This window comes from Xenopus laevis, chromosome 9_10L, assembly GCF_017654675.1.
Source record: "Xenopus laevis strain J_2021 chromosome 9_10L, Xenopus_laevis_v10.1, whole genome shotgun sequence".
Taxonomy (NCBI): Eukaryota; Metazoa; Chordata; class Amphibia; order Anura; family Pipidae; genus Xenopus; species Xenopus laevis.
Genome location: NC_054387.1, coordinates 28868553 through 28940641, shown reverse-complemented (window position 1 = coordinate 28940641; position 72089 = coordinate 28868553). Strand labels below are relative to the sequence as shown.

The window sequence follows — 72089 nt, the reverse complement described above, 5'->3', positions numbered from 1 at the left end:
TTTATACTTTTCTTTTGTGTGTATTTGCCCAGAAAAAAATGTTTTATTAATCAAATGATTTGGTAATTACATCTATATTGGGTATCAAACTATTCAGAAGACTCCTTGCATAATTCTTTAGGAGATATTTTATCTTCGTACTCATTGACATGAAGAACTTCATATTAAAAATAAAGATTAAAATAAATATCCTGAAACCTTCCACACTTAAGTGTGTGAAAGAGTAAGAACAATTTATTCATCTAAAATAGTTGCCCTTATCACTGTCATCTGGTATGGTGTCTTTGGATTGGAGAAAAGCTGATGTTATTCCAATATTTAAAAAGGGATTACGATCTCAGACTGGCAATTTTAGGCCAGTAAGCTTGACATCTGTGGTGGGAAAATTATTTGAAGGCTTGTTAAGGGATCACATTCAAAATTTTGTCCTAATGAATGGCATTATGAGCAAAAATCAGCATGGCTTTATGAAGGATAGGTCATGTCAGACGAATTTGATTGCATTTTATGATGTGGTAAGTAAGATTCTGGACAGTGGATTTTGCCAAAGCATTTGATACTGTGCCCCACAAACGACTACTTTCTAAACTAAGGTCTGTTGGGCTGTTGAAGTTGTTTGCACGTGGATAGGAAACTGGCTACAGGATCGGGTACAGAGGGTGGTTGTTAATGGGACATTCTCTACTTGGAGTAAGGTTCTTAGTGGGGTCCCCCAGGGCTCGGTATTGGATCCACTTTTATTTAACTTGTTCATTAAAGGGATACTGTCATGGGGGAAAAAAAATGTTTCCAAAATGAATCAGTTAATAGTGCTGCTCCAGCAGAATTCTGCACTAAAATCCATTTCTCAAAGGAGCAAACAGATTTTTTTATATTTAATTTTGAAATCTGACATGGGGCTAGACATATTAACAGTTTCCCAGGTGCCCCCAGTCATGTGACTTGTGCTCTGATAAACTTCAATCACTCTTTACTGCTGTACTGCAAGTTTGAGTGATATCACCCCCTCCCTTCCCCCCCCCCCCAGCAGCCAAACAAAAGAACAATGGGAAGGTAACCAGATAACAGCTCCCTAACACAAGATAACAGCTGCCTGGTAGATCTAAGAACAACACTCAATAGTAAAAACCCATGTCCCACTGAGACTCCTTCAGTTACATTGAGAAGGAAAAACAGCAGCCTGCCAGAAAGCATTTCTCTCCTAAAGTGCAGGCAAAAGTCACATGACCAGGGGCAGCTGGGGAATTGACAAAATGTCTAGCCCCATGTCAGATTTCAAAATTGAATATAAAAAAATCTGTTTGCTCTTTTGAGAAATGGATTTCAGTGCAGAATTCTGCTGGAGTAGCACTATTAACTGATGCGTTTTGAAAAAAACATGTTTTCCCATGACAGTATCCCTTTAATGACTTAGGGGAGGGTGTTGTAAGTAATGTATCAGTGTTTAAAGATGACACAAAATTATCCAGTCCAATTAATTCCATCCAGGATGTGGCATCCTTGCAACAGGATGTTGACAAACTGGCAATCTGGGCAGCTAAGTGGCAAATGAGATTCAATGTTGATAAATGTAAGGTCATGCACCTGGGATGTAAAAATATCCAAGCCACTTATACCCTTAATGGGACTGCACTAGGCAAATCCATTATGGAAAAGGACCTTGGCGTCCTTGTAGATGATAAACTTGGCTGTAGCAAGCAATGCCAGTCGGCAGAATCAAGGGCAAATAAGGTCTTGAGCTGTATTAAAAGGGGCATAGAGTCAAGGGAGGAGGGGGTCATTCTTCCACTGTATAGAGCACTTGTAAGGCCCCATCTAGAATATACCGTACAGTTTTGGTCTCCATCACTCAAACAGGACATTATTGTATTAGAGAGGGTACAGAGAAGGGCAACTAAGCTGGTAAAAGGTATTGAAAATCTTAGCTATGAGGAAAGAATGGCCAAATTGGGGATGTTCACGCTGGAGAAGAGGCGCTTAAGGGGTGATATGATGACTATGTATAAATATATAAGGGGATCATATTATAATCTCTCTAATGCTTTATTTACCAGTAGGTCTTTCCAGCTGACACAAGGTCACCCATTCCGATTAGAAGAAAAGAGGTTCCGCCTAAATATTCGGAAGGGGTTTTTTACAGTGAGAGCTGTGAAGATGTGAAATTCTCTCCCGGAATCAGTTGTACAGGCTGATACATTAGATAGCTTTAAGAAGGGGTTGGATAGCTTTTTAGCAAGTGAGGGAATACAGGGTTATGGGAAATACCTCATAGTATAAGTTGATTCAGGGACTAGTCCTGCCATTTTGGAGTCAGGAAGGAATTTTTCCCCCTCTGAGGCAAATTGGAGAGGCTTCAGATGGGTTTTTTTTTGCCTTCCTCTGGATCAACTGGCAGATAGGTAGTTAATAAAAAGAAGAAGAAAAAAAAGGATGAACTCGATGGACATGTGTCTTTTTTTCAACCTTACTTACTATGTTACTATGTTATAATATTGCAATAAAGTGTTCTCTTATCAGACATAATACCCTATACCACCCACTGCTTCCTGTACCTCCAACCCCAGGCGAAAAGTTGTGTAATAACCAATTGTAATATTTGACTTAGGTAGTTGTTCAGCAAAGGTCGAGTTTTTTTAGACCTCGAATGAACTCGCAACTCAAATGGTTTCTAACAGGGGCATAACTATAGTGGAAGCAGACCTCGTGGCTGCAGGGGGCCCAGGAGGTATCGGTCCTCATGAGGCCCTAATTCATATACAATTTCAATAAATATTGGTAAAACAGGTCAACCTCTAGACATTTTGGGTGCTTGAAAAATAATTTGTTGTGGGGCCCCATAATATCTAGTTAGGAAAAAGCTTGAATGGGAAAAACTTGAATCAGTGAGTTTGGGGTTAACAATAACAACTGTAAAAACTCAATCAATTCAAGTGTTGGGGTAAAAAAAAATTCAATCGCTCAAATTGATCGAGTATTCGAATGAAACCCTCTGAAAAAAACATCACAAAGGCTATTAACATCTTTAAATGGTTCAAGGGACCTCTCCCTATTGCCTTCTACATGACCTTGACAGGTTTTAGATAATGTATTTTCAGATTTGAGTTTTTAAAAAAAAAAAAAAATCCATTTTTTTAACCAGAATCTGTTTTTGACTCTAAAATAACCTTGAACACTTAATAAATCAGTCCCTTAATGTCTTAATTGTAATATTCAAACACCACTATAATTTACTTGGATCTAATGTGTTCTTCCAATTCCTAGCTTTTTTTTTTTAATATACTCTAGGATATAAACATAACTGGAGGTAAGGGTCAGTCTGTAAAATGTTATTTTTTTTTCAAGGCACTGACTAACCTCATACTATACTGTAAATGTTGTGCAAAAATAATACCTTTTGTTATGTTTGTTTTTTAATTTTTATAAACATTTCTATCATTTTATATTTATGCTTATTACTATATTTAACGTAACTCATGTGTGTCTGAAGTGTCTGGGTGTGAACCTGGTCCCCATTGTAGTAGCACATACCTGTAGATAAATACTATGATTAAATTCTAAATAATTATGTGTAAGCATATACCTAGTACAATCATTAATAAATTTCACAAAGAAATTACTAAAATCGTGCTGTATGTTGTATACAGTGAGTGGGTATCAACTGTAGCCCAAATAAAATCATCCCCCCAACTACTTTCCCAACCACTCCCAATACAAAACAGATAACCTCAGAATATTTAGTGCTCTAGAAGTCTAGGAAACTGTGGGTAGCTGCCTGCTTGGCCCCTGGGGGCCAATTGCAGCCCTTTTTCAAATTTACACCGGCCCTCAGCCTCCATCATGAAATTAATAATAATGCGGCCCCCCATCACAGTGCGATCAGGAATCCCATAGCAGTAATATTTGGGCACATTAGTGAAATGATCTGCCACTTGGTCTATACTGCTACCTGTGTGCTGAAGGTGTTTGTAATAGACACGTACTGGCATATAGTGACACGCCGCTCTTGCATACTTCTTTAGGGCCGAAGGTGCAATAGACATACTGACGTGCCAGTACAGGGAACTAAAGATGTATGCGAGAGCGGTGCGTCACTACGTGCCGTTACGTGTCTATTGCTAACACCTTCAGCACACAGGCAGCAATATAGACCAAGTGGCAGATTATTTCACTCATGCGGCCAAATATTACTACTACGGCTACGTGATTCCTGTAATTTAATGTTAATGGTTCAAAGAATGGCGGGCTGAATGGTCAGCCCCCACACATTTTCACCTCACCAAATCTGGCCCTTGTTGCAAAAAGTTTGGGCTCCCCTGAATTGGACAATGGATGCATTTTCTAACCTGACCTAACGGTTTTCTGACCGATGCCGGATGAAAATCGTTAGATGCGTGATTGTTTGGTGCCCACTAACAATAATTTGATGGATTTGTCGGATCGCAGGAAAATTGGTGGAAGAATCTTAACATCCATGGCCACCTTAATGTGCAAACTGCCTGTCACTGTATCTCCTACAACACAAACATTTCAACAATGAAGCCAGTTAAATGTGTGTCTCCTCTTTTACCCAAGATCATTTTTATACACATTTACTATGTATGTCTTACTATGTATGTCTTACTATTTGACTGCACAGGCACATTGTCAAAGTAAATACTAAAAAAGTAAATACGCTCAAATTGCTACCGCGTGTTTTAAAGTCAACGGCATGGTGTCCTCCCCCTTCCTCTTGGCCAGGGGAACTAGGCAAGGATGCCCACTATCTCCGCTCCTGTTTGCAGTAGCAATTGAACCCCTAGCTATCTGCCTCCAGCAGGTCCCCACGGTGGTGGGACTTAAACATGATGCACTACTAGAGGATAAACTTGGGCTGTATGCAGATGACTTGCTTCTTCTTTTTTAAAAGACTGGGGGCCCCTCACTGCAAGGGGCCCTCAGTGTTATTGAGAGATTTGGTACATACTCTGGGCTTACTATAAACAAGTCTAAGTCAGTAATCTTCCCCATTGACTGCATACCCGATCACCCCCTCACCACCCAAGGTCAACAGGTTTAAATACTTGGGCATCACTATCTCCCTAGACCTAGATTTGTATTTACTAGACAATATGAACCAAATCATCAATCAATTTAGGAATGCAACCAATGTCTGGTCTTGTCTGCCTATCACTCTGGGGCAGAATTAACCTATATGAAATGCTCTACCTGCCCAAGCTACTATATAAGCTGCATAACTCCCCCATATGGATTCCTGAATGCTACTTCCGTAAAATTAATTTTATCTTACTTCCCTTCCTGTGGGCTACCAAGTCCCCACGTATAGCCTGGACCTCTTTAACAGTCTCGCCTGATAAAGGAGGCTTGGCCCTACCCCATCTATGCCTCTACTTCTTGGCTAGCCAAATTCACCATATCGACAGCTGGTTCCACTGTGATGTAGAGGATCCCGTCCTTTTACTCCTGGCCTCCAGGCTGAGCTCCTTGGAGGCACTTAAAAATATGCCATATAGATGACTGAGAGACTACGATAATAATCCATCCACGATATCCACACCGTTTAAAGCGTGGAAGTTAGCCTGCTCATTCACCGGCCACAAGCCACCTTTAATTTCCCCCTTTTTGCCAATTTGGGGGAACTCCAATTAACCTCATCTCAGATCCCTCCAAGACTTAACCTATTGGCCAGCGAAGGGTCTTAAACTTCTGGGAGACACCCTGACAAACCAGGTATTCCCTACTTTTCAACAGCTGAAGGTACAACTTCAAGAACCGAAACTACAGCTTTATAGATACCTTCAACTCCATCACGCCTTCAAGGCTCAGTTCTCCTCCTTGGAGGTGACATATAATAATCCCCCAGTAGAGCTAATACTCCATGACCCAAAGAAAGAAAAGTTGACCTCCAGGCTCAGAAACTCATAGCTATAATCCCTCCACCATTTACCAGGGCCCAGAGGTACTGGCAGCAGGCAATTCCTGCCCTTAACAAGGAACAGTGGGATGAGGCCACTGACTCACTTTATTGTGATTTAATCTCTCTGCGTGATAGGCTAGTCTAATATTTATTCATCAATTATACATAACCCCGATAAAGCTTCAAAAAATGGACATAGAGTTGGAATCCAAGTGCCCAAGATGTCAGGAGTCAGAGGCATCCTTCCTCCACCTGGCATGGCACTGCCCCCCAGTACAAAAGATTCTGGAGGGAGGTGATGTGATATTTAGCTGACAATCTAGCTCTTCCCCAAGTGTATTCCCCAGAGACTTGTCTACTGGGGTTAGTGAAAGACCTTGTGCCACTGAATAAAACTAGAACACTTATGCGTGTCACACTCTATTATGCCAAAAAACTGGTGATGAACTGGATGAGTTCAATGGGTCAATCTAATTAACAAAACTCTCCCCTCCATTAAACTCACATATCTGGCTAGAGGGGGCCCAGATAGATTTGAGAGAATATGGAGCCCGTGGCTGGATGTTAACCTGTTAGAAATTCCAGTTATTTGACGTACAAAATAATGGCTCAGTTTGTTGAGGCGGCCAGACAGGAGGTTGCATATAATATTGTAGGAATCTATGGTTTTGTATAACGTAGTGTACATGTTGACTCATTTGATGGCTCTTCCTGCGAGGACCACTGGAGACATCACGTTTCTCTGCTTAATCTTAATTGTGAACTAAGTTTGTGTTGGTTGTATATTTCCCCTCCCCCTTCCCTGTAATAAAATAAAATAAAGACTGAAAAAAAAAATATGCTCAAATTATGAGCTTATTCAAAAAAGAAAAAAAAAAGATATAGAGTAAAAAGAGAATGTGGTTCCCTCTTCAGGACTTAATGACCGAAGCAGCGAAGAACTTAAGCTGGTCATACATGTACATTGTACATATGATATCTGGTACGTGAACGGCAGGCTGAAGATCTTAATCAATATAGGCACTATAGATATTGGTCAGTTTTTGAATGGGTCTTGTTAAAATATTTTACCTGCTGACGCACTGTGTCACTGAGAAGAGCTGCAGCTTCATTTCACATCATGCTGTTTCAATTGTTCAGCCTTTTAGAGTGGTGGCCATACAATGTATCGCCCCTCATATGGTATCCATATGTTCAGTCTGTGGTGTCAGATGTCAGAGTCATGGCATGTATGGCCGCTTTAACTCAGTTTCAGATGCAGAATGTGTGAAAAGCACTTACCTTTACCTTTGGCAGGCATTCCTAGCACTGACTATTTTGCATGCATAAAGTTCAACCTTTTTTTTGAATACTGAATTACTTGAATTACTAGTTGGTCCAGAGAAAGGCAAAATAATCTGAAGCCTCTACAAAATAAAGGGGGGGGGGGGTAAATTCCTTCCTGACTTCAAGTGGACAACACTTGAATGTGTTTCTGCCAGTACAACAGCCTCAGGCAGAGCATTCCATAAATTTACAGCTCTCCCGGCTACTCCCAGGTCCTCCTCCATCCAGATATGCCGAACTTTGTCCTATTTTAGGGTATATGTGGCTTGCATATTATTAAATTGCACAGCCTTGCATTTATTAATATTGGATATCATCTTCCCAAATGTCGATCTTGTCCAGATCCCTTTGCAAGGATGCCACATCCTGGATGGAATCATTTGCCTGCAGAGTTTTGTGTCATTGTCAAACAGATACATTGCGTACAATGCCAAATCCCAAATCATTAATGAACAAACTGAATAACAGGTGACTGACTAAAGCAACAAAAAAGAAGTATCTGCTATAACTTATTTTAACATGTGGGACTGAGATGAGGTTAGATGTTGCGTTCCCAGGAGCTAAACAGCAACATTTGGTGCAGCTAAAGCACTGCTGATGTAAATCTAACTGCAAAGAAATGCAGTCAGTTTGAGTTGGGTGGGGTTCGGTTAGTTGCACCTGAACATAGAGCAGTGATCCCCAACCAGTAGCTCGTGAGCAACATGTTGCTCCCCAAACCCTTGGGTGCTGCTCTCAGTGGCCTCAAAGCAGGGGATTATTTTTGAATTCCAGGCTTGGAGGCAAGATTTGATTGTATAAAAACCAGGTGTAATGGTAAACTGAGTCTCTTGTAGGCTGCTAGTCCACATAGGGGCTACCGATAGCCAATCACAGTGCTTATTTGGCTTCATCCAGGAACATTTTTTATGCTTGTGTTGCTCCCCAACTCTTTTTACATCCGAATGTTGCTCACGGGTGAAAAAGGTTGGGGATCCCTGACATAGAGTATAAATAGAACCCCTGGGACTATGATAGAGCTCACTTTTGTGGATAGCCACTTTGTAACTGGGTGCTAAATAGAGTTAAAAACACTGGTGTTTAAAGAGAAAGAGATCAAACAGAAATAATTTGAAACGAAAGAGGTTTGTTCATACTTATTCTAGTTGTCTTTCCTGTTTTTCTGTGCTGTAACTGAGATGATAACTTTTAACAAGATTAAAGGTTTGACTCAGTGCACAGTCTGCTACATGTATGCAGATTTGAAATAGGAGTCTGAAAGTGGTGAATAGCCACTTAGAACATCAAGATAGAAATCTAGATCAGGAAATTGCAATACTTTGGTCAGTTGAATATATTCAGAGAAGTCTCTGTCTCACTGAGCAAGATGTAACTGGGTCAGATAGTATTTGGAGAGTTTAACAGCTGCTGGATAATAAGGCAGTCAGTTGGGTAAAAGTAAGAAAGCTTAAGCTGCCCATATATGTGCAAATTCTGCCTCATATCGTACGGACGATCGTACAGCACAATTTTCTGACGTGCAAGTAACTATTCAGATTAAATACAGTATTAAAAAAACAAATCAGACAAAAGTTATATCCAACAAATACTAGTGACAGTCACCCGTCAGATAGTTAATACAGTACATGCAGAGATATTTTTGTCCAATTGACTAAACGTCCGATTGCCATGGTATGAAAAATGTCGGGACAATGCAATCATGGTACGAAAATCGTATGAAATTCATTTTCGTGCGACTTTATCTTGATGTCTATGGCCATTTAGTGTGGGAAAAGGAAATGGCAGGCTGATAACCGCAGATTTGCCAGAATGGCAGCTCTAGATGATGCTGATGTTTCTAACAGCTGGATCATTACAACCAAGCTGTTTGCTGTCTCTCTGGTGCCAGGATTTGGCATTTTGATTGAATAGACAAATACGTGCGGGAGACTGGCCATGATCCAGCTGTCTTAGTACTTATTGTTACTAATGACAAAATTAATGGTAGATCATTCCATTGATAAATATACCTCTAAGGGTAAGGCCACACTGGGCTTTTGGGGAGATTTGGTCGCCTGGCACTAATCGCCTCGTCTTTGCGGTAACTAATCTCCCCAAACGCCTTCCCTCACTCTGCGCTGGCTAAAATGAAAAAATGTCGGCGCTAATCACTCACAGCGATTTGTTTACCGAAGTTGACTTCGGAAAACGATCCGCCGCGTGTGATTTGGGCAGGCTTTTTTTCTGAGTGAGGGAAGGCGTTTGGGGAGATCGGTCACCGCAAAAAGGAGGCGAATAGTCGCCAGGCGACCAAATCTCTCCAAAACACCCAGTGTGGCCTTACCCTAAAGGCATGAATAGAAAGTGATGGGATTCTACTGTGGTGAGCTCTAATTTCACACTCTATATCTGCCCCTTAGTGTAGGAAAGAAGGGGGTGGGTTCCACGTGCACTGGGATGATTTTATTTTAAGGTACAATCTATGCAGCCCTGGGAGTTGGAGTGTCATGGGGGTGCTAGTGTAGATAAGGTTGAGGGATTAGAATGGGGTGATGGGGAAGGAGACAAGGAGGCATATATGTTGCAAAGAAATGTCTTACAGTATATTGCACATTATGATCAAATCATAGGCCCGAGACCTCGCTTGTTAGAATATAAACTTTATACAAATATATGATTTTTGAGGGCAACTTGTGTAATGGGGCATTCATCACATATATAAAGCAGGCAGTATACTCACTTTGCAGATATTAATGATGTAATAGCCATAATAACGTATATGCACTTTTTTAATGTTGGAGTCTCTGCATTAACATATTTTGGTAATCCGATGCATATGGGGCATCAAACTCCTGGCATTCATATTTATAATGTCTGCTTTTTTGCATCTAAAAATATGTGGGAGATAAGTTGCTGTAAAATGGAAGTTGTGAGTAGATATTCAGTTTGATAAAAATGTTTTTAAACGTTTTCAAAAATGTCTGCAGTTTGGAGTAAAAAACATATACTCATTTTTGCATACAGAGTGGAAGTAAAGGTGTGTTTCGGCCATAAGCAGTGAGATGGCGGTTTGCCCAGGGTGCCAAGATATCTTATGCTTGTACTAATATAAGATAATAAAATAATCAATAATAAATATTGTACTCAGTTAGTGACACATCAGTGATTACACAACCTGGTTTGCATCACAAAATAATGGTAATCCACTGTGACTCATGCTTTTTAATCAGGAAACCTGCTTAACTACTCGGCACCTTTAGCTAGCAAGTCTGCCACGTTATTGTTTGTTTTTTGGCAGAACACAACTTTACTATTTAAATTTGATGCAATGTGCAGATTGCATTAAATCTGATTTGAATAATAGTAAAATTGTGATTTGCCAAACAACAAATATTTCCATTTTAGCCATGTGGACATGATGCAGATGACTGTATAACCATATGACTAAGTGCTCACAACCTTGTTCTGTCCTTTCGGTACATTTAAGCTATGTGTGGTCTTTGCTACTGATCACGGTGACCTGCAATTTCTCCTTATACAAATACAGCTGGGATCTAGGAACACTAGCTGAATTCTGCCATTAACAATCCAGTCCTCTGTATCGTCATAGATAGATAATACAATCATAGCGACCTTAGGACTCATTGGAAGCTGCAGTGCCAGCACACATAACAGCAAAAAGTTTTTTCTAAATATAAGAACCCTTGCAGACAGGCATGCCTGCTTCTATATAAATACACAAAATGCATATATTGCATTAATATGCATTGTATAATGTTATTTTGAGTTCAACATGCATTTTTCTATTTTAATATATTGTTTTTTACACACATCGACTACATAAAAATACAGAGTATTGCATTCATAAATACACACTGGAATGCTAAAATGAAAAATACAAAGTTTGTGTAACAATTACACTGGTGTATCTAGTAAATTACCAACTAATCCTGGGATGGTATTACAGATTTACCAGCAGTATACTTCCTCGTTATAATTTCCCTGTGCTTCCTCCTCCCCCTACAGTTCCACACATTCAGGGTCAAACTGGGGCGGCGAGACACCTGGAAAAAAAACACTGGGCCCCAGCCTCGCAGGTCAAGGTGACACAGGCCCACCCCCCACTGGGTCACTGACCATGATTGATCTGGCCCAATCCCCAATCCCATCACAAATAGACTTTTTATAGACCTGCCAATCTCTTGCACAAAAGGAGGTGGGATGGGGCAGGCACATGCCTATAAATTGAGGCTACTGGAGGCTGAAGCCAGGCAGTGTAATGCCACAAGCTGGGAGTGTGGAAGGAAGAGCCAAGCCCAAACCAACTAGCTCATCACTAATGGGCATGATCAAACCTACTACAAAAATTTGCATCAAACACCAGAAAAATAAGGGCTATTGAGTATAATTTCCTATCCAATGCAGAAGGGCTAGTAATTACTGTGGCCGCATTATACAGACCCAGGAAACACCGCAGAAACAACAGCAGACTTTTTTTGCTTCAAGCTCCTATTTGAAGCCCAATATAAGGTCACCCCTCCTCCCCTACAGCTCATAAATGCTTTCTAACTGTCCTTTATCGTGATAGTACCAACTCACCCCATCTGTAAGCTTTCCTTACACACAGTAAGGATAAAAAGTCACAGAAAGTCTGGATTTTTATGGTTCATTTATGATTATGTCATAATGTTCATCTGAGGATATACTGGCCAGTGCAGACATGTCGTGTAAGAAACAAGTTTTTCTGAAATGTGACAGCCACTTCTTTATTATGTTTGCACTGTGGAAGGCGGTTTTACAGGGTGTTGGTGCAGGGCTTTCCTGCTTTACACTGAGCACAGTTGTGCAAAGGTTCCATTGGCAGCTTTAACAACTTCTGTCATGGTCTGATACACCAGTGAAGCTCTTTAAAAACAGTAAAACAGCAGCTCTCCTGCTGGATGACATGGATGAACATTTTAACTGCCATACACCTGACCAGTGGCGTAACTATAGAGGAAGCAGACCCCGCAGGGCCGAGACTGCGGGGTCTGAAGTGGCAGGTAGGGTTCTCCAAAAATTATTTTTGCATGATAGCTTTGCCACTGGACATAATTTTAATGGATCTGGCATTACAGTGGATGAAATTACCCAGCTTGCCATCTAGCAAGGAGAGTCCGAATTCTGCTTTGATCTAAGGTGGGCTGTATTGAAGGCACTTTAATGAAGAATGAAACCCTCCCAAACTACATCACTGGGGATCCCCTAAACATCCCTGTTTACTGTACCTTGTTCTGAATTACAGAGCCATGCGGTGGGGTTGCTGGACACATTTTTGGGCTAAAGTCAGGTCAGTTTCAGTTGTGCATGATACTGTAGAGATGTGCATGATAAAGTAGAGAAAGGGAACTGTAGTGGTGTGAGACAGGGCCGCCATTAGAAATCATGAAGCCCCATACAATAAAATTCCCCCACATTACAGTTAAAAGACCACACTGACATCAGCGCTAAAAAAAGATACCCCCCCCCCCACACAAGTTATAAAAAGCCATTGATGGTCAGGGCCCCCTTATAAGTAAAAAAAAAAAAACTGTGGTGCCAGGGCCCCCATAAGTTTTTTTTAAAAAACATTGGTGGTCAGGGCCCCCCTAGAAGTTAAAAAAAATATATTGGTGACCAGGGCCCCCCTATAAATTAAAAAAAAAACATTGGCGCCAGATCCCCCATAAAAGTTTTTTTTACAAAAACATTGGTGCCAGTAGAAATTAACTCGCGGCTTCAGGACTTCAATTATAGCTGTTGTGACATCTGTCTTTTTGCCGCTTCAGGACTTCAGTGTCGGCTCCTTTCATGACTTTGTTTCTTTTCGTTGCTTCAGAACTTCGTCTGTTCGGCACTTCCGCATTTGGCTGTTCGGGAGTTCGATCCCGCGGCACGGCTTCGGAGCTATCAAGGGGGGGCCCGGGTCTTCGAAAAGTGCAGCACTGCCGGGCCCCCGTTCAGGCCTAGGCCACTTGTCCCCCCTTAAGTCGGCCCTGGTGTGAGATGGCACCCACCAATCCTGCTGTGCTACTCTGCTCAGGGCCGCTCCGGCCATGAGGCAAGGTGAGAATATTGCCTCAGGCGGCACGGAGCGGCCAGTTACCAGGGGCGGCAAAATGCCGCCTCTGGTAACTTTAAGAGCCGAATTTCCGTTTTTTAAAACGGAAATTCGGCTCTTCTAGCGCAGCGAGCGCAATAGCGCTCACTGCACTAGCGATGCGGCCCCTCCGACGCTGGTAGTTAGAAGAGCGGAGCAGGAGTAGGGGCGGCATTGGGGCTGCTGCCTCAGGCGGCAGCAGACCGTGAAACGTGCCTGACTCTGCTTTCCAGAACTGTCTGACTATTCTCAACTCTGCTTTTGCTGGCCCAGCCTGCCTGACCACGCTATATTGTCTGGCCTGTCTTCCAAGCTGTGTTACCTTCCATCCTATTTCCTTGGTAAAATGATCATGCCCCTTTTCTCGTCAAAAACCGTTTGCTTTGCTCCTCTATTATTAAGACCTGGCTGCATCCAATTAGCAGAGGGCTCCTCCCGAAGTGAAAGGCGGCTGTTAAAGGCAGAAGCAAGAGCCGAAACCAGGGAGCCTAGTACTGGTTCTGGATTTAGGGTGCAGAACGTGACATTTATAAACCTCATGAGTGCACTGTGTGGTACTGAAACAATTGTTTCTAAATACAGTATTAGTAACAACTCTCATGTAATTTAGAAACAAAACACATAAACTGACTAATAAGCCTTAAATTATTTATAAAAGCACACATTTTATTCATATCAAGTTAAAAACACCCAACCTATAAAACCAAAGCCCCTCAATCTTAAGAGGTGAGTGACAAATCAAATGTCGAGGGAATTCGGCAGCGCTTGGCCCAGCGTTCACGCATGCACGTGTTGTGTAGACTTTTGCACATCTGTGCGGGGGGCCCCGAGGTTTGGAACCTGGAGAGCCCCAAATGCGCCAGTCCAACCCTGTCTGTAGCATTGGCAGAATTTAATGGATTATTCATTGGTTTATATGTAACACATAGCTTTGCATTTACCATCAGTAACTAATGTGATTCTGGTTTAGGTTTAGGCTCGCAATCTGTAGGTTCTAGCAAATGACTGCTATAAGTTGCCATAGGCAGTCACTATATATTGTAAGGATTCACCGAATACACTATTTTGGATTCGGCCGAATCTCAGAATCCTTCATGAAAGATTTGGCCAAATACCGAACCAGATCCTAATTTGCATAAGCAAATTAGGGATGGGAAGGGGAAACGTGGAAAAAAAATGTTTTACTTCCTTGTGACAAAAATTTAAGTGGTTTCCCTTCCCAACACTAATTTGAATATGCAAATTCAGATTTGGTTCGGCAAGGCACGAGGATTCAGCCAAATCCTGCTGAAAGAGGCTGAATCCTGGCCAAATCCTTGATTTGGTGCATCCCTAATTTATTAGGCTGGTGGGGGCTGTATGGGCCTCTGTGTACCTGAAATGCCAGGGCCTATTTTGATTCTCAGTCCAGACCTGTTCTGGTTCCTTAAATTGACTTAAAGTATTGGCCATTATGTGAAGAGCTAGTTACCATTAGCATGCCTCCAATCAAGTTACTCTTAGCATGATTTCAACCAAGTTACCCTGATGCATTATTTCAAAAGCGAAGGAAACAATTTTGCCAAGCAGAAAGAATAAAGGACACGTGTGTGCACACATCCAATTCCTCAAGCCCTTGGCATGTGCAATCCAGTATAGAGGTTTCCCCATTGAGATGGAGATCTAGAGTGGGAATCTTTCTGGTGATTTTAAAAGAGTGAGCTCTAATACATCTTCTAGGCCAGTGATCCCCAGCCAGTGGCTCAAAAACAACATGTTGCTCTCCAACCCTTTGGCTGTTGCTCCCAGTGGTCTGAAAGCAGGTGCTTATTTTTTTAATTTCAAGCTTGGAGGTAAGTTTTGGTTACATAAAACCAGATGTACTGCCAAACAGAGCCTCCTGTAGGCTGCCAGTCCACTTAAGGGCTAACACACAGCAAATTACAGCCCTTATTTGGCACCCACACAAATATTTTTCATGTTTGTGTTGCTCCCCAACTCTTTTTAGAATTGAATGTTGTTCACTTGTAAAAAAGGTTGGGGATTCCTGTTCTAGGCAAAAAGAGTCCCCTCAAAAGCTGCATTGGACCTGTCATTCAAAATCAGACTCCCAACTCCTGAATGAAGAGAGGAAAGTGGAGGGCGAATATCTACTTCGTTATTTTACAAATGGGTCAGAATTTGTAATTGATTATGTTTAGAATTTTTTTTTATTTTAGTATGATGAAGCTATTTTCAATTTTGCAACAGTTCCTCTTTAAAATGAAGACATTTAAATATAATTCATTGGAAGTAAAGATATGCATTCATTAAAATACGGGGCTGGTTCACAAGCAGGTTCTAGACTGCACCAGTGTCATAACTATAAAGATGCAGACCGTTTGCTAACCCTAACTGCTTCCTCTATAGCCATTCTCTAATCCCTGAAAATGTGTATGCCTGATGTGAACTATCCACAGTGGGCATGTGTGCACGAAAAGGGGGCGGTGTAGTAGTTTGTGGTGCTCACCAGGCCCCTCCAAAGATTTTTTTGCAAGGGGGATTGTTACTGTGTTGTTATGCTTCTAACCAGTGCAGCTACCCATAGCAATCTATCAGAACTGTTCAATTGTTGGCCAGTTTGGAGTAGAAAGGCATATTTTTGCCTATTTTGAATTCATCAGCATAGACAGGCTAAGCTAAGGGGAGGCTAAGCTTACTAATCAAGCTGGGAGAATTTACTATAAAATGCTATAACATTTTACTGACAAATGCCAACTTCCCTGACTTCAAAAGCAATCAGTGAATATGTTTGTACTTGCTGCCCTCTGGTGTCAGTGCTGGCTGTAAGACTCATACTATTCATGGAAGAGGGCGCTGTGAGTTGTCTGGCTGTCTTGGAGAAATATCTTCCGCAATGCTTAACTGCATGTAACACACGTCTGCACCGTCAACAGGAATGTAATGAATAGGATATCCAAGAACTGTATATTTAGTTCAATTTGCTGGATATTTATATTAATAAAATCTACAGTCTGGTCATTTCTCTATGTGACCAAACTGTAAATTACAGTAGAACCCCCATTTTATGTTTCTCAGGGGACCAGAAAAAAATTATGTAAAATTCAGGAAAATGTAAAATCAGGGAAATGTATTATGCATAATATATAGGTGGGACCACATAACAACAATGTGAAATGAGGGAAAACTTAAAATCAGAGGATGTAAAATGGGGGTTCTACTGTATATCTATAAACGGCAGTTTCTTACATCAGAACGCACCGTTTATAAGCTAGACATTTGCCGCCACTGCTGGTCTCTCCCAACAGCGCTCCCTCCACTCTCGTACCCCTCCCAATTTACTGTCAGATACAGTTCTACATAGTACAGCACGCTTCTCCTCTCTTGCTCCCTCTCCCTTTGTCCCCTCCTTACGTCCTTCTCAGGTATCTCTCCTTGCACCTGCCTGTCTGCGTCTCTCCCTTGCATGACGTGACGACGTCTCTCCGCAGCGGTCGTCCTTTTCTCTTCACAGTGTACCTCTGAAGTCTTGCTCGCTTCCCTCCCACCGTCTCAAGTTTCACTCCCTGCCACTCTGTCTCTCTGTCTGACTCCCACCTCCCATGAAGCTTTTCTAGTCTCCCGCCCCAGCTTCTCTCTGGTGTCGCTCCCCCACCGCATCATGCTTCACATAATTTCCCTCTCAAGTCTCAGTGTCTCGCTCCCACCTTCACTCTCCAGTCTCGGTCTCCCTGCTTCCCAGATGTCACAAATGGCAGGCAAGGGGCAAAAAAAGCAGAAGAAATACAAATACTTAAATGATGGAACAGGAAAACACAAAAAGAAAATTTAAATCAGCAAGGGGGACAATAGCATGATTAAAAAGTGTCATTTACTAGTACATGAGCAAAGCCAGAGGTCATTAGGAAGTAAGACACTGCAAGACTGCACACAGAAACCGTATATTATAATGCATAATGTACCCCCTACTTAAATGTATAAAGATATTAGTAGTCACCTCTGAGTTATGTGACCTGTATAAAAGTGCTCGGCTAGCGGCCTCGTGCTTTTATATGGTCACATAACTCCTCGGTGTCTTATAAGGAGATTTACTTACCTGTTAAATATCTTTTACATTGGCCCGTACTGTCAGTGCAGGATGTCTGGGGTTAAGTTCTCCCCTCTGGAGGCAGGACAAACAATAATACAATTATTTAGGCTCCTCCTCTTCCTGTGTCTCCTCTATCCTCTGATTTTTTTTTTTAAAATCTGTGAATCGAGACACACACAAACACTGAGACACTAACTCCCTAACAGGCACGGCAGCAACCGGCACTCACACCCAAGGGTGGGATGCTGCACTGAGAGTACAGGCCAATGCAAAAGATATTTACCAGGTAAGTAAATCTCCTTTTATGCATATGGCCCTACCTGTCAGCGCAGGACGTCTGGGGATGTTCCAAAGTCGTCCAAAAAAGGGTAGGGATAAAAACGGAAACTGGATGTAATGGAAAAATCTATATGAAAACTCAGGAAGCGAACTATGTGCTACCGCTGCTTGTAGCACCTTCCTGCTAAAATCGGATTGACTGGAATGAAGAACATCAAACTTAGCACTCAAAATTAGCAAATGTGTGTGGGGAAGACCAGGTGGCTGCCTGACAAATGGCTTCTAATGAAGCATCTTGTTGAAAAGCCCAAGAAGTGCTGACTTTCCTAGTGGAATGAGCATTAATTAGCAGAGGTGGAAGCTTTCCAGCTCTGATGTAGGCTTCTGAAATTGTATTGAAAATCCATCTGGCAATAGAACGTTTGGAAGCGGGACAACCCGATCTGCTACCCCCGAACAGTACAAAAAGGGTCTCTGTCTGTCTAATGGATTCTGTTCTAATGATAAAAGTCTTTAGAGCTCTGACTGGGTCTAGAACTGATATGGTCTCTCCTGGCTGGTCAAAATCTTCAGAATGTAGGACCGGAATTACAGTGTCCTGATTTACATGGAAAATAGATACCATTTTTGGCAAAAAAAATTGGTTTGGTGCGAAGTACTCAGATGAAAGAGAGGCCAACTCTGAGACCCTCCTTGCTGAGGCTATAGCCATAAGGAAAATAGTTTTCTGTTTTAAGAATTTTAATTCTGCGGATTCTAAAGGTTCAAATGGTGAGCCTTGTAGTGAGTTTAAAACTAAATTGAGGCCCCAAGCTGGAATGGGCTTTTTGGATGGTGGTCTGATCTTGTACAGACCTTGGAAAAATAGTCTTACTTCTGGAAGTAGTGCCCATTGAATATGGAATAGAGCCGCCAATGCTGATGCCTGAATCTTTAGCGATGTGATGCTGAGCTGCATGTTGAATCCAGCTTGTAAAAAAAGTAGAATTTGTGGTGAGCAGCAACTGTCCCATGCTACTCCTTAAGATTCACACCATGCAATGAAAATGCGCCAAACCCTATGATAGGTTGTTGCTGTTAACAAACTTCTTGCCGCTAAAAGCGTAGAAATTACTTTTGCTGGAACACCTTTTTTCTCACAGATACAGGATTCAAAAGAAATGCTGTCAAATGAAGTTTGTGGACGTCAGGGTACCATGAGAGACATTGAGTCAGGAGATCTGGTTGTTTGGGTAACTGAATCGGTTGATCCGCTAACATTGATATTGTGTCTGCAAACCACGTTCTCGCTGGCCATGCTGGTGCTACCAGGATTGTCCGAGTTCTTTCCCGTCATATTTTCGTGAGAATTCTTTGTAGCATGGAGATAGGTGGAAATGCATAAGCCATTTTGAAGGACCAAGGTGTAGCAAGCGTGATTACAGCCTCTGCCATTGGGTCCCTGATCCTGGAGAAGAATCTTTGGAGTTGTGTGCCGTAACATCCACACATGGAATGCCCCATCTGTCTGTCAGCATCTGAAATATGGAGACGTTCAGTTTCCACTCTCCCGGATCTAATGTTTTGTGGCTGAGATAGTCTGCTTGCCAATTTTGCAGACCTGGAATGTGAATTTCCCTAAGGTGTACCAAGTTCTCATCCGCCCAATGGATTATCTTGGATATTTCCAACATCGCTGTTGCACTTCTCGTGCCCCCTTGCTTGTTCAGATAGGCGACTGCTGTACTGTTGGCATACTGGAGTCCAGTGTAGCAGGCATTGAGGATGGCCCTTATTTCCAGGATATTGATGTGGAGCTTTTGCTATTGCGGGTTTCACAGACCCGGACAGCTGTGGTGCTGCCAAGCTGCTCCCCACCCTTTCAGACTCGCGTCTGTGGAAATAACCAGTGGGGGTAGCAGTTGCCACAGTTTGCCTCTGGAAAGGTTGGTGTGGAGAGACCACCAGTGTAGGCTGTTGCGTACTAAACTAGGAAGAGATATTGGCTGAGAGAGATCCTGATGATCTCTGTTCCATTGGTGCAGGAATTCCCTTTGAAGGGGTCTTGTGGAATTTTGCAAATGGGACTGCATCGATGGTGGATGCCATGAGCCCCAATAGTTGTAGGACGGTAAATGCTGTCACTGGGCAGGACCGTATGGTCAGGATTAGTGTTTGAATTCTCTTGATCTTTTCGGGTGTGAGGAAAAGGTGTTGCCTAAAAAAGGGAGGATCTGGGTGGGTGACAGAATGCTTTTCTGGTAGTTGATGATCCATCCGTGACTTACCAAGCGGTGAATGCAGAGCTGGGTGGCTTGGAATGCAGAGTCTGCTGTCTCTGCAAAGATAAATATGTCGTCCAAGTATGGAAAAATGTGAACCCCTAGTCTGTGGATCGTGGCTATCAGCGCCCCCAGTACCTTTGTGAAAACTGAGGTCAACCCGAATGGCATGGCCTGGAATTGATAGTGTTGCTGATTGATGAAAAATCAGAGAAATTTGTAGTGAACTTTGTGAATGGGGATGTTTAAGTACGCATCTTTTAGATCTACTTTGGTCATGAATGCCGCCGGTGGAATTGAAGCTGTTATGTTACGTATTGTTTCCATTATGAAATGCTGGTACTTTATGAATTTGTTGAGAGGGTGCAGAGTACTGGACGAAAACCTCCGTCTTTCTTTGGTACCAGAAAAAGGTTTGAATAGAATCCTCGAAATTGTTCATTGTGTGAAAGTGGAGTAATCACCCCTTTGTTTAGTAGATCTTGAAGAATATTTGACATGACTGAAGCCTTGGTTGGGTCTGACAGAATTTTGGAAGGGACAAATTGGGAGGGAACTTGTCAAAAAACATGCTGTGACCTTGGGATATAGTTCTGAGTATCCAGAAATCTGGCATAGATTCCTGCCAAACCATGGAAAAGTGTTTCAGTCTCCCTTCCAATATCTGAATGTCCAATGACCGTAGAGAGTCAGGAATCCTGACTTTTAGGTGGTCCCCCTTTTCTGGGGAGCTTTGACTGCCATTGCTAGGGTATCTCATCATGTTCTCTTGCCTTGAGGAAGGAAAGCTCCTTTGCCCCCCGTTACTTCAGCGATAATCTTCTTGAGCTCAGGTCCGAAGAGTTGTTGACCTTCAAATTTGAGAGACACCAACCTACTTTTTGAAGAGGCATCACCCGACTATTGTCTCAGCCATAGGGCCCTTCTGGCTGCGATAGCTGCTGCTGAGGATCTGCCAGCTAGTTTTGCTATTTCTAGATATGCATCACCTAGAAATGAAAGAGTGAGGTTGATTTTATCTAAAGTGTCAGAAGTATTAGTGTGTGATGGAGAATTTCTCAACTCATGGCACCAAAGCCTCAGGGGGATAACCGCTGATTTTTGGATACTACAAGATCTCTATTATAGTGGAGCACACACGTCAGGGGCTCACGCTGATGGGGGGGGACTAGTGGGGCTCACACTATTAGTGAAGGGGGAAACAACTGGCTGTACTTACAAAGGTATCCGTACTTATCTTCCAAAACTGAGGATAGACACAGGAAGAGGAGGAGCCTAAAGAATTTCATTATTGTTTGTCCTGCCTCCAGAGAGGAGAACTTAACCCCAGACTTCCTGCACTGACAGGTAGGGCCATATGCATAAAATATCTTTATAAGTTACATTAGGGGGTACATTATCCACTATATATTTTTATCATCAGTTATATTCGGAATCAACGCTTTATTCTTGAATCACCTTTAAAAGATAATTGCAGTTCTTGAAGATGTGCACTTCCCAAGGGCTCCATTCAAAAAAAGGTGAATGTTTAAAAATGAGCAAATGTCAAAAAAAGGCAAATCTCTAATCTAATCTACATATAATGAAATTCTTGGTTACTTTTACATGTCTTTTTTTTTTTTTTTTTGAAATTTTTGCTCCTCTTTATGCTAGGATTGTAGGAGGGGTATGTGTTGCTCTATATTATGGAATCAATGCCTGTGTGGTTAGATTAAAAACAAGTCATTACTATGGGGACAAGCCACAGGACTGACTTCAGGAAGCAGATATTCTGTAACCAGGGTTGGACTGACTCTGTGGGACACTGGGAAAAACCCAGTGGGCCCAGACCTGATCCCTACTGGAGCCTGACCTACTCTATGACATTCCTGTGGCAACATGAAGAAATAAGTAGGTGTGCACTGACTGGGAGTGGGAAGGGGGCAGAGGAGGTTATGACTGGACGGTGAGTAAGTTACCTCTCTGAGAAAGCCAACAAGGTGAAATGTGTCAGACGTCACTTTGAATCAGCCAGCACTGCAGACACCTGGGGACTTCCTCCTTATCTGGATCCACAACTTGGGATTTCTGAGTGCTTTCTATTGGTTTTTGCAAGTGCAATACATGCTTTTTGTCGTTAAAAAAGTATGGTTTGACACAATTGGGTGCTCTTCCTTCTTCTTGTACTTTTATCAAAAGTGGATCTGCAGTAAAGCTTGAAGAATACCTTAACAGCCTTGATGCAACCCTGTTATGTGATGGGCCTGTATTCTATAAGGGGAATATAAGTACACACCTACACCTGCAATAACCTAATCTGAGTGTTACAGTTCAACAACAGGAACATTGGTTTTTATTTATTTTTTTCCAGTTTCATTATTCATAAAATCTGCTACTTTTGGCACACTTTTCAGTTTGGAGTAGAAAAACACATTTACCCTTCATCCGAGATGGTTCTCTGAATAAAATATGCATTAATGTTCAAGTATTTCCCTTTATATGTAATAAAAGGCCCAACATTTTCCCAGGTGCAGTAACACATAACAGCCAATAAGATGTTTGAATTTAGAAGGGTGGCCAGTAAATGATGCCTGCTGACTGGTTGAACTGCTCCAAAATAGCATTTTGTCTTGGAGAGTCACAAAACACCAATACAGTAGTAAGAAGATAACCATTGATGGCTGCTAATGTTAGCAAACCTACGTAGAATGTGACTGTACAAGAGTAATGTCTCAGTACTGTACTAGTCATTTAGGTTGAAAAAGTACCCATACCCCTTGAGAGACCTGTATAACTCTTCACCATAATTTGATCTTAATTTTTACTCAGACCTTAATACCAGTTCGATTACCTGAAGTAAATTTTTCTTAAAAAATTTTTCTTAAAAAATACTTTTTAACTGAACTTTGAATACTCATAGCCTGGTCCAGGGAACCGCATTCAATTTCTTTTATTCTCTGTTTTTATATGGCACTGGTGGATTTGTGGTTTTTTAGGATATTTTAGCTCTTTCAATGAGATAGGTTATGTAAAATACGAGACCACAGTCCTCAGTGTACTACTTTCTCCCCGTGTGGGGTCCCAGGGCTTAGAAAATAATAGGCAGCAGTTTCTTTGCGACTTCTCCACCTCTACACTATTTTCCTTTTCCTACTTAATTTTCCTTGAATGACGTTCCTGGTTCCTTTTTCTTAATTAATATTGTTAATGAATTACCTTTTGATCATATAATGCACTAGCACGTGCATAAATTATTTTTTTTGAACCACACGCAGTCGGTGACTGAAATTAAGTTAGCACTTGCACTTTATAACTTATTGGAATTTTGAAGTTATTGTCTATAGACTCAATATACAAACTAAAAAGTTGGCACTAGCTATATTTTTTTTACACAGAAACAGCAACTCCATGCTTTTCTGAACGTGTTGTTAGTTAATTGCTGAATATTCATTTGAACTCATTAAAAGGTTTGTTAACCAAGCAAGTTTCTGCTATCAGCACAAGCACTTTATATTTATCAATTGATTGGTTCACAATATAATTGGAAAATTAATTTAATCAAATTGAGAGTGTGGGGGATTTTACTATCTTTTTCTTCTTTACAAATAACTGTTAACAGTAATTCACGCCTCTGACTCTCCACGAGGTAATATTTAAACTTAAAGGACTGGCTTCCTTCTCTGTATTTTTAGACCTGTATAACCGTTAGTTGATCCAGATGATTCTAAGATGGGCATTAAGAGTAAAGTACAAAGCACTTTACTCAAACCAACACTCATTACCATAACCTTGCTCTACTAGTGAGGTGTCAGTGCCCCATTTACAAACAGCCTGCCACCAGAAAGAAAGTATTAGAGGCAGATCACCTTAAATGGATTACAGTAGGATTTAGATTTGAAAGCAGTCTTAATTTTTTCACATTCTGTTCTTTGACTTGCTATTTACTTGCTGGGGTCTAATTCCCTAGCATCCAGGTAGCAATTTGGGCATCTGAGTGGGAAAATTAATAGCAGATCGTCTTTAAAAGCAAACAGATAAACAATAAAAAATAATAACATTGATGGCTGTCTTCATTTTTTTAGCTATTGTCAGTGAACCCAAAAAAACAGATGCAGGTTTGGGTTTGAAAGAGAAATGATAATTTAAGAACTATACAAAAATAATGAAGACCAGTTGAAAAGTCTACAACGCACTTGAGAGATAATACACTTTTCAAGAGCTTGTAAGGAACTGCCGGCATGCTTAATTATGTAAAAAACGAAAATCAAGTAGCCAGTTGGAATGCTTTATTTGTCTTAAAAATTAAAGGCAATGATGAATTAATTCATGCTGATCTGAAATGGGAAGAATTAACATACTACATTAAAACAAATAGAACACTCTTTCCTTTTGGGAGATGAGCAGGGAGTTATCACCAACCTAAAGGCTCTTTAAGGTGGCTATACAAAAGCCCAAGCTTTTATGGTACTTGCACTGACCAGACCATGGGCTAAAGCACAGATACTATACAAGGTACGTCCACCTTTGTATGTTCTGTTTGGGCTAGCTGCCCAAACAATCGGAATTGCAAGAAGTAAAAATTAGTTGCAGAGCTGTGGCTTCTCTTGACTTCCTTTTGGACAGCAAATACACACTTTCTGTCAGGACTGATAATTTAAACCCATAATCACATGATTATGGGTCTAAACAGCCCTCCTATGGGGCATACATGTCCAGAGCTGGTATAGATGGCCAGCTTTGGTCTATGATTGACTATTTGTTCTCAGGATGGAATGGTGAAGTCATGAACAATAAAAGAACCAGTTAACAAAAGAATAAATATGGATAATCCAAGGGCAAGTCCTCTTCCCTGGATGTAAGGCAGCCATATCTGAGAAGCTTCTGACATTCATCTATACATGTGCATTTCTCTCTAGCCAACGTTGTGACAACCTGCACAGGCTGTTGTTTGGTCTTACACATTCTGCTCAAGAGTAGAAATAATCAAGCTTTCAAATGTTACATACACTAAAGGGTACATATACCCCTTTTGCAACATTAATTCACTGAAAAGGGCTTGTGATGAACATGCTTTTGCCATATTGATGCAAAATCTGAAATTAAAATTACATTCTCCAGATTCATATGAGCACAATCTAAACAAGCAGTCCACACAGATTTTGTTAAAAGCCCTCTACAATGAGCTGCTCTAAAGAGCAAATATAAATAAAAACATACACAATTAAAATAACAGGCAAAAGATTATGTTCATCAAGAACCCTATTTTTCAACCTTAAGTGCCATGGTGTGAACCCTGTCATCTGGTGAGGGTACAGATGGCTTTATATAATATGGGGAAGGGGGTAGTTACAAAGAAAGAGACACACTTTTTTTGGGAAGAGTTAAAAATGACACTACCCCTTAGTAACTAATGCACAATGAATAAGGCAACATGGTAACCAGAAAATAATTAAATAATATGGGTTAAAATGTCCTAAAGAAGAAGAAAAGTTTTGGTTAAGGAACTGTCAAAAAATTACTATAATAATAATTGTGAAGTTTTCTTTCTTTTTAACACCCACTACAGATTTTTTTTATAATAGTGACAGTTCCCCTTTAAGACAAGCAGCAGACGAGGAAAACATGACATGGATCAAACAGAAAGCAAGCAACAACAAGGGCCTCTGTGCTCTAAATCATACATTCCTGGTACAGAGCAGTTGTAGTTTGCTAAGCTGGGACTGCTAGTTTGAGAGTAGGGGGACTATTACACTAAATGGGCTGACAGGCCTACCCCCTCTGCTGGAAAACATCCTGCAGTGCAAATAATACAGGAAGGCAGAGCAGGGTATGGCAGAAAAAAAATCACGAATGGAAGGCAAAAATATAAATATGAAGGCAGGGGAAACATGGGGAGGACACCACATTATACTGTATATAGTTGGAATATATTCTGGCAGCACTTCTCAGAGAGCTAGAGAGTGAATGTATAATAAACAACAGGAGGCCACTTCATGGCAGATCTAGCTTTTCCAATCATTTTTGATATGCAGGTTCCACTCCCAGGAAAGGTGGTTGGATTTATCATCATCGGTGAATAGAGATTTTATGTTGTAACAGCCTCTGGCCAACATGCCATTGGGAGCTTCTTCTATTGGGGTGAGAAACTCATATTCATCCACACGGGGCCCATAGCTACCAACCATGTACCTTGTCCGATCCACTGAAGTGCAAAAAATTTTTAAAAAAATAAGTTAGGAAACAAAGTTTGGCTGTATGTTCCTGTTCATTTTTAAGAATGCCAAAAATACTGACAACCAGTTTTTTTTAAAGCACATCTGCTGATCAGGTACTGATTATCTGCCAACAAAGGCCACGGTCACTCTTTCATTTAAGTAGTACAGGTTTCTGATCAGCATATACAGAGCCAAGGGAGTGGTTTCATACAAAAGCAAATTTATACGGAGGAGAAAGAGAACTGTTACCAAAGCTCTTCCTGCTTTTTATGTAAACATTCTGCAGCACAACAGAGGGTATTCTAAGAATTTATAAGAAAACCTGATTTTCCAGAATGCTGGCTACTAAGAGAAAGAAGCAGCAAGCTATGATCAGTTTTTGCTCTTCTTTGTATAAATGGTCTGTTGGTCTTGTTGAACACACTTTTCAACTATTTGGCTCACTTTCAAACTCCTCATATTCATATTAATGCAGTGAATAAATATTAAGAAAAAGCCATCAAAGCAGAAACACCAGGCAGATTAAAGCATTTTAAAGGAACAGTTCCGTGTAAAAATAAAAACTGGGTAAATAGATAGGCTGTGCAAAATAAAAAATGGTTCTAATATAGTTAGTTAGCCAAAAATGTAATCTAGAACGGTTGGAGTGAGCGGACATCTAACAGAACAGAACTCAACTTCCTGCTTTTCAGCTCTTTCACTCTGAGTTAGTCAGCGACTTTATGGGGGCCACATAGGACATAACTGTTCAGTGAGTTTGCAATTGATCCTCAGCATTCAGCTCAGATTCAAAGGCAAACAGTTATGACCCATGTGCCCCCCCTCAAGTCACTGATCGGTTACTGTCTGGTAAACAATCATTGGAAACCAAGAGAGCTAAAAAGCAGGAAGTAGTGTTCTGGCTATTATGTTAGACATTCAGTCAGCCTTAAAATATTACATGTTTGACTATCTATATTACAAACATTTTTTTATTTTGCACAGGCTATTATGTTAGACATAATATTTATTTAGCCAGTTTTTAATTTCATACTGAAAAATTCCTTTAAGACATTTTTTAATGGCCATTGGCCTCATTCAGCGCTCCTTTTTTTGTGTTATGATTCTATGGCTCTGACTTACATCTCACACCTTTCCTGTACGTCTGCTGCTGGTATCTTAGTCCTGATACTATCTCCTTGTTTACCTTTAAGAGAAGACAGAACAGAATCAGTATTCTGCTTTTCATTATATACAGTATTTCATCAGACACTCAGCCCGTGTATTATCAAGCAGGCCACAAAACAGACTCACCTTGAAGCTGATTTTAATTCTATACTCAACACCTTCCTTCAGGGTAAATGACTGTTTCTTAAATTTCTCCAAGTCACCTTAAACAAAAGATACATGAGATAATAAATCAGGTAAAATTCTCTTTCTTGCCATTCTCATTTTTCTGGTAGGTGTATCCGCTCCTTGCTGATATCTTGCTTGCTATGTACAACTAATGGGTGGTTGATATTCTATGCTATTTTTTAATACTATATATATTGTGCCATGTGTTGTATGGCGTTGTTCATGTAAAATGTCTTTTTTTGCATAAAAGTAAAAACTATTTTTTCAAACCACTCTCTCTCTAAATTGTATTTTGTTTTGAGTGTGCAAACATGCAGACATATATTATTGATACAGGTTACCTGCAGTAGGGGTAACATTTGTTTCTGCACCTCTTACTATTTTTTGAAAACTTTGGTGTGCCCTCCATCCATTATTAATTCTAAAATTCTCTTTCTTGCCAGCCTGCTGGAAGCTGTAGTTTATGCACTCTATTTATATTAAAGTATATAACTCTCTTTTTTTCAAAAAGTCAGCAGTGACTTTTGTCTACTTAATGAGCACAAGTTCACCATACAAAGAAAAGTGGACAGTGTACAATAAAGCTGCAAGGAATATACCTGCAGCCTACATTTTATTTTATTAACATGTATTTATATAGCGCCAACATAATATACAACTAAATCACATTAATTATTTACATAGAACATATGGAGTTACATACATCACAATCAATACAGGTACAAAAAGGTGAGGAAGGCCCTATGCATAGGCATACACTCTAAAGGGAACGGAGTAATACACAAGGTGTGGGAGTGGGTAAGATCGAATTAAGTGGGTGAGAAAAGTGGTATTGTATGTGGTGTTGCGTTTCGTAGTTAAGCAGAGTGAGGGTAGGCTTCTCGAAAGAAGTGCGTTTTCAGAGATTTCTTGAAAACAGAAAGGTTGGTACATAGATCCATGGTGGCTCTATAGAACACTACAGGTATAGAATTTGTTATCTGGAAACCCTGTTATTCAGAAATCTTGGAATTAAGGAAAGGCCGTCTCCCATAGACTCCATTTAATCAAAATTTTAAAAAAGTATTTCCTTTTTCTCTGTAATTATAAAGCCGTGCCTTGAACTTGATCGAAACTCAGATATGATTAATCCTTATTGATGGTGTATTAAACCCTATTAGGTTTTAATTTATGCTTAAATCTTATTTTAGTAGACTTAAGGCATGTAGATTCAAATTACAGAAAGATCTGTTATCTAGAAAACCCCAGGTCCTGAGTATTATGGATAACAGGTCCCTTACCTGTACTACATATTTATGTACATATCATATGCACATACATTTTAATTTATTAAAGGTATCGTTTTTAATGTATTCACTGTAGAATACTGCAGCTTGGTCTCATATTGGCATTCTCCAGTCAGGGGAAGATGTTGAGGGGGGAAAGGGTCTTTTCCCTGTTAGGACTAGTGTGGCCAAAATGTGACCTATACATATTAAACTCACTAAACAAACATACAAGTTATATAATGTCTAGTATACAGATGAAAATACTAATTCAGAGTAACAACTAGCCCTTTTATTTACATCAATGGAAAATGCTACAGAAAGGCCTCCCACATCCACATACATTTTGGCCTCACATGGCTGTCTTATATTGGATCTTATAAATCCATACATCATGAAAACAACTATATATTTACAAATCAATGAGCTAGACAAAAATGTCTGCTTAGCTACACTAAAATACAATTAGTTATATAGAAGAATACGCATAAAAGATTTGCTGAACATTACCTGTCAGGTCCAATTCCAGGGGACCAGGGGCACAATCACACAACAGAGTCAGTTTGGTTACCACCACATTAGAAGCTTCAGGATCTTGAAGAAAGAAAATGTATTATTTGTAGGACTAACTCAACTGAAACAGAAAATCAATCTGAAATTTCTGTCTAGAACTGCTAGCTTTATGTTGGGAGAGGCGGAAGGGGTTAAGGTTACATGGGCCTATAACTATAAACCCATACAAAACTCAGAACTGGAAAATGACAATGAGTGTACAGCCTGACACCCATAAGGAATCTGTATAGTCCTTCTGACAGTGGCCATCAGCTGCAATCTCAATGACTAACATGGTGTCTGTCATTAGCAGCTTATAATTCGCACACATGAATATAAGAAGGGTGGTTGAATAATGACAATAGCTGTGAACACCCACTTGTAGCTCTAGTAAATTCTTGAGTGGAAGGGACATTTCTTCCTGACTTCTAAACAGCTAATCTAAAAGTACACCTAGACAACATTACATATTGGGGGTGACAGGGGAGCCTGCTAAATGCAACCCTACTATTACACTTACCAGCACTTGAAGGCAAGGATCCTAGCAATGCCTCTTTGTACTTCCGCAAACTTTCATCATCTTGGTCGAGCTCTTGAATTTCTTTAATACTTTTCTGGGCTGGCGGTTTGTAGTCAACAGAATGCTCCTCATCTTGATTCTCAGCAGCAATCTGGTGCAGTTGTTCTGGTGTGGGCTCGTGCTCTGCCATCTTTCTATGTGGTCACATTAAAATAAGACAACAGCATATAAACGTCTTTATTGAGACAGAAAACGAGACCTCATACACAAACATGCAGAAAGCAGTGCTAAAGTGCCTGCACACAATCCATTTTTATGTTTTCTCTTTTTTTTTTAATCTGCTTTCTATGCACATGGGGAGGAAAAGGAAACTTTAAAGTTCCAAACAAGCCAATGTTAAGGTCAATTGAAAACTCACTACAACCATCTGATTCACCAGCACCCAAAAGCTGCTCTGATATTTCTCAGTCAAGGTGTATGAATGAACCTACTGAGAAATCCAAATTTTTAAAGGGATTCTGTCATGATTTTTATGCTATACCCTTTATTACTAAATTACACTGTACATTAATCATCTACCATTTAAAATTTGATTCTTTAACCCATAATTTTTTTTTAAAGTTTTACTATTGGTGTGTAGGCAGCCAGCTGAGGTCATTGGCCTGATCCTTGTGCTTTACTATTGAGTGCTATTATCATACATACTACTAGGTGGGGCATGGGAGCATTTCCAGCAATACAGGTATCAGGGAGCATTTATGTTGTTACCTTCCCATTGTTTTGTTGATAGGGGAAAGGGTGATATCAATCCAACTTGAAAAGAGTTTTCACATTCTGGCACCTCCCTGCACTCTAGAATTTCTTGGAAAAAGTGTCTCCTGACCTGGTCTCATTCACAGGCTTGATCTTCCCTGTCATTAGCTTTTATAAGGAAAAAGACTATCAAGACCACAGCATTGGTTTCACAGGCTTAATTCTCCCCCTCTTGTGGTTTTTAAGGAGACAGGCCACCAAAAACCAATGGCTATTTTAAAAGGCATAAAACCACCATTAAAGTGGACCTGTCACCCAGACACAAAAATCTGTATAATAAAAGTCCTTTTCAAATGAAACAAGAAATCCAATTTCTATTTTTAATTAAAGCATTCATAGCTGTTGTAAGCTCATTTAAACAACTCAGCTGTCAATCAAATATTGTCTGCCCCTCCTCTATGCCATGGGCATAGAGGCGGGGCAGACAATTACTTTCACTTTCCATTCAGCACTTCCTAGATGTCACTGCTCTCCCCACATTCCCCCATTCTCTTTACCATTTAATTATGTAGCCAGAGCATGCTGATGGACATCAAACCCCCCATTCTGGTGCACAAACAATATTCTGAGATGATGCAAGGCTTGCCTTAAAAACAGTGTCCACAAAATGGCTCCTGCCTGCTTGCTATCATATTGAATTCCCAAATGGAAGGAAACAAGATTCAAATAATGTATACAGTGTAATTAAAGTTAATTTTGCTTGACTAATGTGATAATATTGGATTTTGAATAATTTTTTTGGGTGACGGGTCCCCTTTAAAGGGATGGTATCGGCAGACTAAGCATTCTCTACTTGTAAAAGCTAATAGTAGGCAGGATCAAGCCTGGGACCAATGCCCTGGTCAGGAGACACAAGAAATGCTACCATACAGGAAGGTGCCAGCCTTTAAAAAATATCACCAGAGGTAAATAGTTACCTTAACATGGTATGATGCCATGCCAATTTTATGATAATAATTTTGAAACTAAGAAAATACTGTTTTAAAGATACATGGATTTGCATAAATTTATATAATACACAAAAGCCATGAATGGCTATACAGTGGGTAAATCTATATTGGAGCTTTTGACGCACATACAGTTTTTAGAAATGAAGCATAAATGGGGTCCTACACCAGGCGATTCTTCCATGGTATTTGTTTCCAAATTGTTTTGGTTCCTGCTCCTCTTCCATGCTAGACATATTACAACTGTTTTGGACAGTGCCGGACTGGGAGGAAAAAGCAGCCCTGGCAAAAGTATCAAAGCAGCCCATGTATTCACGCGCATGCAAAGCATGATATATATTTCCAACCACAAGGTAAACTAGAACTAGTGTTTATTAATAAATATTTTAAGAGTTCATTACCATATAATCCCCAGCAATATTATACACCCTATGTGCTGGAAATGGTCCTTGCAAAAAATATCTCACCCTAGTTTCTATCACAACTATTCTATCAGATGGATTAGTGGCCCTATATTTACAGTATATTCGAAATTTTCCTTTGTGCCCCCAGCTAGACCATGCACCTTGGCAGATAAGAGGACTTTAATTACCATGTGTGTCACAGGGCCAAAGTGTGGCATACTTGAAGAGACTAGGCTGCCTCATGCAATTAATGCTACATATCACAGTTTTCCATATACAGGCTCAAGTGATTGTTCTCAGCAGGGATCCTCCTGTTGCCAACATACCTATCCTAAGCATAAGGGATTGGGTATATAGCAAGCAACTCTAATATTACTAACTGAAGTTGGTCAGAATTCCTGGTTCCGCCCATATGCCAGTTGTGGCTGGCTCTTAAGTACGGCTCATTTACATTTCTAAAGTGAGTGGCTTATTAACATATTAAAGACAGACCTAATTTGCATTTTTAGTTGAGAGTACTTAACACATTTTAGGACATCCTCCGGAAAATTCCTGTCCTCCATGCAATGTCCTACGGCTTAGGAATGCCGCATCGGTTGCTTTTACTGTCACTCATCCTCCAAATCTGCAGTCATACCTCCATCCTCTACCCTCCCTTCTCAGCCGAACTCCGCCCTTCGTCTTCATCCCTCAGTCCTCCGCCCTCAGCCTTCCACCCTCCCTGTTTGGCCCTCTACCCTCTTTCACTGTTCATCCCTCTGCACTTTTCCCTCCGCACTCCCCCCTCAGTGCACCTGAAGATTTTACAATGCCTCAAATTATCCTTTTCTGCACAGCACATTCTGTATGGCTGCTGTTAGTTACCTGAGCTAAGAGATTATTATTATCATTATTAAAATGTATTTTTAAAGCGCCAACATATTGCGCAGTGCTGTAAAATAAATGTGTTTATACAAAGAAATCGCATGAATTACATGCATGCAACATACAATTTCACAAACATAACGACCCACAGTACTGGTACAAAAGGTGAGGAAGGCCCTGTGCAAAACAGCTTACAATCTAAAGAGGAAGTGAATGAGATACTGACATGCAATATACAGAATAAATAAAATATGAAATCCAAGCTTCCACGCTGCCCCTGCAGTTGCATAACTTGAAAGTGCCAGGGTCCCCCACAAAAAAAAAAAAAAATCAGAGGGGAGCCCCTTATGCACAGTCCCTCCAGCCTGGCACTAGTTTACGCAAGGTGGCAAAATTAAGAGGTTGCGCAGGGGGTTATTATTAGGGATGCACCAAATCCACTATTTTGGATTCTGCCGAACCCCCGAATCCTTCTGTCTGTCCGAACCGAATCCAAATTTGCATATGCAAATAAGGGATGGGAAGGGAAAACATTTTTCACTTCCTTGTTTTGTGACAAAAAGTCATGCGATTTCCCTCCCGTCCCAAATTTGCATATGCAAATTAGGATTCGGTTCGGACAGACAGAAGGATTCGGCTGAAAAAGCCCGAATCCTGTCCGAATCCCGAACCGAATCCTGGATTCGCTGCATCCCTAGCAAACACCGCAGTCCCGGCCCCATTTATCCAGAGGAAATGGTATGGACATCTTGGATGGCAAAGATCATTACTGTTAAATACTGCTGGGGCAATACACAGTGACATAACTATAGGTGGAGCAGACCGACACATCCGCCCGCAACCTCTAGAACAGTGACAGCATGCAGTTATCGAATATGGTCATTATATACAATTATAACACATTGCTCCCCTGTATGCATCAGTGCCACAATTTATATATATATATATATATCTCTCTCTATCTCTATATATAAACTCAGATTCTCCCTTAGATCTTCCACAGGGTTCCCCATAAAAACGTCATTGGCATGGAGATAACAGCATTGGGCGCATGTAAAGCCAGAAGCCAATCAGGAAAATGAATAGGAGAATGAATGGAGGAATTGAATGAATGAATAACTACAATGGACACAAAGCAGTCTCGCCTGCAACATCCAATAAGCGCTAATAAGGCTTAACACACTTATATGTCGTTACTAAATTCCAAGCCACCAACTACAACTCCCATAACCATCCGCGACGTCATTAAACAAATGTCATCGGTGAAAGGGACCTAGTTATCGCCGTGTACGTGCGCTACATTTAGTAACATAACAGACTGAGTGAGTCTACATATTTCTCATGGGCGTAGGCTAAAGGATACTGGAATGAAGCATCTCAGACTCACCGGTCCAAGCTCGATTCACAGCTTGATCCGCACCCGCCCTCAGGTATGGCGAACGAAGGCCGGACAAGCTCCACTGCGCAAGTTGCGTTTCCGGCAGGCGCATGACGTACTGCTTTCCAGACAATCCCACTGATTTCAGAATCATAATGGTGGCCGGGGAGCAGTGGGGCAAATTATTTCCCTTTATGAGTGGAATTTAGGCGTGTAGCAACATGGCACCTTCTGGCCTACTTTGAAATCATATTGAGTCCAAAAACATAGTTCTCTGACGTAGTGGATTTCTTCCTGAATAGTGGGCTCATTTATCAACACTGGGCAAATTTGCCCATGGGCAGTTACCTATAGCAACCAATCAGTGATTAGCTGTTTAAAGCCAGCTGCAAGCAGAACAATGAATGCAGTCATTTGATTGGTTGCCATGGGTTACTGCCCATGGGCAAATTTGCCCAGTGTTGATAAATGACCCCCAATACTCATTTAGCTTTATGGGGCATGCAAAAACCATGAAACAAGACATGACTCCTGACATCTGCTGACTGAAATGTGTGTGATGCAATTAAAGGTGTAGTCCACCTTACATCGTAAGTTAGGTTAAAAAAGACATGTCCATCAATTCAACCCTTTAATTCTATATTTAACCTGCTTAACTGCTAGTTGATCAAGAGGAAGGTAAAAAAAAAAAAGTTTGAAGCCTCTCCACTTTTTCTCGGTTAAAAAAATATTTCCTGACTCCAAAATGGCACCAATCGGACTAGTCCCTGGATCAACTTGTACTATGAGCTATCTTCCATATTGTTAAAAAGACATCCAACCCCTTCTTAAAGCTATCTAATGTATCAGCCTGTACAACTGATTCAGGGAGAGAATTTCACATCTTCACTGCTCTCACTGTAAAAAAACCCTTTGAATATTTAGCCGGAACTAGGCCCGGACTGGCAATCTGTGGGGCTGCTATAAGGTGCCATAGAAAGTCAGTATTTAGTGGGCTGGTGGGGGCTGTTTGGGACTCTATGTGGGCTGATTGGACCTCTGTGTACCTGAAATGCCAGGGCCAATTTTCATTCTCAGTCCCGACCTGGCCGGAACCTCCTAATCTATATATATACCTGAGTCTCTGATGAAGTACATAGTTACGAAACACGTCAGACCATGTGTTAGCATTTCTTCTTTTAAACTGATGTAACCAATAAAGGATGAATTTTTAATCAACTTATTTGAGCGATCCTTTTGACCTTGGAGTGCGCTGTACCGACTTGGATGTGAACAGTCTTTTCTCATAGCTGAGATTTTCAATACCTTTTATCAGCTTAGTTGCCCTTCTCTGGACACTCTCTAATTCAATAGAGTGCTGGAGACCAATCCTATTCAGTGTATTCTAGATGGGGCCTTATCAGTGCTCTATACAGTGGAAAAATAACCTCCTCCTCCTGCGAATCAATGCCCCTTTTAATACAGCTCAATAACTTGTTTGCCCTTGCAGCTACAGATTGCCATTGCTTGGTATTACAGCCAAGTTTATTATCTACAAAGGTCTTTTCCACTATGGATTTCCTGGTGCAGTGCCCTTTAGGGTATGTGACTTGCATATTTTTACATCCCAAGTAAATGACTTTACATTTAGCGACATTGAATATCATCTGCCACTTAGCCACCCAGATTGCCAGTTTGTCAAGATCCTGCTGCAAGAATGTCACATCCTGGATAGAATTAATTGGATTGCATAGTTTTGTGTTATCTGCAAACACTGATACATTACTTGCAATACCCTCCCCTAAGTCATTAACAAACAAGTTAAATAAAAGTGGAACCAAAACAGAACCCTGAGGGCAGAGCTGGGCCAACCCTGCCAGGCGCCCTAGGCAACCTGGCTGGCCACGGCTCCAGCTGATGCGCAGAATCGCATTTACGCACAGAATTTACAGCAACGGCCGGGGAGAGACGGGACCGGACATGGGGTAGGCAACAGAGCAGGTACGTGCCTGGGGCCCCCCAGCTTTGCGCCCTAGGCACGTGCCTACTCTGCTTACCCCTAGTTCCTGGACCTGCCTGAGGGACCCCACTGAGAAACCTTACTACAAGTAGAGAATATACCATTAACAACCATCCTATGTACCCAATCCTGTAGCCAGGCCTGGATTTGTGGCAAGGCCACATAGGCCCGGGCCTAGGGCGGCAGAAATTCAGGGGTGGCATGCCACCCAGCCGCATTAAAGTAAGTTGCGCTGCTGCGCAAGCTATACGTAAATGCGTGCCCGCTGCCGAACAAAGGGAAAGGGGCGCGGATGGGGAGAGAGACATGGAAGGGGGAAGCAGAAACTGAGGGGGTATCAGAAGAGGAGCTGGACGGGGAGGGAAGAGAGACGCTGAGGGGGAATGGGAGGGAGACGCAGAAGGGGGAAGCAGAAACTGAGGGGGTATCAGAAGAGGAGTTGGATAGGGAGGGAAGAGAGACGCTGAGGAAGAAGGGGAGGAAGACGCGAAGGGGGAAGCAGAAGGGAAGGCGGACAGGAGGGGGGAGAGACACGGAGAGGGAAGTAGAAGCTGATGGGGAAGCAGAAGGGGAGGCGGACGGGGAGGGGAGAGGTGCGGAGGGAAACAACTTCATTAAGCCCAACAGACCTTATTTTAGAAATCAGTAGTTTGTGGGGCACTGTGTCAAACACTTTGTCAAAATCCTAATAAATCACATCTACAATCCCCCCCGTTGTCCAGCATCTTACTTAGCTCATCATAAAAAAACAGTCAAATCTGTCTGACATGACCTATCCTTCATAAAGCCATACTGATTACTGCTCATGATCCCATTCACCAGGACAAAATTTTGAATGTGATCCCATAACAAGCCTTCGAATAATTTGCCCACCACACTTACTGGTCTATAATTGCCAGGCTGAGATCGTAATCCCTTTTAAAAGACATTTCAGTTAACTTTATATATGTTGTATATGAATGATTAATTCTTAGCAAGTTTTCAACTAGGCTTAATTTTTTTATGTTTTTTGAATAATTTGCTCTTATCTTCTGACTCTTTCCAGCTTTTTAAATGACCCCATCTAAGAAGAAAATGCTCTGTAAGGCTACTTATTTATTGTTATTGATACTTTTATTTACTCGTCTAGTCAGGTCTCCTAATCATATTCCAGTCTCTTATTCAAACCAATGCGTGGTTGCTAGAGTAGTTTGGACCCTAGCAACCAGATTGCTGAAATGGTAAACTGGAGAAGTGCTGATTCAGACTTCGGTAGAGTGCATCATTTTAAACAAACTAAATATGCAAATAGCAGAGCACATTGTCAGGCAGTTAAAGTGGACCTGTCACCCAGACACAAAAATCTGTATAATAAAAGTCCTTTTCAAATTAAACATGAAATCCAATTTTTATTTTTTATTTAAGCATTCATAGCTGTTGTAAGCTCATTTAAAAATCTCAGCTGTCAATCAAATATTGTCTGCCCCTCCTCTATGCCCGTGGCATAGAGGCGGGGCAGACAATTACTTTCACTTTCAATTCAGCACTTCTTAGATGTCACTGCTCTCCCCACATTCCCCCAGTTCTCTTTACCATATAACTGTGTGGTCAGGGCATGGGGATGGACATCGGGTCCCCCATTCTGGTGCACAAACAAGATTCTGAGATGATACAAGGCTTGTCTTAATAACAGTGTCCACAAAATGGCTGCTCCCTGCTTGCTATAATTTTGAAATCCCAGACTGAAGGAAACAAAATTCAAATAATTTATATAGTGTAGTTAAAGTTCATTTTCCTTGACTAATATGATAAAATAGGATTTTGAATAATTTTTTTGGGTGACGGGTCCCCTTTAAGGCGCCTTGTTTTCTTTTTAACAGACATGCATTTCCTGACATACTTCTGCCCCGACTTTATTCCTTTGGGTCACAAGGAATCGTTACCCCAAAGGCTTCAGTAAGTGCTTGATGTAAATACAGAAACATGTTTCCTGTAGTCTCCCACAGCTGCAATATATAGCTAGACAGAGCAGGTGCTTCTTTATGCACCCTCAGTGAAACTCATTGGGCTGCTAATTTTCATGATTAGTGCACCGTCTTGAGCAGGGTGATTATGATTTTTACTGTTATAGGTTTTTGTGTAGCAGTAGTTTCTCTTTCCACAGCAGGTACACCATCAATTGGACAGCCAGATCAAGTTTTGTAATTTGCACTGTGTGAATAAGCCTATTATTTTTACAGCCTCTACATTGCACTGACAAACTGGCAATCTGTTAAATGAGCTGGTGCAAGTATTACAGTTTGTGTTAATAATAAGCATATTATTGTTGTGAATATTCACACTGTAACAGTTTTATTTCTTTTGTAGATAAAGCTTGCCCAACGTGAAGCAAGGCCACACCCACACGCATGCAGATTATGACAACTTTAAAGGGGCAGATACCCCCTTGTTAAACATGAATTGAATGTATATGGCCTGTGGACAAACCAAAAAATCTTTGAAGCAGGCACTCAATAAAGGCAAAAGGCAATCTTCCACCAGGCAGTTGAATCAAAGTGCAATCACTTTTTACCGCTACGGAGCGCTGGTCAAAACATTCTGGAGTCCGGTATGATTAATATCAATTTTTGGCTTTATTCATGTGCTTAAAGATTACACAGGTAGGGGATTTATTTTAAGCGCATGAACAAAGCCAAAAATTTATATTAATCATTCCGGACTCCAGAATGTTTTGACCAGCGCTCCGTAGTGGTAAAAAGTGATTGTTGTAGCAGCCGGTTGGAAGGGACCGACACATCGCGAGAGCTGCAGTCGAACAGGAGCTGGCGTGTATGGGACGAGCTCCGCCATTACCACATCTCTAAACTTTTTTGTATAGTTGAATCAAAGTGAAATGGTTTATAATGTCCACAGCCTTACGCGTTTCATGTTACAAACACTTAGTCATATGACGCGTAAGGCTTTGGACACAGTAAACCATTTCACTTTGATTTAACTGCCTGGTGGAAGATTGCCTTTATTGAGTACCTGCTCCAAAGATTTTTCGGTTTGTCCATTCCCCGTGCTGAGGGCCCAGGGCAGTGCACCTGGGCCTCTTCTTTTTTTTTTTTTTTTTTTTTTTTAAACTTGTTTTTATTAAAGGTCGACCATGTACAACAATGAAAAATCGTTTGGACCTACCAGAGGTCCGAGATAGTAAATAAAACAACATGGAGTAGTGCGTACATGAGTCTTAAAATGAAAGAATAGATAAGGAAGAAGGAGAGAAAAATCAAGAAATAAACAGATAAACAAAAAAAACAATAAGCTCTGATATAGCAAATTACAGAGTACTAATCATTTCCATTGGCCAAAGTCAATTACTGGGCCTCTTCTTTGATGTGGTGAGTTGCTATTTACTATTTGAAGACCCCACCTCAAGAATTATTATATGGCCTGTACCAAACATACTTTTGCCTATTGTTTTAATATTGTTATTTTTCCAGCTAGACAGGCCAAGCAGGGAAATTGAAGCTCCTTGGTCTGTGTGTTATTCAATTAGATCACTACTACACAGATAATCCCCATGCATAATGAACTGTTAACAAAATAGCCAGAAGGGAGGGTTATATATAGTGGTAAATAGTAATGTGAGGGTTGAAGATTTTTTGACCCATGCCAACCCTAACCGATCCCAGCCCACCACTCTGATCTGTATCTATGCATCCGAGCTCCCCATCTCAGACATCACTGGAGGGGCAGTGTATTTAAATAAAAACCACAGCTGATTTTCATTGTTGGGAAGGGACAGGGGCGGAGGTCAGAGAGGGGGCTGTGTGAATACAGCCCACAACCTGCCGCTGGGGGCATTTGGCCCTAACTCGCCTGACCCACAGTTAAACCCGTATGTTCCACGCGTTTCAGGCCCACATGTGCATCACTAATAGTTAGCTATTTACAAACAGATCATATAAAAAAATAGATATTTTGTAATTAAAACAATAGGCAAAAGTATGTTTGCACTAGCCCTATTCAGTTAAATCATTTTAACAAGGGGGTATACTGTCTCTTCATAAGCAAATATGGAAAGCTGGACTGGCTTCAGTATTTCATAATACAGCAGCCACAGCTTGTCATGACAACATGTAGCACCCAGCATATAATGACTCAGTGTTGTCCCAGCACTTTAATGACAAAGCATGGCCCCATCATTTTGTGTCCCCTGAAAATGTTGCCAAATTGCTCCAGAATTTTAAAACAGTCTCCCCAGCATTATAAGTGATTTGCACCCCCCCCCCATATCTTACCAATGCCAGTGCTGCAAAGTCTAACAGGTCCAAAAAAGAAAGTCGCAGAGTGACTGCAGTGTCTGGGGGCACAATCTAAATGCTGGCACTGAGCAGCTCATCCCTGCCAGTTGGCGAACACAATTCTGTCAGTTTATAATAATGTTACAGTTTTACTGCTAAGCCACTGCTGCACTACCATTTCTAGGTACACACAACCAGGGAAATGAATAAATAAGAGAGTATTACACATATTTATCAAGCATCAACATATTTTTCAGCATTGTAAGTAAATGGTTGTATACACAAAACATACAAGATTACAGACAAAAACAAGAAGTAATGATATCACAGATAGAGAGACCCCTGCCAAAAAGAGCTTAGGGTCTTACGGGAGAAGGGGTTGAGACAAAATATGTGGGGACTGCAGGATAGGGAGCTGCAATGTTTGTTTCTTTTTGTGGTACTCTTAGACAAACTTTGTTTCTTAACAGTTTTTTTTTTTTTTTTTATATATTTCCTTGATCCACTCCTCTCTCCTCTTCCTGGCACCACAAATGCATAATACATCATCCACTAAACCTATCTCAATCTTCCCCCACCCCAGCACCATATTGTGTTCTCTTTATTCATTTACTCTCCCTTTTGTTTCTCTCCTTCTATCCTGCTTCCCCATTATTTTTATATTTTTTCTTGCAGACATGCATGATGGGACAAAGGGACCATGAAGTATAGCATCCTCCATCAGGAAGCAAGACACTAGCAAAAGAAGAAGCTGGCTCCTCCCTATCCTGCTATACCCCAAAAAATCACCAGAACACCACCTCTAGTGTTCTCAAGATGATTGGACATCCTTATGGAATTATGGAGGCCAGACATCACAGTTTCTTGGCACTAGGGGTTGCTTTGGCATTCCCAGGTCTTCCTGAATCAAGCCTCTGGCGAGCAATTATACATGGTCATCACTATACTCCTTTGCTGACACCTTCAATAGAAAAGGGGATTTTATGATACTCAATGTTTTTTTTTTTAATACATTTTTTTTTGTTCAAGCCAAGTTTATTAATAAACATGTTTACAAACAGTGATACATCTGCTCACAGTTTTGCATAATACATATCAGTAAGCATCTTGTAATACTTTAAGATTTGTAATGGCCTTACATTACGTGGTCAATCCCCTGTATCCCCAAGGGTTTTTAACTCTCAAGTGTTGTATCTAACAACACCTGTCCTGGAGTTGGCCTTCTCTGGTTAATTATTTCCTTATTGCACATGGAGGTAACAGCTTGATACCAGGATAGTATGGTTGGAGTAGAACTGCTCTTCTAATTCAGTTATTTGACGTCTGGCATGGAACAAGGAGTTGGTTATTAAATGCCTATGCTCATCAGGTGAACAGTCCCTGGTCCCTATACCCAGAAGACATAGATCTGGATTGGCCGGCAGAATAGAACCCGTTATCTTATTTAGGTGCCCTAAGACCTCTGTCCAGTACTGCTTCAATAAGAGTAATCACTCCCAAATCATAGTTTTCTCCCAGTTTATCTGTTTCTCTATGTTAAGTTTGTTATACTGCTGTAGGTCCTTGGTTATTTCTATACCCAGGTATGTAAATTTCTCAACTACAGGCATCACTCCTTCAGTCTCCTGTCTGTCATTGCCTGGCGGGTCCAACATGAACAAAACTGATTTAGTGGGACTGACCCTTAAACTGGCCATAGATGTTGAGATTTTTAAAAGATCCGATCCTCATTGTGAGACCACGATTTTCTCGGAACGATCGTACGAATTGACCATCAACTAAAAAGACCAATTTGCCAGGAAAACAAAGGGGAGCTGCCTGCTTGGCCCTGCAAACATAGATAGATTGCACTGGGACAACAAAGATTTTTTAACCTGGCCGATCAATTTCCTGACAGATGGCCGAAAAATCGTAAGATGGTCGATCGTTGGAATCCCACTAACGCAAATATCAAAGGGGACGGGGCAGCCCTGCGTGGTAACACATGCTAAAGGGAAAGATATTGTTAACGTAGAGAGTGGTATAGCAGTTTGGCCAGATTTTGGAAAGTTGGGCCTATACCAAAGTGGGTAAGTGTTTTCCACAGAAAACACCATTCGACTGTGTAAAATGCCTTAGCTGTATCTAAAGCAGCTATAGCTCTTTGACCCTTGTTGTCATGTTCTGCTGTTAAATTTACAAACAGCCTTCTAGTATTAAGTACCACAGTTTTCCCTGGGATAAAGCCAGTTTGGTCTGGGTTGAAAATAGGGATGCACCGAATCCACTATTTGGGATTCGGCCGAATTCTTGGTGAAAGATTCGGCCGAATTCCGAACCGAAATCCTAATTTGCATATTCAAATTAGGGACAGCAAATGAAAAAGAGGAAAAAAAACTTTTGTGACAAAAAGTGGCGTGATTTCCCTACCCGCCCCTAATTTACACTTGCAAATTCAGATTCGGTTGAGCCAGGCACAAGGATTCGTCTGAATCCTGCTGAAAAAGTCCAAATCCGGAACCGAATCCTGGATTTGGTGCATCACTAGTTGACAACCATGGTAATGACCTTACATAAACTTTTGGCCAGGATTTTAGCCAGTATTTTTACATTGGCTGTTAGGAGAGAGTTGGGCCTGTATGACTCACATAACATTTGATCTACCTGGTTTTGGTAGTAGAGCTATCGCTGCCTCGTACATCGAGGCCGGTAGCTTACCTTAACAAGAGCCAGATTAAAAGTTTCCACAAGATGTGGCGATAGGGTGGTGACATTTCTTTGATATACCTCTATTGGTATCCCAATCACCCCCGGAACTTTCCCATTAGGGAAAGGTTCAATTGTCTCGGTGATTTCCTTTGTGGTGATATTACTGTCTAGGAAATCCCTATATTGGAAAGGTAATTTGGGGGTATCTAACCCTGTTAGGAAGGCATCTATTTCTGCCGTGGGTTTTGATAGCTTGGAGGAGTACAGATCGGTGTAAAATTGGACCAGGATGCGCTCAACACCCTTAGAGTCGGTTATTATGTTACCATTCTGGTCCTTTAACGCAGCTATTGTTGGTGGGGTGCTAAGTTGTTTTGCCAGGTGGGCTAGCATTTTGCCAGCTCTTTCCCCCTGCTCGTATACCTGCACTTTTATAAACAGCTGTCTTTTGTGAGCCATTTGTGCCATATACACATTATACTCTTGTTGTTTAAGCTTAGGGCCAAGAGATTCTCTTCTGTGGGGTATTGGGCCACCTGTTGTTAAGCTGCTGCTACCACAGTTTCTAAATCATTTTGTAGTTTTGCTTTTTAAAAGTGGCTTTCTCAGCTCCCCTCTTAGGTATGCCTTAAAGGCGTCCCACACTGTGACTGCCGACCCTTTGTTCAGTTTAAAGAATTCTTGAATAGAGGATTCTAGAGTGGCCTCATTATCAAGGATTTTGAGCCAAATTGGGTTCAGGGACCACCTCGGTATTTGCATTTTGCAGTCAAGTTGAAGCAGTAGCTCCAGGGGCAGGCCCGGACTGGAAATCTGTGTGTTCTGGCAAATGCCAGAGGGGCTGCTATAAGGTGCCATAGAAAGTAGGAATGCACCGAATACAGGATTCGGTCCGGCATTCAGCCAGGATTCGGATTGGGCCGAATCCATCTGCCCGGCCGAAACGAATCCTAATTTGCATATGCAAATTAGGGGTCGGGAGGGAAATTGCGTGACTTTTTGTCAGAAAACAAGGAAGTAAAAAAGGTTTCCCCTTCCCACCCCTAATTTGCAGATAAGTGGGGGAGGTATAGACATTCGCAAGGATTAACTCCTCATTGTTTATATGACAATGCACAAAATAAACCTTCCTTTATTGTCTTTCTTTATAGTGTCTAACACAAACAGTGTAGTGTTTTGTGTATTAAAAGCACAACACTTGAGGAATGGTTTGTGTGGGCTGAGTGGTATGCCCACCCCACCCAAGGCTTTTTAAGAGCCATGATTTCCCCCCCAGTTACGTGGGTTTCCTGAAGGAATGCTATTTTCAAATTTTTTTCTTTTGAGATAGTCAAGTACCAGCCACCTCTTTATCAGGCAATTAAGGCCTCTTACGTTCCAACTAATTAGTCTGGTAGCCATTTTACAACTGTTGTGGTATAACATCTGTGTACATTGGGTACAGTACCCAAACATAACTTACTCTTTAGCAGTAATAAAATATAAAAAGTAACTTTAAACAGTCCCATCAGAACAGCCACTGACCTGCTGTTCAAGTGCAGGTGTCTGCTCCCTCAGCCTCTGCAGATCATGCTTGATAATAGAGAGATAAAGTTTTATTTCATCAGTCTTAAGGTGGCCATAGACACACAGATCCTATCGTACGAATCGAGGATTCGTACGATTTTTGGATCGTGTGTGGCGTGTGCCGACATCTTTCGTCCAGCGGAGATCGGTCGTTTGGTCGATCGGTCAGGTTTGATTTTGACCCGACCGATCCCGCCGGAGCCCACGGCACATCGTAATCGGATCGTTCCGCCATACGGCCGAACAATCAGTTTACACCCGATATAGCCATGTTTGTTAATGGCATATCGGGGAAAGATCATCTCGTTTGCCGATGTTGCCAAACGAGCTGATCTTTGCAACTATGGCCACCTTTAGTACTGATGAGGCTGGTGCAGGTATCTTTTGGCTCTCTGATTTCTTGGAGAATTTCCTAAAGGGCGCGGGTTTAGTTGCAGGGTGCGTTGCAGGCGACGAGGGATGACTGCTGGATGAGGCCTTGCTTGTCTTCGCGGGCAAAATTTTCTAGCCTGCTGGCCGTCATCGAGGCTCTTTTTTGAGCTTTATGCTGCTCCAGCGTGAACATCCCCGATTTGGCCAGTCTTTCCTGATAGCTAAGATTTTCCATACCATACCTTAGCTGCCCTTATCTGGACCCTCTCTAATTCAGTAATGCTCTGTTTTACTCAAAGCAGAGAATGTACTATTAACAACCACCCTCTGTACCCGATTCTGTAACTAGTTACCTATCCATGTGCAAATGACTTAATTAAGTCCAACAGACTCTTAGTTTAGAAAGCAGTTTGTGGGGCACAGTATCAAACGCTTTGGCAAAATCATACTACCACCATTTTTTTTTAAAGAATCAACACCCTAAACCCGCATCTTTTTATTATTAATATACTTGAACTTCTTGGGGTTAGAATTCACCTCAGCCGCAATGCACTCATCACCTTTCTTTGCCATATGGATTGCGGTTTTAAAACATTTTAGTGTTTATATTCATTAAATGCAGCTTCTGTCCCAACAGACTTATATTTTCTAATTGCCTCTCTTCTTTCCTATTAACTTCTTTACTTCGATAGTAAGCCACATAGGGGGATTCTTTGTGCTTCTACATTACTCCTTAAGGGAATAAATTGAGAAACGCAACAATTTAATATTTTAAATAAACCATTTCTGTTCCATGTTTAGATGAAAACAAATGCCCCAATTTATGCTCTGAAGGGCAGCCCTTAAGGCACTAAAATTAGCCTTTCTGAAATTCATGGTTTTAGTTGTCCCAGTGTATTTGTTTTTTGCCCCAGACAATAAAAGATCACATTATGGTAACTATTACCCAAGGGTTCAATTACTTGCAGAAGGTAAAAGTCATGCACATCAGCCAGTTATGAACAGAAATTTTATTGCCATAGAAAGCAGTCTGCAATTGGAAAAGCTTTTTAACCAGTTCTCACCTTCAGGAATCTCAACTTTAAATTCCATAGGAACTACAATTTTTTTCTTAAACCACCCTCACAGCAAATGACCAGATGTGTACACTTTTGATATTAAGCCCATCGCTATAACACATCCAGCCAACTTAAGTCCCATTATGACAGAATCAGCAATCTGGAATAAATGTGACTATTAAATTTGACTTTGCTTGCAGAGTCACAATTCAGACTAGTTTTAAAAGGAAACTTAAAAGAATGCATGTAAACACTGCCAGATAATACAAAACTGGTGAACACCTGGAGAGAAAATTTTAAAATGTTATCCCGTATCCCAAGAACAGCAACTGAATAACGAATTCTAATTTTTTTTTTTTATTAGGAGGAAGGTGAAGAGCACCCTGCCATCAACATTCAACCAATAAAAATGTCCCAAAATAACTCCGTACAAAACAGGTCTGCATCGGAAACAGAAATTAACAAAAAGAAAAAACAATTGAAAAAAAAAAAAAAAAAAAAAAACACTTTACATGAGTTTAAAAACCTATCGGAAATAAAATCAAAAAAATCCATTTGTTGACATTTTCTTCAGAGCAAGCAACATCATAGAAACATGACATAAGGGATTAGCTGGTGTCCATCTGGGGAAAGATCAAATGGAACATATTTAGTTGCCAGTGAGATTGCCCAGTCCACCATACTTAAGAGCAGCAAAGCAAACGTCTGTCTTCGGTCTAACCCTGAACCCCTACCACCCTTAAGAAAGAAGCAATTGTGGGAGAGAAGATTAGCCATGGATTAGCCCCTGGATGGAGGATTTTATGAATTCTTACAAGGGTCAAGGTTTGACAAATCTCTAAATTAAAACTCGAATTGAGTTGATTATTTACAATTTGAGGATTTTGACTATAAAGGTCGATATTTGTTTAAAACACACTAGAAGACAAGACACTGTACTGGTTCCGACACTTGAAACAATCTAGAAGTCAGCCGATTAACAGAAGGAGCCTGTGACTGCATTTTAACAGTCATAGCTGAAGGAGAGGCAACATATGCTACACTTTCAAAAGTTTGAACTATGGCAGAAGCATACATATTGCTTTCAATTGCTGGAATGTTTTTAAATTATACTTATCCCTTTTTTTTTGCTTATATCAGATTACTTACCCGTGCATTGTAAGCATCAAGCTGTGCATCCAACTCTTCTGCGGACAGCTGCTGTTTTGGATTCCTTCCAGCCCCCCTTCCACGACCCCGGTTTCCCCCTCTACCACGTCTGTTTCCACTTGCAAAGCCTAAAGTTCCTCCTCGTGGGCGAGTGACACCACCACCCCTACTTTGGCTGCAAAATATAACATTACTACATTAATAAGGTATTCTGGAGTTAACAGTAAGATAACATTTCTACTTAACAAGCATGTGTGTTAAGAGGCATGAATAGCCTTAAGTATAAGGATAGTCTGCATAAAGACTGAAGGAAAACCCTGAAAGCATGCAAAGCTGAATGGCCTGATTCCAAAATCTGTAGTTTCTAAAACAGTAAAGGCCATGGTCACCTACATATTCGCACAGGAGACAGAACAACAAGTTACTATTCTCACAATCTCTGACAAACTGTAGAATTGCTTAATCACGGCCATCAACTTAACCTTAGAAGGGATCCACAAAAATATTTTGCATAATCAAAGTGTAATCTAGCAACTCTTAAAATGTGCACTACAAATGTATAAAACCACTTTCTACTGCAACTGTCTACTTTAAAGTACATTTAGTAAACAATTAATATTTAAACTTTATTGTAAAGGGCAAGTCATAAGCAACTTTCCAATATACATGTATTGAATATTTTCAGTTCATAGAAGCAATTGCTATTGAAAGCATTTGCTTAGCTCCTAGCCGTTACTTTTTAAGCAATGCTGCAAGTTAGTTCACCAGACAGCTGCTAATCATCCGACTTGTCTTACATAGTATCCAGTTGAGCAATTAGGGCAGAGAACAGAAGTCAGATTTAAGGTGGGCATACACCTTAAAGTCAAATAAACCTTACCTCTGTATGGGTCTTCTCTGTGCTTCTATCTGTGATGTGACCAACTGAATGTTCATGGGCCGACCTACAATAGAACAGAATAGAGGGTTGATTTAAGACTGGGAATTTTTATAATTTGGAAAAATAGTTGGCCATGGGAAGCAGCTCACCATCCAGGGGCACCCCGTTATACTGCTTCATTGCTTTAAGAGCGTCTGCTTTCCTTTCAAAGTGCACATCCGCAGTGCCCAAGCTTCGGCCAGACCGGTCATAATGTACCGCTGCCTTCTTTAAAGTTCCGAACTCTGCAAAGAGCTCCTGTTGAGAAAATAATGCATATACTGACTTTTGACAACTGTACTTGCACACCTACAGCCTAAACATAGTGGAAGTTATGCCCTTGACCAATTGTAGTGAATCTGTGAGCAGTTATTTAAAACTTTATCCACAACCTCACAGCTGACCAAACAATTAGAAGTTTAAGAACACACTAAAGGTGGATTTTCCAGCAGAAGCTTCCTGGAACTTGCCACTATTTGTGAACACTCGGTGTGCTCTCTGTGGGTGATATAACCGTTTTTGTTTGGGTCAGTGGAAAGAATTACAGCTAAAACACTTGTATTGTTAAAATGGTCAAACAAGCCCATGTTCGCATTTTGCAATGCTACAAGGGGACTCAAGTTTTATCTGCAAAAATTCTTAATTCTAAAACTAGAGAAAAAGGCAACACTCAATAAGGCGGAATAATTTACAAGTGACCTCTTACCTGAATATCTGCATCAGAAACACCAAAGTCGAGATTTGACACTAGAAGCTTTCCTCCGGTCTCCATACCAGCTCCTGCGCCGAAGCCACTGTCGAAAAGATCATGTTGCCACTTGTCTGGAAGCTGTTTCGGCTGCAAAACAAAGTAAGACAAGTCAACCCAAGTCACCAGACACCAACTGCAGCACAATGGCCAAACTTAAGGTGGAAGATCTTAAAAAATAAATAAATAAATCAAATAAAAAGTACACTAGAAACGGTCACACAAGGAGTAGAGCCAAGGTGCCCAAAAGGTAGATGGGGATCTACCAGTAGACCTTTAGCTGTTGATCAGTGTATCTCAAGACACTGGCAACAAACCGCTTGTCTAAATCTCCCTCCTGTTTCATGCAGATATTTATTATGTTAAGGTTACATAAGATAGTTGTTTGTAAAATTATAGCAGTATACAATTTCCCCATCAATCAGTATTTAAGTAATATATTCCATGGAATATAATCCAAACAATGCTTTTATGGATGTAGATCATAATGGGACAACATCACTAAAGGTAGACCCCACATTAGTAAAGTATGGGCACTCCTTGAGTAGAGAATCCAACTTCTGAGAAGAAGAAACCAATCTAACTAAGCTGCAGTTAAAACGGGTGGCCTGCCTTTAACCTTTAAGGGTTGGGGCAGACTGGCAGAGGAAACTTCAGAAATCGAAGCGCCGCGAGTGCATTAGCGCAGGCGACTCTTCATTCAAGCAGACGGAAGGCAGTTCGGGGAGATTGTCGCCACGCAGAAGAGGCGACAATCTCCCTGAATATGTCCCAACCCGTAGTATGTTACAGAATGGCTAATTCTAAGCAACTATTTAAATGACCTTCATTTTTTTCCACTTTTAGGGTTAGGGCACACCTAGAGATTCGGGGAGATTTAGTCGCCTGATTCAAATCTTAAAAACTAAAAAGTTTCTACTCTGTACAGGATGAAGAGTCTGCAAACAATTCTAAAACTCTTAAGGGTTAGGGCACACTGGGAGATTTAGTCTTCCGGCAACTAATAGCCTCTTCTTTGGGGTGCCTAATCTCCCCCAACTGCTTCTCACAGAACTTAGATTTCCAGTCACCCGAAGTTTCCTCACGAGTAAACTTCGGAAATCGAAGTGCCGTGAGTGCATTGGCGCAGTGGAAAATGTAGGGAAACAGTTTGGGAGATTAGTTGTCCCCAAAGAAGAGGCAATTAGTTGCCACGAAGACTTAATCTCCCAGTGTGCCCTAACCCTTAAGAGTTTTAGAAATGTTTGCACTCTTTTCATCCTGTACAGAGTAAAAAGTTGCTTTTTGTTTTGAAGATTTGAATCATTGATTATGGTTTCCATGGGAGATAGCCTTCTCTTAGTTTGGAGTTTTCTGGATAAAGAGTTTCCAGATAAAGGAATATATACACACACACACCTTTTTTATACCTGTATAACTTTTGCCACAGGCTCAGTCCCATACATCTATACAACAGTAATGCAATTTTCTAACTTACAGTTAGTTCTAATCTATGGTTAACACACTACAACACTCTGCTACCAGGACTTTTTTTTTTTTTAGAAATGTGTTTTTTTCTGGAAAGCGTGCACTCATATATTGTGCTACCACACAAACTTCTTAAACAGCCTTACTATACAACAAAACATGGCACCATAGGCACAATTTCCATTGAGACTTAAGTGCTCAGCAACCTAATGCTAATGTCTCAGCAGAGAAGCTGCAAAAAGCCCCTGCAGTTTAAATACAATTAGAGAAGGATGGATATAATCACTAAGGGTGCCAAATTGTTGTTATTAGCACCCCCCTGTAAATATAATCACTTACCCAACACCCCATGCAGGTGTGACTCTTTACAAGTAGCCAATCAATTTTAGTTTCAGATATAACTTTCCCCAGTCCCTCATTTCCAGATTGAAGTGAATTATGGGAATGGCAAAACCACCACAAAAGTATCAGAAGTTTAAAGGTTTATACCCCAGTTTGGCGGATCTGCCTTAAAGCAAAATGGAGCTGAACAAGCTTAGGAAGAAGGGAATTCTACGGGACTGTATAGTCGTGATATCTCCTTATGTATTTTACATACACGTTTTATACCTTTCCACTAGGGCTCTCCCAACTCGCCTCAACTGGCCCGGCTGTGCTCTAACTTTACACAAGTTTTAAAACCGCGCACTTGCTGCCATTTTGAAACTCCAGGCACCCTAGAAGCGCGAGGAGCTACATATCCCGAACATCAGGCCACACGCAGTTTTAGTCAGCTCCCCCACCCAGGCCGGACCAGGAGGGGAACAAACTGGAAAAGCTGCTCCAGGTCCCGGGCTTCTCCGACCAGCTGCCTCATTCGGTCACCGGCGCTTTTGTAAGGCCACAGTCCCTCCCGGCCCCCGCCTCTTACCCTGCTGTACGGTGTAGGCCGGTTCCTACCGCCTCGGCTCAGGACAGGCCTTGACCGCATCGGCCCTCCGACTCCCGGCGCTCCTCCACCACGGCCTCCGCCAATTCGGCCTCCTGCTCCACCGCGGGCCGATCCGCCCCGAGCACCCCGTCCTCCACCCCGGCCTCTGCCGGATGGTCTTTGACTCCGATTAAGCTTGATGATATCATCAAGAGACATGTCCATTTTGTCCCCCATTGCGGCGATGTTGCTCAACTTAATCGTATCGCGTGCTCGGATGCGGCCTGTCCTGGAACAAAGCTACTATCCGGCCGGTCTAAGCCGCGTTTAAATAGCCCCGCCCCGCATGTCCGCCACACCATGCGTCATTTCCGCTTACATTTTTGTAAAAAAACTTCTTTTCAATTCTTGGCACGCATTCTTCCAAGACAATCCTAACTAGAAGATAAAGTTTTGTGTCTTTCACCTGTATCGTAATATATAAATGTTTAATAAAGGATACTTCTCACGTTTTCCTGTTTAATAAAGGATACTTCTCACGTTTTCCTGTTTAATAAAGGATACTTCTCACGTTTTCCTCATAAAAAAAAATAGTAGCGCCAACTGAATTATAGTTTCAATTTCACAGTCTAAGTAAGAATAGGGTTTGACAAAGCACAATTATTTTGCAGGGCAAACGGATATTCCAATTTATTGATACATTTGTGTGGAGAAACATAGTTGTCAATACCTCCCAACATTTTGGAAGTAAAAAGAGGGCCAAAATTTTTTTCCCACACGTAGCGCAGCAATTTTTTGGCCACACCCCTTTCTGTGGCCACACCCCTAATTACCATGTTTGTTTTACAAAATATAGCAGGTTATGAAAGTTTGAAAATATTTCTCCTTATCTAAACTGTGTTTTTGTGTCTCAAAATTGTTACAAAGTATCTTATTTGCATCTGTTAGCTGTTCTGGGCTCTCTGCCAAAAGCCAATTAAGTGAGAAACTTTGTTTCTTTTTCTGGCTGTTCAGTGCAGAGAAAAGAGGGACTTTCCAGTACAAATGAGGGACTGCTGGTTGAGCTGTCAAAAGAGGGACTGTCCCTCCAAAAAAGGGACAGTTGGGAGGTATGGTGTACTTATTAATATGCACCCACTTCACAGTAAATAAATAAAAATGAGCACAAAAGATCATTTTAGAACACGCTGTAAAAAAATGAGAGGGAAACTTCTCTGTGACCATTGAGATGAATAAGGCCACATGCTTTCGTAAAGGGTTTCTGCAAATATATCCCTATACATTTTAGTGTGTGTGTGTTGGGGGGGGGGGTACATTATCATTTATAATCTACAAGTTTTTGTTCATGAGAAAAATGTAACTGCTGAGGTATAAAATAATTGCAGATCAGATTAGGGTATTAAAAGTTACAGTGCATGTAAACTTAAACCAAAGCGCCCCCTACGTGACTGGCTAGTTCATTCAATTAAATCCACAACTCCCGACATCTGCCCCCTCTGCATTTTTTTTTAACTATAGGCCAACCCATGGGCTGCCCCCTTTAGCTGCTCCTTCATATATAAAATATATGACCCTTACCCTCTGGCCCTTCTATGTTCCTAATCGTAAGCATTGGTGTGGGCGCTGCTCTTGTGGCAGCAGCTAGGGTTGCCACCTTTTCTGGAAAAAAATACTGGCCTTCCTATATTTTTCGTGGTTTTTCCCTATAAATAACATAGGCATCAAGTAACATTTTTTCCGGCCAGGACAGTAAAATACCGGCCAGGCGGCAATCCTAGCAGCAGCTAAAACAATTTTGTTTAATTGTTACTTTAAGATGTCAGAATGTTTCATTTATAAGGATATCATTAAAAAAATTGTCACACAGTAAAATGTCCAATTTCTAATCAAAATGTAGGAAAAGCATGCATAGATCTAAAAGGAGAAGGGGGAATGGGGGCAGGATGTGAGGGTTGGGCAAGATGCAGCAACCAGCAAAGTGAGACTTGGCATTTAGTAATGGAATTGCAAATTGTAGGGCAATGCACCATCTAATTCCCCAAGACTGCTCCTTTCTCTGGCAGTGATGCATTTATATATAGGCACATGAGAGCCTGTGTCTAGAGTGTCAGCTTTATAGGGGCATCCCTCAGGTGCTTATATAAGAAATAAAATAAAAAGAATCTCCCCAGCCACTGCCAAAGACTTGTGGGCAAATCTGGAGGCTAAGCTGGGGGGGGGGTGAGGGGTTAGGAGCGGGTTTTTTGTGCTTAATGGCAAAGTGACATTAATCGTTGTGCACGTGACATCACACACACAATGTCACTTCCACAATGGGGGGCGCCTAGGGCAGCACAAGAACTAAATACAGCACTGTTCCTGAGGTAATTCTGCCCCCTATGCTGCAATGACATTGCTGACTTCCTTTCACTACTGTAATTGTCCTCCCAGCTAAATTTCAGCTCTTTAAGCCGGGTTTTTTGCAGGTTGGCGACCTTGGGGCCACTGTCACCTGAGGTTGGCAGCTGGCATATCTGACATCATCAATTCTGGTCCTTGGATCTCTGGTACTCACTGATGACCAGGAGCATGCACACTGGAAGCCTGGACCAGACTGAGTGCAAGTACACATGTTCCTGTTCAGCAATCTCCTTTAATGGGTGGAGGCAATTTATAATGAGGATATGCTTAGCTAAATAGCCTAAGGTTTTTCTAAAAAAAAAAAAAAAATAGAAGATAGAAGGTGGAAGGGAATTCTAGAGAAGAGGTAGAGTTCTAGTGAATTTTGAACACGTATAACAGATGTGAAGAGTTTGTTTTGAGGAGTAGATCAGTGAGATTGTTGGGGAATAATTTGAGATAAGTTTTATAATAGATATAAGATGTATCAGAGTTATAACTTCAAATCAAATATATTTTAAGCTTTAAGACACAAAAAACTTTAATGTAAATGGTGCACTCTATTTTATTCAAATAATCCAAATGTTTTAAAAATTATTTCCTTTTTCTCTGTAATACTAAAACAGTACCTTGTACTTGATCCAAACTCAGATATACTGTAGGAAGCAAAGCAATCCTGTTGGGTTTATTTATTGCTTACATGATTTTCATGCTCATGAGTATCTTTTGTGCAATATTTTCATGTAAGTGTCTCATTGCACTCTGCATGGACCATTGTAAATGAGGCTATAGGTTTTTCCACTGCAACTTTAACTTCAAGCCTAAAATTTGCAGCCAATGCTGACACTGGTAATCATTTTTTTTATTTTACATTTTTAAATAAATATTTCTTGATATAACCACTAGAGTGCACTCTTTCCTTAGCAAACTTTGGCAGTTTAGAGTAGAAATGAATATTTACCTGCCTTTCATGTGTCAGAATGTGTACTTATTTTATTGCTAAATGCTTTTACGACGTAAAACGCAGGCAATTCGTTTACATTAGTCAATGTAGCAAATTTAAATAATGATTGGTAGTTTAGTCAGAATGTGTACTTTCCAAAAATATATAATTTTTCCTGGGGTCATCATGCTGCTATATCTTATGACACATAAAGGCAGCTATTTGACATTACAATTTAGTCTATAGCTAGTATTTCTATTATTTTATCTAAGAGCATAACCTTGGATTTATCTGAACACTATTTTCTAATTTGCTGCCCAGTTTTCAAATTTAGTTAAATCTCAATGCAAGCAGTAACATCTGGAACCTATAGTTTTGCACAATTTTGTATCATCAGCAACAAAATAGCAAAGTACCATTTGCTTCTATCAACAACTTCTCAATCACTTATACCTCCAGCTCAAGGATAGCTATAAGAGAGCCCTTCTGCCAGCCACAACCCACATTTTTACCAACAACTGCTTTATCCACAACTTGATACGCGATCCACTGACCAACATTAAACAGGAAGTGCAGTTGTTGCAATCCGCAAATTACATCATCAGAAGTGGGCAGGAGCCCACTAAACCCTTAAAATCTATAAGACTAAAAATGCCATATTTTATATATTGAATGCATTGCACCTGCCTAAAATGTGAGCTTCCCAATAGCAGCAATGATCCAGGACTTCAAATTTATCACAGGGGGTCACCATCTTGGAAAGTGTCTGCGACACTCACATGTGCATGGGGCTCTGAGCAGCTGTTAAGCTAAGCTCAGGGGATGTTGAAAATGATCAAGCAGAAAATGAGGTTGGCTGATTATTAAATTCTGATACTAGTTGCACTGGTTTCTTAGCTGCCATGTAGTAATTATTTGTATTAATTTCTAATCAGCCTTATAGTGTGACATTTATATTCTATGTGTACTGTATATTGTGAGTTGGTCCCTAAACTCAGTGACTGACAGCAGCACAGAGCGTGTGCAGTGAATCAGCAGAAAAGAAGACGAGGAGCTACTGGGGCATCTTTGGAGGCACATAGCTTTGCTGCTAAAGGGCTGTGGTTGCCTTGGGCTGGTATAGAAGCCCAAAATATAATTTATAACATTTCTATCCTACATCTTTAGTTAAGCTTTAGTTCTCCTTTAAAAGGAGTAAAATTTGCTATAAAAAAGGCATCTGAAAGTTCTAGCCGCAACCCACAAGCTGCAGGACTGTACACTGACCTGTTGCCTAGAAATTGCCATATCCAGATGTACAGACACATAAAGGTTACATAACTTAGATTGGAATTAATGGCACAGTGCTATATAGCCAACAGCGGTGGTATTCCTGCAACTTCAGTGCTGGCTACATTAGACAGGGACTAGTTACTAGGTACACATATAAGCAGCTGGGGCCCCCCAGCCTTTTCAACATGACGGAGTCTTCCTATTCTTTGACACCATCCTCATTTAAAGTAAGTGATGCAGATGGTGGTACAGAAGATAAGAATGCTGGTCCTAGCAGCAGCCTTTTCCTTTAATGAATAGTCGAGATCATAGATCATTACAATAGAACCCCCATTTTATGATTTTTCATGATTCAGGACAGCTACTTTTGGGAATATCAGGCCAAAATTTATTATAAATTGTTGGGACCACAAAAAAAATTGTCATGGGACCAGTTTCCAGCTGATATATATTTATAACACTAACATATTCTACAGCATTGTAGAATAAATGAGTATATACAGTAACCATACAAGAAACCATACAAATTAACTAATAACCAGTACAAGAGGTAAAGAGGGTTCTACCGAAAAGAGTTTACAATCTGAATGTTCATATCGAATTAGACGTTTGCAGAAGACTGCAGAATGGAATGATCAATGGTCTTTTGGACCAATAGCTCCCAACATTTTGGATATAAAAAGAGGGACAAAAAGATTTGCTGCGCAGAAAGCATCGATTTTTTTTTACCATGCCCTTTTTATGGCCACACCCCATATTATATATACTTGAATAATTATCCAGAACATGCTTGTAAGTAAAATGTTTAGTTTAATACATCAATATTATAAAAAACATTATTCAAGAATTTCCTTATAGCGCCTAACGCGTTTCATGCTTACCTAGCACTTAGTCATAGGCAATATCTATTTAATCAGTTCCTTTTTATTCCATAAATACTAGCTCTCATAGTCCCTCCCCACAATAAAACTAATCACAATCTTAAACATGTTACAAATGCCATATATTATACACAGGGCTAATGGCTTTAGTAATGCCTCAATGATCTACGTGTTAAATAATCCATGTTATGGGGTATTTAAAATATAATTTATACAATAAAAGTTTTTTTCATACAAATGTAGTTAAATATAACAAGTTACATCAAACGCATAGTTCAATCCAAATGGCAACCTAGTTTGTAAAAGGAAAATCCAATAAACTTGCCTTTTCTTTAGTTTCATTACGAGGTCTCCTCCTCTAATACCTGTCTTGATTTGTTCTATCCCCTGTATAGAAAAGTACTGTAAATTACTGCCATTGCATTCCTTAAAGTGTCTAGTGACATTGGTTTTGCTGCTTAATTTGGTATTACTCACTTGATTAATGTGTTCTCTGATACGTTCTTTAAGGGGCCGATTCACTAAGCTCGAGTGAAGGATTCGAATGAAAAATACTTCGAATTTCGAAGTATTTTTTGGGTACTTCGACCATCGAATGGGCTACTTCGACCTTCGACTACGACCTTCGACTTCGATTCGAACGAAAAATCGTTCGACTATTCGACCATTCGATAGTCGAAGTACTTTCCCTTTAAAAAAAACTTCGACCCCCTACTTCGGCAGATAAAACCTACCGAAGTCAATGTTAGCCTATGGGGAAGGTCCCCATAGGCTTGCTAAACTTTTTTTGATCAAAGGATTTTCCTTCGATCGTTGGATTAAAATCCTTCGAATCGTTCGATTCGAAGGATTTAATCGTTCGATCGAACGAAAAATCCTTCGATCGATCGAACGAACGTTTAGCGCTAAATCCTTCGACTTCGATATTCGAAGTCGAAGGATTTCAATTCGAGGGTCGAATTTCGAAGTATTTTTTACTTCGAAATTCGACCCTTAGTGAATCTGCCCCGAAGTGATCTAGTGGTACAGCCCACATATTGTTTACCACATTTAGTACATTTAATGACATAGATAATTCCTTTACTGCAACAATTGATATATTGTTTAATCTTATATATATTTTTTGTCACAGTTGAGCTAAATTCTTTTGAGGTTTTTAGGTACTTGCATGTAATGCAGCGGTTATGACCTCACTAAAAACACCCACTGAATCTCAGAAAATCATCTTGCTTTTTATTTTTGTTTTCCCTATATAGACTCGCAAGCAAGTCAGCAAGTCGCCAAGAGTATAGGCCTGTCTTGCCACATCGTTTATCCCTGGACCTAAAGCAGTGCAGAAGTCGCCATCCGCATATAGAATTGGCAAAAACTGTTTCACCACTTTAACTATCCTCTTGTATTGCCTGCTGTATCTCATAATAAAAGATATTTTGCGTACACTATCCTTTTTGTATGTTTTATTCTGTGGGTACAATAGAGTATCTCTATCAGTGTTTTCGGCTCTCACATAAGCTCTCTGAATGATCTCATTGTTATACCCCCTCTCTTTAACCCTCTCTTTCATATCATCTGCCATAGTCTTTATATTCCCCTATAATAGAGCAACCATAGGAATTGCCCAGTAATGATTCCAGCTATTTGGCTTCTTGGATGGTACGAATGCGCATGGAGCAGCGTATTTCCATTACACGGTTTCTGACAAATTGTTGTAGTTATGGTATTTAATTTAGCCACGATTTTTACATCTAAAAATTCTATTTCTGTCTTTGAGAACTTATCTGTGAATTGTAGGTTCAGATCATTAGTGTTAATTCTCTGTACAATTCTCTAAACTGTTGTTCTTCACCTGTCCAAATGTATAATAAATCGTCAATATAGCGAATATAAATCTTCAAATATTGGTTTCTATCTGCAGTCATGTGGGTCTCCTCCCACCAACTGATGTACAGGTTGGCAAATGAGGGAGCGAATTTCGCTCCCATGGCTGTCCCACACTGCTGTAGATAGTATTGTTCATTGAACAGAAAGTAATTATGTTCCAGAAGAAATCTTATAGCCTGGAGAAGAAATTCTTTCAGATCCTTTGTATAATCACTATATTAATCCAAATGACATCTAATAGCCTCCAATCCTCTGTCGTGTGGAATAGATGAGTAAAGCGGGGTCACATCAAGTGTTGCCCAGCTGTACTCCTCGTGCCACACGATCTGCTCCAATTTGCCAAGTACATCTGTGATGTCCCTTACGTAACTATCCAGACGTAGTACTCATGGTTGTAAATGTGCATCTAACCATTCAGACAGATGCTCGTTCAATGAGACTATTCCAGATATAATTGGCCTTCCAATAGGTGGCCTCTGAGCTTTGTGTACTTTTGGTAAGTGATAAAAGGTAGGTATAATAGGAGATTTAGGTATAAGATAATCCTTTATTATATCATTAATTAAATCTTTTGAATAAGCTAGCTCAGCCAATGTCACTAGTTTGCACAGGAAATTTTCAGTAGGGTTCTTTTCCAGTAATATGTAAGCTTCTCTATCATCTAGTTGCCTAAGGGCTTCATTTTTGTATGTTTCAGAATCTAAAATGACTACTAATCCACCCTTATCTGCATTCTTTAAAACAATGGAGTCGTCATCCTGCAGTTCTCTTAATGCAGTTCTTTCTTCACCCACCAAATTAGAGGACCATTGGACTTCATCGTTACAAGTTCTTCTACTTTCATCTGGTACAAGTTCACCAAAGGTCCTCTAAGTTGAATGGGATAGAATTCACTACAATTTTTAAATCTAGAAGTATCGATTATTTATGGGGAAATAATTATACCCAAATCTTTCTAGTTTTTTTTCCCTTTGTGCAAAATATTTCTTCAATACAATTTTCCTAATAAACTGGTGAACATCAAGCATTGTCTCAAAAATATCAAAATATTAATTTTACAAAATTTGGCAGGTTATGAAAGTTTGAACTTTCAGTGTTATTACAGTTTTGCTAATAAAGGTGAATTGCCCTTTGAGCTGCTAATTGCAGTTTCCCTGAGAAACCTGATTATTTTAAAGTTACAATTGTTTCTTTGCTTATCTTAAATTATGACAAATTTATCTAAGTGCACCTGCCATGTATTCTGGGCTCTCTGACAAACGCCAATTAAGCGTTAGAAATTTTGTATCATTTTATGGCTGTTCAGTGCAGGAAATCAAAGGGAAAATGGGGACATTTCAGTAACAATCCAGGACTGCTGGTTGAACCTTCAAAATTGGGACTGTCCCTTGAAAACGGGACATATGGGAGGAAATTTGGTTTCAATTGTTCAAGTCTGTTCAGCTTGTTGGATCAAAGTTTCTACCAGTGTAGACAATCCATTCCACATCTTTTCTGATCAGAAGACCCCAGACTAGTAATAGAAACTAGACAATATAGTACATACAGGATTGATCCTACTTGTTTTCAGGGCTTGAAATGACTGGAAGGTATGATTTAGTAAATCATAGTTGTAAAACAGGCTGTCATTTTATCCTGGTTTAACATGCTGGCACCTAGTAAAAGCATTTCAACTAGTCAAAAACTACTAGTACAAAACTACATACAAAAGTTGTTAAATGAATAAAAGCAACATTTTATTTCCACTCATAATTTCAAAATTAAAAAATTGTAAATATAAAATTTTTTGAATGTTTCTGCTCTCTTTCACTCTATATATTCGAATTTGGCTCTTATTGGATACTGTCAGCCACTAGGATCTATAGTATTTTATATAAAGAGTCAATTTCCTAGTGGCCTACATACTCCCGCTCTTTTGGGATACTATAAGACACTGGGATCTAGTGTTTTTTACAATAAGAATCTATTTCCCACTGGGATACACACTATGGCATAGTGTGAACAAACTCCTTGTTCTGCTTTACTGGGATATTATAATCCACTATGATTTAGTCTGTCTAAAAAAAAAAAAAAAGTCTATTTTCTAGTGACCAACAAAGTTCATTGCTCTACAGGGATACTATATGACACTAGGATCTAGTGCATTTTATACAAAGAGTCTATTTCATAGTTGGATACACATTATGTGATAGTGTTGGCAGACTCCTTGTTCTGCTCTTCAGATATACTATAAATCAGTATAATCTAGCTAGCGTGTTTTATACAAAGAGTATATTTCCTAAAGGCCTACATACTTCTGTGCTCTACTGGGATATTATAATCCACTAGGATCTAGTAAAGTTTATACAAAGGGTCTATTTTCTAGTTCACATTATGGGATAGTGTGAACGGACTTCATGTTCTGCTCTACTGGGATACTATAATCCACTAGGATCTAATGTATTTTATACAAAGAGTCTATATTCTAGGGTGAACATACTCCATTACTCTACAGTAATAATACATAACACTAGGATCTAGTGTATTTTATACAGTATTCACACACTATATTCTAGTGGCCTACATAATCCTATGCTCTACTATGATACTATAATCCACTAGGGTCTAGTGTAGTTTATACAAAGGATCTATTTCCTAGTTAGATACACATTATGGGATAGTGTGGATCAGGGCCGCCATTAGAAATCACGGGGCCCCGTACAACAAAATTTTCGGGGCCCCCTGGACCCCGCCCACTTCACCACCCAGACATCAGCACTAAAAAAGGTGACCCCCCCACACACACACAAGTTATAAAAAGCTATTGATGGTCAGGGCCCCTTTTTATAAGTTAAAAAAACTGTGGCACCAGGGCCCCCAAAAAAGTTTTTTTTTAAAAAAAAAATTGGTGGTCAGGGCCCCCCTACAAGTTAAAATAAATAATTGGTGACCAGGGCCCCCCTATAAGTTAAAAAATTGGTGCCAGGGCCCCCATAAAAGTTTTTTTTAAAAAAAACATTGGGCCCCCATAAAAGTAAAAAAAAAAAATTGGTGCTCCAGAGAATATTTTTAAAAAAACATTGGCGCCAGGGCCTCTCCTTACAAGTAAAAAAAATTGGGGCCCCAGAGAAAATTTTTAAAAAAAACATTGGTGGCAGGGGCCTATAGAGTATTACAATAATACATTGGCAGGCAGGGGATTTGAACTCGTGGCTTCAGGACTTCAACTACACCTTCTTTCGTGACTTTGGGTCTTTTCGCCAATTTCAGGACTTCAGCTATTCGGCTTTTCAGATGGAAGAGGTGGCGCGGCTTCACTGTGGTCAAGGGGGGCCCTGCTATTTCAAAAAGGGCAGCATAGCTGGGCTCCAGTGGGCATCCACACATAGGCAGGGTCAGACTGGCCCGGCGGGACACCATGAAAAAAACCTGGTGGGCCCCAACCCTCATGGGCCCCCGTCGGCCAGATCCCCTTCTCCCAATCCCAGTTTAAAAATAAAAATTTCCTGACGTGCGGCAACGTGCGCGCATGCACAGTGATGCGCGGTGTGCTGGGCAGCGATGTCAGCGTTTGTGTGCCCGATGGCCCTGCAATAGGTGAGGAGGGGTGGGGGGGGCCTGGACGGCAGTCCTGTTGGGCCCCAGGCCCATCAGTCCAACCCTGGGCACTGCAATAGGTGAGATGGGGAGGAAGGGTGGAGAGGGGGGGGCCTGGACGGCCGGCCGGGGGGCCCTGGATGGCAGTCCCGGTGGTCCCCCCAGTCCGGCCCTGTACATAGGGGCAAAAGGGGGGCACTTTCTCCCCCTGGATGCGCCTTGAGTGTGTGAGGCAGAGAGAGGAAGGAGGAGGGATGAGTGGGGGAGACCCTGGGATCCATTTTGGGACATTGGGAGAACAGACGCCCTGGCTGCTGCACTCTCTCCTAAGGAAGAAATACAGACTCGCCTCTTCTCACTGATTTAAGAGGCTGCAGTGACAGCTCCGTCCATGCTGCAAAAACTTGTTGCGTTGCAAACAACCCCCTCGCTCGATCCTTCCTCCTTAGCCCTCAGCCCCTCCCTCCTCAGCTCAGCCCCTCCCCTCTTAACCCTCCTCCGTGCTCTGTGTTCAGCTTGTGAGCTAGGGTTTTCGTGTCAGCCTTGAGCACGGAGGAGGGCTAAGAGGGGAGGGGCTGAGCTGAGGAGGGAGGATCGAGCGAGGAGGGAGTTTGCAACTCAACAAGTATTTGAAGCACGGACAGAGCTGTCACTGCAGCCTCGTAAATCAGTGAGTAGAGGCGAGTCTGCATTTCTTCCTTAAGAGAGAGAGCGCACGCAGCTGGAGCGTCTGTTCTCCCCCCCTGAAAATTTTTCAGTGGACGCTTCTGCGGGCCCCCCTTCAGGTCCGGGCCCGGTACAGTAGTACCCCCTGTGCCCCCCTGATGGCGGCCATGGTGTGGATGGGCTCCCTGTTCTGCTCTACTGGTATACTATTATCAACTTGGATCTAGTTATTTTATGGTAAGAGTCTATTTCCCAGTGGGCTAAACACTATGAGATGCTGTGAATAGGCTCCCTGGTCTGATCCGCTGAGAAACTAGAATCCTCAAGGATATAGTGTCTTTTATACACAGTGTCTATTTCTTAGTGGGCTGCACATTATGATTTGCTGTGAATGGACTCCCTGTTCTGCTCTACTGGGATACTATAATCTACTAGAACCTAGTCTATTTTATGGAATAAGTCGATTTCCTAGTGGGCTAAACATTAAGGAATATTGTGAATGGGCTACCTGATCTTCTCTACTGGGATACTATAAACCAGTGCTGTCTAACTTCTGTGGTACTGAGGGATAGAATTTTTTTGCCCACCCCCATGTTATCATAAGAAGATATCATACCCACATTAATGGTGGTAGCACACAAAAAACTAAATTTCCTTGTCATCTCTATTTTTTTTATCAAAACTGTTTTTATCTCTGCACGGCCTATGAGGTTATATATATATATATATATATATATATATATATTAAATCAAAACATTTAATTAAATATTCTCGCATTTCTTCTTGACAAAACTCTATATTGTCTATCTCCACACCTTCTGCAAGTGAAACAGCATTAGCCACTGCAAACAGCCCACAATAATTTGGCCCATGCTGTTTCTAAGTGCATTTGAAGAAAACGTCAATAATTTGATGTTCACTGACAAACAAGGGGACACAAAGCTTGAGAATTTGTGATTTTAGTATTTCTGGGAATCCTGTAAACCTTAAAGAGTCATAAATTGTCCATTGCAGTGTGACACAACCCAGTAGTTTCTTAAGTAGTGTATCTGGATAACATTATCTAATGTCGATCGCTAAGTCGATCAACTGCAGAAGTGGCCAGAATTAAAATGTCTATGAGACCAGCAATAAATGGGTAGTTTTGAGCTATAAGATGGCATTAATTTTATTGTTATTGATCCATTTATCAGTGCTAATATCTTTGTCTTTGTAGCTTAACTTAATATTATTAATTGTTACCCATGTGTCATTTTGGGTTTTAGCAGTGTGTGATGCCACAGACATATAAATATTTTCACCTTTCACACTTTTCCAAACTTCTATTTTTGGCTGTTCAGCCTTTGTACCAAATGTTTGAAAGCCTAATTGTTTAGGCTTGCCATATTTCCTGGAAGGCAGTGGGGGGAGGGAGTTTCAATGATTGGCAATCCATGGTCTTGAGAGATATGCAAAAAATGGGAATTACCCTCACACACACCCTGGCCGTCCTGTCCTTACGAATCCCTAGTGCTTGATGAAAGAGGTGTTGGCAATCTCGAATTCAATGTGAGGGGTAAAAAATCACCGGCACAACGTGGGTATTTCTAGCAGGGAGAACCCTTGCTCGTTTATTGCGGATGCAACGGTTCAGGGCTTAACCCCTCGAGGGATATGCCTCTTCCACCAATTCTTTTATTTTTTTCCTCTAGTTCTCCCAAATAACCTTAATCTTTTACCAAGTAAATGCAAGTCAAGACACTTTTTTTATGCCCTGTGTACAATATCTTACTAGTATGGTACATTTCATTCTCCTCTGTAGTGGAAGATCTTCAAGCTTTTCACTAGGTAGTTGCACTGTGCTACTATTGGCATCTTGGCTATTGGCATAGATTAACTCCAGGTTTTCAGATAAGCACTCAGAGTCTAGCACACACACAGCTTTTACATCTTCTCTATTCTGTACATCACAGTATCTTTTCATTACGAAGTCCCTGGCATGGCTTTTACGTAAATCTGGTATTTCTTTGGAATATCTTCGATAATGCTGGGAGCTTTGTACATTTAGCTGAACATAACTAAGACAAACAATAAATACAGTTAATATTCAAATAATAGAAGACCTAAGCTACTTGGCATGTTTTATTAGGCTGGTGTTGGACATATGAGTCAAATCCTGCAAGTTAGATGTATTTCCACTACAATACAATATAATGTATCTGATAAAAATCTGACATATAAACTCATGAATTTGCCACTAAATGATCTGGCATTGTCTATGGTTTAGGGAATTTGACATAACAAGCAAATATTGTTTAAAAAAATATATAGAAGAAGCTATGTTTTATAAAGAACCTGGGCTTTCAGTATTGACATATTTGTTTTTAAAGGAAAAGGAAAGGTTAAAACTAAGTAAGCTTTATCAGAAAGGTCCATCTAAATATATCAGTAAACCCCCAAAGTAATGCTGCTCTGAGTCCCCTATCAAAAGAAACACTGCATTTCTTTCCATCTATTGTGTACACATGGGCTTCTGTATCAGACTTCAAGCCTTCATCTTAAACCACATTGCCCTGGGCAAGAGCATGCTCAGTTTGCTCCTCCCCTCCCTCCCTTCTCTGCTGAGCCCAGAGCAGGGAGAGACTCAGGCAGGAAGTGATGTCACACCATGTTAATACTGCAGCTCCTATCCTAAACAAACAGAGAGTTTCCAGAGCTTTTTACTTTTTTTATTGTTAATTGTGTACAAACTTAATAGTTAACACAGGTATTTCCAGGCGAACCACTAGGGGGAGTTAGAGGCTAGCTGTTGCTAGAGAAAGTCCCCGGTGGGTGGAGGAAAGGAAGTGATAAAAGGGAAGGCATCTTCTCTGGCAGAGGAAGATCTAGTGACTTTAGGTAGCGAGAAAGCTGATGGTAACTAGTACTCTCTAGTGGGGTAATTTAGCAAGGAGACTAGCATGGGCAGCTGTGGTCCCTACGAGGAGATCATGGGACCAGCGGGATACCCACCAGTCAGGACCCAAGAGGCGAGGTTTGACTGACAGAGCTGGTCAGTGTCATAAGTCTCTTAATTTCACTAACTTTTCTGACACCACTTTGGTACAGTTCCATAATTTTATTCTTACTCTCAGGTCAACTTTTTCTCTGATGTTTGCCAACTGGTAAGGTAAAAATTAACTTCAGGATGCTTATTTATTACAAAGCACACATACAGTAGATATACCTGCGTAATATATAAGTACTATCTATAAAGATAAATAGTTCCTAGACAATTGCTGCTCACATATGGCAGAAAGCAATGCAGCTTATATATCCAATCCAATAACTCTTGCATTCCCACAGACAGGTCCAGTGCTAAAAGATACAAAAAGTCATGATATAAACCTGCAGATAAACAAATTACAAAAACGACAAATGTTCACATAGAGTCTTGTGTAGCATGCCAGTTGCAGCCCCCTTCTTCCAGCACCATATGACACTGTTCTCCTCTGACTTCTGCTGCACTCCTCTAAGTCTGATCAAAAAGTTCATAGAAAGGCTAGAAAATAAACAAGCAGTCTATGAATACATTATACACATTCATATTGTGTCTATGAATTTTGGCTCAGGCTTATGAAACAGTGTACAGAGAAGGCGTTTGCATTTAGAAGCTTCATCTTTTTTGCAACAATATATGCCCAAATTGGCTTGTGTGACACCTATAATGACATGAACGCTAGTTCATACATGCAAGTAAGATCACTGAAGATTATGCAGTGAGCACTCCAGTAAAGGAATTGTTCAGTGTAAAAATAAAAACTAGATAAATAGAAAGGCTGTGCAAAAGAACAAATGTTTCTAATATAGTTAGTTAGCCAAAAATGTAATGTATAAAGGCTGGAATGACTGGATGTTTAACATAATAGCCAGAACACTACTTCCTGCTTTGTAGGTACTTCCAGGCAGTAACCAATCAAGAAACTTGACGGGGCCACATGGGTCATAGCTGTTTGCTTTTGAATCTGAGCTGCATGCTAAGGCACTTGCAAACTCACTGAACAGTTATGTCCCATGTGGCCTCACTTATAGTCGCCAACTAACTCAGAGTTAGAAAGCTGCAAAGCAAGAAGTAGTGTTCTGGTATCCGGCCCAGTCACTCCAGCCTTTATACATTACATTTTTGGCTAACTAACTATATTAGAAAAATATTTTATTTTGCACATACAATCTATATACCCAGTTTTTATTTTTAAAAACTGAACTGTCAGTAAGATCAGTGGATAGATTAAAAGCATTACTTACGCTTACACAAGCAGAATAACAAAAGCAGAGTTTCTTCTTTCCTTGTACTCCCCTATGCTCTCTCTGCCTGCCTGGCTTTCTATTCGCATAAATGACTGTGACAAATCCAAGATGGCCATGCATCCAGGGAGCGTGGTGGTGCCCTAGGCAACCTGACAGCTTGGCCTGTTGCTGCCCAATGCAGTGAGCCCTGTGCAGATGCCTCTTTTGCCCATTTAGTAAAGGAACTCTGCACAGGTTGGGAGCTGGTAGGCTGTTGTCATGAACTGCACCTGTATTAGGGCATCACTAGGCACTATATTTTGCAGTATATGCAATAATCATAAAAAGTCTATGGGCAAAAACACTGAACAGTGTGGGAAAATGAAATAAAATTACAAGTTTTCACGTTAAATCTTGCTTAAAACAGATCATAAATTAAAGATCCAGTTATGAAAGTAAAGAAGATTCATAGATCTTCCCCTCCTTGTCTGAGTGACATCCCCCATATTTGAAACTTCAACCTGCACACTTTGGGGTAAAATCACATGTTAATGTGAAACAGTTGTTTCTGGTAATGACATGAAGGGGGATAGTTAAGGGACAGCGGCAGACCCCCTGAACATATATTTAGATTGTATATATTTTATTTGTTTGGGCAAGGAGTTCTTCACACCAACTTATATCCCTCAACTCTATTATAATTTTCTGAGGATCTCTGACCCTCACCACCGATTTCTGTGCCATCAATTGGTCCCTTATCCATAGCCCTCACCATTGGTCCATCATTTCTAACCATCTCCATCTGCTTACAAATTTAGATGTTACAAATTCTATATCTGAAGAGTCACTTAGGCTCCCTTTTTGGTTTTGCATTTGAAAAATGATTTGCTCCAGCAATATTTCCTCTAAATTGTGCGCTTGTGCATGTGAACACAACATGCTCTCTGTCTGTATTTACCAGCATGGTGTACCTTGGAGTTTTGATGTCTTTACCCCCAATTCACAAGCCTACCATTCACCTAAAGAAAAATAATGGAATTAAAGGAAACATCACCTAATTTAGTAGTAAAATAGAAAAACTAAACATTTTTTACTAACCAAGACTGGCAACAGTCAATAAAGATTTTTTATTGATTTTGATTGACTGATAAATCTAAAAACTTTTTTGTGCAATAAGATTACATGAATCAGGATATAAAATGTTCTCAAGATGGTATTATACCCAAAGTAGGATGCATAAAATATACAGTCATATGAAAAAGTTTGGGAACCCCTCTTAATTCTTTGGAGTTTTGTTTATCATTGGCTGAGCTTTCAAAGTAGCAACTTCTTTTTAATATATAACATGCCTTATGGAAACAGTACTATTTCAGCAGTGACATACAGTTTATTGCATTAACAGAAAATATGCAAAATGCATCATAACATAAATGCATAAATTTGGGCACCCCAACAGAGATATTACATCAATACTTACAGTAGTTGAGCCTCCTTTTACAAATGTAAAAGCCTCTAGATGCCTCCTATAGCCTTTGATTAGAGTCAGGATTCTGGTAATTTTTACTATTTGTCCATACAAAATTTCTCCAGTTCAGTTAAATGGACAGCCTGCTTCAAATTATCCCATAAATTTTTTATGATATTCAAGTCATGGGACTGGGCTTTCTGCTGCGAAACCTACAAGGAGTAGTGCAAAAATCGTAACAAGTCCAAAAACAAGGTACCGGCAAGGATTAGGCAAAAACTTAGTCAAAGTAAGACAAAAGTATCAAGGCAGGCGGCAGGATTCAAAGTCAAAAACCAGGTGTTCAAAAACAGTATAAACGCTTCAGCGGGATCTGTAAACAGAAGCGAGCTTGGGCACTGGACTTGAGAATTCCCCTTTTAAAGGGAATTTGATGCCAAGATTTCAAATTTTGCGCTGAAAGATGATATCATGATGCTCGGCGTCAAAATGCGAGCGTCAGGAGCTTATCCAGATTGGTATTGTTTGATCCAAAATCACATCACAATAACACTGGGCCATTCCATGCTCATACAAATGACAAAATATGCTCATAAACATATCAATCTATCTAAATAAATAGGCACCTGAAAACTGGGTGGTTTCCTGATTTCAAGATGAAGATGAAATCAGATGAAAATGATCATCATATTAAATCTGTGCCACTTGACAGGACTGCCTATGTCATGTAACTATACTGTAAATCTTTCAACATTTTTACTGGCAGTTCATATGTGGGCTCTCCACACAGTGGGATTAGCTATCAGCATGCAATAACAGCTAACTAAGAGGCTTGCAATGAATTATGTTTGCAATGTTTCTGGCACTTCTGCACTTGTAGCTTAGCTGCCCCCTTCTTATTTTAGCTAGTGGTTTGGCCCAACTACCTTACTGGTTAAGCTCTTTTTCCTAGTGTCCTGGTATTGACTGTGAAGCTCCAGCCGCCATATGTCTAAGGACACCTTACTGATTGGCTAAACACTTTCCCATCATGCCCTGGTACCAGCTGTGGGAGAAACTCATTGTTGGCAAGAGAAGGCAGTGAAGTGAATAGGATTTTATCTCCCATCAGCTACAGCCAATAAAGTCAATCTTCCAGCTCAACATAATGACGTTCTCCCAGGTAGGGACACCACCAATTTCCCTTACCTCAAGGGTGTGGCTCTTATGATGGATTGGGTTGTGCCCTTTGGTCTTAGGTTTTTATAAGTCATTTTTAGTTAAATCCCCAATTTGCATATTTGCACACTGGGAACAGCTTGTGTTGCAACAAAACCCAAAGGCTGTCACACCAACCCAGATCTAAAAGCATCCATGTGCAGGTTGACCATACCTACTATGCCCCCAGACATTGCATGTGTACTAAATCATGTTTTAATGTTTAAAGTGTGTATAGTAATATCTCCAGTGAGACAAGCTGGAATCAGTAACAAGTAACATGATTGTCAGATGCAGCTTTAGATCTGAGGTAAGGACAGCACAGATGCAGTAGAGGCACATATTAGGGGAAATGGCATTTGTACAAAGTCATGTTTTAATCATGTTTAAAGTGTGTATAGTAACTTTCTCAGTAAGACAAGCTAGAATTAGTAACACTTTAGAGAAGGGCTTTCCAACCTGCAGATTGTAGCTATAGTTGAACTACAAAGTGACCGTTGAAAACATTAGTGACAGTTACAAGATTGTCAGATGCAGCTTTATATCAAAGGTAAGGACAGCACAGATGAACTAGAGGCACATATTAGGTGAAATGGCATTGCATTTGTTCTAAATCATGTTTTAATCATGTTTAAAGCATGTATAGTAACTTTTTCAGTAAGACAAGCTGAAATCAGTAACACTTTAGAGAAGGACTATCCAACATGCAGATTGTAGCTATAGTTGAACTACAAAGTGACAGTTGGAAAATACTAGTGACAGTTACAAGATTGTCAGACGCAGCTTTAGATCAGAGGTAAGTGCAGCACAGATGCACTAGGAACACATACGATGGGAAATTATATTGAATTTGTCCTAAATCAGATTTTAATCATGTTGAAAGTATGTAAAGTAACATTTCGGGGCAGATGTATGAAGGGTCGAATATCGAGGGTTAATTAACCCTCGATATTCGACTAGGAACTAAAATCCTTCGACTTCGAATATCGAAGTCGAAGGATTTAGCGCAAATCCTACGATCGAACGATTATTCCTTCGATCGAACGATTAAATCCTTCGAATCGAAGGATTCGAAGGATTTTAATCCAACGATCGAAGGAATATCCTTCGATCAAAAAAACTTAGGCAAGCCTATGGGGACCTTCCCCATAGGCTAACATTGACTTCGGTAGCTTTTAGCTGCCAAAGTAGGGGGTCGAAGTTTTTTTTAAAGAGGCAGTACTTCGACTATCGAATGGTCGAATAGTCGAACGATTTTTAGTTCGAATCGTTCGATTCGTAGTCGTAGTCGAAGGTCGAAGTAGCCCATTCGATGGTCGAAGTAGCCCAAAAAACACTTCGAAATTCGAAGTTTTTTTAATTCGAATCCTTCACTCGAGCTTCATGAATCGGCCCCTTCGAGTAAGACAAAGTGGAGTCAGTAAGTGCAGCACAGACATGCAGGGGACACATTTTGGGGAAAATAATGCATTTGTACTAAATCAGGTTTAAATCATTTAGGTTGGAATGGTCAGTACCAATTTGTTTTAGGAGGTGTTAGGTGCTTTTCTAGAATATATCATACGTTAGGGTTGCTATTCGTGATGACGGGCACCTAAGCAAAGTAACATTGGGCCCTGGTTCCTAGATTTATATTTGGGGAAGAATCTACTGCTTTGGAAAAATGAATATAATAACATGTACAGATTTTAGATTAAGTTAAAGCAACAAACCAAACAGCCAAGAAGTTGTCCTTCAACAAGTATATGGTTACTAATCCAATCCAATGTTAACTATTTGGATTGTGAGTGGAGAGCAGGTAGGGTATGGCACAGACAGGCAGCATAGTGCAGGCAAAGTAGGGCACACAAAGATAGCATAGGGCAGGAAGAATATGAAACATACCAGCAGTGTAGGGCAGGCACAATATGAAACACCCAGGCAACATAGGGCAAACAGAGAATGGCATATGCAGGCAGAATATGTCAAATAGACATATTTGCACCGGCAGAGTATTGCAAATACAGGCAGAATACGGCAGGCAGAGTATGGCACACATAGGTAAAGTATAGCACATACAGGGAGAACAGGGCAGGCAGAGTATGGCACACACAAGTAGAGTAGGGCAGGCAAAATATAGAACACACAGGCAGCATAGAGTCAAGCAGAGTATGGAACACACAAGCAGAGTATGGCACAAACAGGTAGAATATGGAAAACACAGGAAGCATAGGGAAGGTAG

General features: G+C 40.6%; 2 protein-coding genes across 3 annotated transcripts; both read right to left on the bottom strand.

Moving 5' to 3' along the window:
• Positions 1–24194: 24194 nt before the first annotated feature.
• On the bottom strand, positions 24195–34296 carry arhgdia.L (Rho GDP dissociation inhibitor (GDI) alpha L homeolog). Of its 2 annotated transcripts, none has more exon segments than NM_001092205.1 (6): positions 24195–26127; positions 27263–27326; positions 27434–27510; positions 29251–29334; positions 29813–30006; positions 34228–34296. In NM_001092205.1, coding segments are annotated over 5 exon segments (615 nt in total). In that variant the 5' UTR covers positions 30003–30006; positions 34228–34296; the 3' UTR covers positions 24195–25927.
• A 12214-nt stretch (positions 34297–46510) lies between these two features.
• Positions 46511–51651, bottom strand: alyref.L (Aly/REF export factor L homeolog; the record flags this gene model as incomplete). Its single annotated transcript, NM_001095845.1, is given in 6 exon segments — positions 46511–46792; positions 47319–47493; positions 48199–48262; positions 48348–48495; positions 48944–49075; positions 51363–51651. Coding segments are annotated over 6 exon segments (771 nt in total). The 3' UTR covers positions 46511–46777.
• Positions 51652–72089: the final 20438 nt, after the last annotated feature.

Excerpts from the sequence above, each read along its gene's own strand:
- arhgdia.L (XM_041575607.1), bottom strand. Across the intron at positions 29,335-29,812 it reads ATCCTTGCCTTCAAGTGCTG|ATCCTGAAGCTTCTAATGTG; the intron begins GTAAGTGTAATA and ends TCTTTCTTCAAG. Across the intron at positions 27,327-27,433 it reads GAATTAAAATCAGCTTCAAG|GTAAACAAGGAGATAGTATC; the intron begins GTGAGTCTGTTT and ends CTTCTCTTAAAG.